Below are 65,747 nucleotides of genomic sequence, written 5' to 3' on the forward strand. Positions count from 1 at the left end.
AGATTGAAACCACATGCTGGGAAAGTGAGCTGCAGTAGCAGTAGAAGGAACCAGGCAGTAAAAGAACATTTAGATGAAGCAATATATCTATCAACAGTGATGTTACATGTAACATAAATTAGTTTAGCTTTTAAAACAGACACAGCTAGGTCTGACTTACGCTGCCAAAAGGGTTTAAAAACAATTAGAACAAGCCCGATCTTCTGTATTCTCAGAACAGCCTGTTAAAGCCGTGATGAAAGTTCTGCTTGTAGCGGGTGCATCACACAAACAGATCCATGACTCATCAGCTGGACGCGTTTGACAACGCTCTGGTTTTAAGAGAGTAAAGGGTTTCAGTCCTAATTAGCCTTCCCCGCAATGTGTACTTATGCCCCATATTTCATCTGCGGTTAATAATCCATGGCACGTACAGCATTGCCAACACTAAAGAATGGGGCTGTCTTTCATCCAAGGATCTCAAAGCACTTTACAAAGGTGGAGCCGTATTAGCAATATTTTTAACAGATGGTGAAACTGAGGCACAGGGCAATGGTGTCAATTCCCCCAAGGTGACAGAGTGAATTGGGTGGGAGCACAGCCATCCTGTGCCCTCTGCACAAGACCAGACTGCAGCTGCTCCCATACTGCATGACTGTTGTAAGGCTACAGGCGGAAAGGTGAAACAAACCAGGAGGGAAGTGCTCTGAGTCTGGATTGTACAGTCGCATGTGTCTCAAGCTCTCTTTGCTCCGTCTGAATAAGAAGGCTGTAAGGGTGAGGATAGTGCAAGTCAGGACAGGAAGAAAGACAGTGGGAGAGCCATCTATACGCTCCGGTCTGCACACCTCTGCAACCTCGTGGTCAGTATAGGAGGAGAGCCATGGGGAATGTTTCAGCCACACCCCAAACTGCTTGTGTCCTTCAGTGAAGTCAGGCCCCCGCTTTCTCATAAGAACATAAGAACGGCCCTACTGGGTCAGACCAAAGATCCATCTAGCCCAATATCCTGTCTTCCGACAGTGGCCGGTGACAGGTGCCCCAGAGGGAATGAACAGGGAATCATCAAGCGATCCATCCCCTGTCGCTCATTCCCTGCTTCTGGCAAACAGAGGCTAGGGACGCCATCCCTGTCCATCCTGGCTAATAGCCATTGATGGACCTATCCTCCATGAATTTACCTAGTTCTTTTTTGAACCCTGTTATGGTCTTGGCCTTCACAACATCCTCTGGCAAGGAGTTCCACAGGTTGATGTTGCACTGTGTGAAGAAATACTTCCTTTTATTTGTTTTAAACCTGCTGCCTATTAATTTCATTGGGTGACCCCTAGTTCTTGTGTTATGAGCAGGAGTAAATAACACTTCCTTCTTTACTTTCTCTACACCAAGCCTGATTTTATAGACCTCAATCATATCTCCCCCAGTCGTCTCTTTTCCAAGCTGAACAGTCCCTTTTTATTCATCTCTCCTCCTTCCAGTGCATGGCTGCATCCTGCCCTGTGCCAAAGTCTCCCGCACGAGGATGTGACCTGGACTTGGCCAGAACGATTCAGTCCTTTAAAGCGGCTCTAACCTCAGTCCCAGCCTTGTGCTCCTGCTCCCGCTCTCAGGATGAATTGCATGAGTGGGAGAACGGCGCCGCTGCATGCAAACACAGAGTAGTTATTGCCCTCCCTCCATCAGGGTCAGGCCCACGCAGAGCCAGCATCATCGCAGAGGCACCATGCGGTGGCTGGACTCTGATGAGCTTCTCAGGAATCTGGAGCCTGGCACACCCCTCTCTGGCTCCGGGGATTCACAGCTAGAGTTCTCTGTCCTCCTCTTGTCAGAAGCTCGGCTTCTTACAGGCGCCCCATGGTCCTTGATGCAAGACTGTGAATGGCCCAAGCTCCCACCTTGGAGGATGCTGTTCGCATTGCTAAAGAGCTGCTGGTCCACTGGCCGGGGCCCCCATGCCACCGGCACCAACCATCAAGCAGAACTGACAGCCAGGCACCGTGAGGCAGACCGGGGAGGGAGGGCTTGCAGGCTGCACACCCTGGTAAAAGCTGTGGCAGGTCCTTGGAAATGAGGAAGCAGCTGAAAAGCCAAGTCCCAGGATTATTATTTGAGAGAGTTGCAGCGAGGAGATGCTCCACAGCCAGTGCGTCTACCTAACTGATTCCTACCACGCTACGGCTGCTCTGTGTGCAGAGCGAGTGCCCCTTGGTTCGTTTAACAGCATGAGTTGCCTGGCGGCCGGTGGCCGCACAGCGTTCTGCATGGATGTGGACGCTGGCTGGCGCGCGCTGAGTGGGATACGAGGATCCCGCCCCCACAGAGTGGCAGGATGTGTAGTACGTCACTTCAGATGAGCTGGCCGCAGTTTCTGCCCTTTATGGCTCTAGAATTTGGTCTGACTGGCCGATTGAGAAATCTGTTTTCTTTTCCCCTCGTTAAAGCGGAATATTGCACCAGTGCCCTTCCACCGGGAGCAGTGAGCCAAGGGGAAAGTATGAAAGCCAGGAAGGGCTGTGGTTTGCGTGACGGAGATGGAGCCAACCATGAGATCCTGCGGCGATTGACACATCGGTTTACCTGCCTTGTGCTGTGAGCCCCAACCGCTTTTCTTCAAGCTGGTCCAACTCGTTTAGCGCCGCGTGAACTTAACGAGCGCCCCAGGCTGCTGCCCCCCCTGCTTCCAGCTTTGCCTTGGCTCCTGCAATCTGGAGGTTGCTAAAGGCCTTCGGGCTGTTCCCTGAAGTCATTTGGATCCAGCAGCAAGTGGCTAACTTCCCTTCTCCGTGTTTTACTTCATAGTGGGGAGGAGGGTAGTGAATTAACTGACAAAGCCAACAGCCACCACGAGCTCTACCCTTGCAGTGTTCATCTCATTTCAGGATGTTCACTGGGCATCTGTCAGTGGCAACAAAACCTATCCCTGTTACTAATTTACCACAAAAGTCCTGGTGCTCTTTCCCAGGACCTTTCTCCAACCGTGCCTTTGGTGGGAGGCTGATTTCCGGCACCGCCTGTTCGAACGCAGGTGTGGCTCCGAATCCTAGTTTATAGGTCAGTTGCAGTCATGTTGCTTCAGGGAGTGAGAACCAGATACTCTCACAAAGGGATACAGGAGTCTATGTAGAGGGGCCTGGTGCCATTCTTATGGGAAAGCAAATAATGTTTGTCACAGTTCAGGGCAACTACACCTGTATTCCCCCTCCATGGTCCACCAAGGACATCCACTGTAGGTTTCTGGCTCCCAGCTATCCCCTCTCTTGGGTGGAGACCCGTGAACTGCCTACAGTTATGTGACCATAACTTTTTCTCAACAGGCACATTTATTCTTAAGGTGAAAGGGTTACCGAGAAAAGATATTAAAACAATAAAAGAACCTACCCACATGCTAAAAAGCTCACCAGAGGTCTCCCCCAGCTCCAGCCTAGGGCTCTGGTTGGTTCTAACCCTTCAAACCCCACCACTGGGTTTATCCAGCCTGCCTGCCCTGAGTTTCCCAGACTTCAAGACGAGCTCTGTGTAAGCTTGAAAGCTTCTCTCTCTCACCCGCCGAAGTTGGTCCCATAAAAGATATTCCCTCCCCCACCTTGCATCTCAGGTGACAGCAAAGGTCTTCCAGATGAGCCCCTGTATGTATTTCTAACAGCAGCATTTTCCAAATGCCTAAGGAATGAAATGTGTGAGTGTTATTTCCTGTGGCCTCAGAAAGGCAAGAAAATCTGCCGACTCACAAAGGATGTTCTCATTTCTCCTTCCCAGGTTATTTTTGGCAAGGTCACCTTGATATTCCCCTAATGATGTTACATTAACTTCCCTGTGGTTTGTGGTTCCTCTGACATGGTACATGCCTTTGACTTATTTGTGTTAAAAGTCATTGGCTCAGAAAACTAAAGTTGCTGAAAATATTTCAACTCATATTGCCACAAAAACTGAAGCTGAACACACTATAAACAAAGTGGCTCAGTGAAAAATGAGAGTACAAAAATGAAAACAACCCTGTTAAAATTAATAGCTCTCCTTAATTGTGGTACGGCCATATGAGCCTCAGAGCAGCAGAAGGGGATACTGTCTTAAAAAATCCAACCGTGACACTGAAGCATATTTTAATGTTTTGCAGTATTGTCTTTTATTTTAAAAATTAGGTTAGAAATATTTTGGTTTGACGTTGGCAAACTCTGCTTGGTAGAGGCCTAGGCTGCAGAAATATAGATGGGAATCTAGAAAACAATATAGGGCAGACTTTCAAACAAGCGAGACCTTCAACTGCATACACAAAGTGTGTGTCCATGTGGCATGCCCAGTTACCAAAATTATGCAGCCAAATTGGGTAACTGCACACACAGATAACCAGAACTGGCCCTTTTACATGTACAGAGTTACTGAATCAGCTGACACAAACATACCAAACTGAGCATGCAAATTAGATTCACAACTGTGCATTTGCTTTGCTCATGGAACAGCACAATTAGTTTCTTTGAAAATCAATCCCTACAGTTTCAAAGTGGGAGCGTGTCAACCTTTGACAGCCAAACGGTCTCACACAGGGTTTCGGACTGAATGAAACTGGACTGCAATTGGATATCACCAGGCCACAAGAAAATTCAAGGGAACAGCATGGGATATTTGAGGTGACTTTTCCTTTTTCCTGTTACAGGCAGAGACATCATGTTCCCTTTCCCACTTGCATACCTGGACACAGTCTGCTCCTCTCTGATACGGCACCTTCATGATTTGGGATCTTACACAGGTTTTTCTCTTTCCAGTCCCATTTGCCACCCCAAGGTGGCAGGAAAGCCAGCACTATACTGCTGTTGAGAAATCAGTAACAGGAAAAGGGACTGAGAATGATCAATGTGGGCTGTCACCATCAAACCAAACAACCAGCTATTCACAGATCTAACAAGAGAGAATTTTGGAGCGATGCCAACAGACTGGTACAATCAAAGGTAAAAGATAGATGACAGCTGGTTACCAGGACAGCTGGTTACCAGGACAGCTATTTTCGTGGCAACCAGAAGACAGGAAGGAAACCTAGGAGAAAGATGGCAAGATGTGATTTGCTGGGGGCTGAGATAAGATCGACGCTTATATAATGTAGTGAGTTTTGCATGCTCAAAGCACTGTACAGACATTCACTAATTAAGCCTCACAAAAGGCCTAAGAGGTGGGTAAGTATTAGCCCCCTTTTATGGATTGGGAAACTGGGACAGAAAAATTCAGGGCTGCTCATTTTGGATTGCCCCCGTTTTAGACACCTTGGTTTCCAGAGGTGATGAGCATGGACAGCTCCCATTTGACTTCAGCGAAGGTGTGGGTTCAGGCCCTGGGTGTCTAATATTGGGAACCCCAGGTTAACAGACACTTTGGAAAATCTGGGCCTAAGTGACTCCTCCTGAACCACACAAAGAGTCACTCACCAAGCCTGGGCTAGGAATTCCTGGATCTTACCTCTATGCTCCGTCCACTGCATCAAGCCACCTCTCCCATGTAAAACTGGTGTTGATTTAGGGTCAAATTCTGCCCTGGTTTTCCCCCTGTGCCACCCCAGTGACTTCAGCAGACCTACACGGGGGGCAAGCCAGGGCAGAATGTGCTCCTCAGAGGCTAAGGTGGGACAGATGTGTCCCTGTTGCTTCTCCATTGTCTCCAGTCTGGCTCAGTGCCTCTGAGGGACTGAGAGAGGAGGAGTCAGCTCCTGGGGGAGTCCCACAGACTTTAATGAACCCGGGAGCGCTGTCTGAGGTTTCAGCAGGACTGCTCAGCTGGGCTCCCTCCATGTGCCTGGCTCCCACCAGTTGTTGACAGAGGTCTTTGTGTGCGGGTGACTCACTGGGACACCAAGCAGATGAGTGAACAGCCTTCCCCAGCCCCAGCCAGGTGCCCTTCTGCTTTGCAACCGCCTGCTCCTTCTGCCTCTATGTCTTAGCGCTGGTGCTGGATCAGCCAGTGCACAGCCTAGTCTAGTCTGTCTAGGTTCTTTTACCACACTCATCACTGTAGGATCTGAGCGCCTTCCCACAACACATGAAGCAACGTGACTACACATCTGTCCCGTGTTCTCTGGCCAGGGGGGGATCAGGTGCTGTGGTCTGGCTTGTTTCAGTAGGTTTTTTGCTTTATTTGGAAGTTTTCTCCCCCTGCTGGCAGATAGAGCGCCCTTCCCCCCCGAAATCCTCTCAGAGATCTCTCTGCTGTACCTCTCTCCCCTTCATAACAACACCCGTCTTAGAGTTCTCCGGGCCCAGCACTGGGGCCTTCCTTGCAGTGCACGCAGGTTGACTTCCTTTCACCAAAGAGATTCAGCCTTTTCCTGCACGACCAGCACTCAGCCCTGCTCCTCATCCCTATTACACTCTGATTGTTCCGCTCCCACGCGACTCCTGGGTCTGCCACCGACTGACACACTCTGCGACCAGGCCCAAATCCCTTCATGTCTCTGTGCTTCAGTTTAGCCAGCTACAAAATTGGTGTGGTGCCTGCTTCACGGGGTGCTGTGAGGCTTGTGTGCAAAGTGGGGGGCTATTACAGCAGGGGCAGCAGATCCTGCACCCGGCAAAACAGTTGTATCCTACAGTGATGGACCTGAACCAGAATCCTGCCCCAAAACACTCCCACATCTGGGGCAGTTTGGGTGGGGAACCTGATCTTTGCGAGACCCACCTCTAGTTCTGTGTCTCTAACTGCTACCCCTTCTCCCTCTACAATGGGGGAGGGAGTTGGGGGGCTGCAGAGGGGGCTCCCCTGGCCTTTCTGCATCTGATGCAGGTATGGGGTTACCTCTGTGAAGGAACCCAGGAACGCCACTCCTTGGGAGTACAAGTTTCTTCCAGCCTTGAAATGGAGACTCACCTCTGGGATCAGACATTCTGCCTGAGAAAGTGCAGTCCTATGGTTCTATTGAAAGAGATAGAGGGCCCTCTAGTGTGAGCTTTTAGCTCCTGGAGCAATCGCAGGTCGAGAGCGGGGCCTGGAAGTTACTAACCAGAGGAGGGCTCTGCCCTGTTTCACATGAATCTAGGCCACACGAATGGGCCAATAACTCTCTGAGGGGTGCAAAACAATCCGACCCCCCCTTTGTGCCAGGTGCTGGGGTTTGCAGGTCAGAAGATAAGTCCAGGAAGGGATGAGATCTCTCGTCACAAGAGAGCACTGATTTACGCTGCCCCTTGCTGCAGACTTGCAGAGAGAAGCTGTCTCTGTGGCATTGTACAGCACCCATCCTCTCACTTGGGACCAAAGTTTCAGCTAGTCTCAAGTTGGCCTGTGATTTCACTCACGTAACGGATGTGCATGTTAAGAGATCCTTCCTGCTGCCCAGTCCCTCTCTCCCCATGACCCCATTGAGTGATACAGAGGCAACAGGTGGGATTTTATTTATTTCAGGAAAGGACCTTTCCAGAGTTTCCTTCACGTGGGATACTATTTCTGCTCCCAGGAAAATCCCAGGGTCGTCTACACTGTGTTATTGCAGCTCCAGTCTGCCTACTTGCACTCGCTTTTGTCTAGCTCACATGGCTAAGAGTAGCAGTGAAGATACAGAGGCATGGGGCTTCAGCGCAGGCTAGCAATGCAAGTACGTACCCTGGTCCCTGGTCGTACTTGGACAGCCTGCACTGAAACCCATTCTGCTGTGTCTTCACTGCTATTTTTAGCTGTGCTGGCCTGCCGACCGATGCTGCAATCACACTTTTGATTGCCGTATAGACATACCCTCAGACTGGAGTGTTGTGGCCCCTGATCACTGGCTTCCTGTTCCTCTGGTCAGACCTTTTCTGGAGACAACAGCAACCTCCTTGTAAGGTCATGGGCATTTCCATTCAGCAGAGGAGAGCGCTCTCTGCCCCAGTCTCCATACCCCGGGACAGCTCAGAACCTGGAACTCAGAACACTAGAAACATCATCACTCGGCAACCTCTGGGCAATAAAGTGGCAGAACCCAAACCAGCTGACTTCACATCACCTCCCCTCTATATAACCTGTGCAGGGCTGAAGGGGATCATTTCAGAAGTGGTGGAGTGCAGCTGGAAAGGTCGGTAGCACACATGGCAGACAAAGTCCCTGCTGAATTCACCTCGGGACCCATTATTCTTAATACAAAGAGGGCCTGATTCTCTTCTCACTCACCAATTTTCCACAAGCAAGCAAGTTCACTGATTTCAAAGGCGTTCACCTGGACTGGCACTGTTGTGAGGCCAACATCAATTCCAGGGCTCTGCCTTTCACTCCAACCTCAGATCAAAGGGGCTTGTATTGGAAACAGAGCTTCCCGCTGGGATTGAATGTATATGCTTACTTAATGGTTACCTCTTGGTAATTAATTACATACCTACAATAAAATCCTCCCACCGCCCCTTCTTGCTGGGCTCCAGCCTGGTCACACCTACTTGTGAAACTATCTGTCCAATTAAGTGGGATATAATCTGGGTACCCTTGAGTAGTAATGCCCTGGTCTTGTTCACACGTTTGTCATGCTTATTTCTAAACACCCCCAGAAGTGTTTGCAGCAGCAGGGCCTAAAAAATTAACCTGACGAGTGTTGTCTGTTAGTTAGCTATTGTAAGATAGCCACTTCTTCCTGAAAAGAACCCTCCCCCACTCCCAGATACACAGCAATCGAAGTTGGTCCAATAACAGATATTTCCTCACCCACCGTGTCTCTCTAACATAGTTCCTGGTCGACAGGATCACTCCTTCCTGTTGGCTTGTCATTGGAGCACCGTAAATCAAAGGTGGTTTTTTGTAATTCTGTCACCTGGCAGAAAATTCTCTGATTAATTCTCTCTGCATAAAGACATAGGGTGTTTTGTTTGTGGTTACTGTGAATCATTACTGGGTATTATTCTCCACAGCATTACTGAGCACAATTGGAAATGTCAGTACTAAGACCCAGATCCTGCAAACACTTATGCATGAGCTTCACTTTTCACTTGCTCTGTGAAGTGTTTGCAGGATCAGGGCCCAAATGAGCACCACAGGACTTATTAAACTGATCGCTATTTGTCAGGAATTAGTTAAAAACCCATAACAAGTCAAACAGTAACTACATGAGCTTGACTGACAGACAACTGGAGTTTTTTTCCCCATGGATAAAGTGCAACCAGATTGCAAGATACTTTCCAACTTTTTCATCTATAATTGAGTTTTCCCCAGTGCCAAACGTCCCAAAGGTTATTAAACTAAAATGATGTTGGAGACTTTTTTTTTTAACCTTGTCATTAAACCTCCGCCTCCCCGAGACTAAAAACAGCCTGAAAATATATCTCACGGGGTAACTCACAGTCATGTATTTTGATGCTGTATAAAGCCTGTGGTCACTTATCCGGCTCTGATGGAAAACTTCCAGCAGCTTGACTGGGGGCTGGAGGAGCAACAGGGTGCAAACCATCTAGAACTGGCGTGAGAGTGGGCCCCTTCTATCAGATTTGGAGTCCCCCCCTCGCCCGCAGAAAGTAGAGCAGGGATGCAGTTCTCTAGTCCAGTGCTTCTCAACCAGGGAAGTCCACCCCTGACAGAACAAGGAGCAATGGTCTCAAGTTGCAGTGGGGGAGGTCTAGGTTGGATATTAGGAAAAACTATTTCACTAGGAGGGTGGTGAAGCACTGGAATGCGTTACCTAGGGAGGTGGTGGAATCTCCTTCCTTAGAGGCTTTTAAGGCCCGACTTGACAAAGCCCTGGCTGGGATGATTTAGTTGGGGATTGGTCCTGCTTTGAGCAGGGGATTGGACTAGATGACCTCCTGAGGTCCCTTCCAACCCTGATATTCTATTCTATGATATTGAGGTCTTCCGGGGGTACCTCACCTCATCTAGAGATTTGCCTAGTTTTACAACAGAAAAGCACTAGCGGAGTCAGTGCAAACGAAAATTTCAGACAATGACTTGTTTATACTGCTCCATGCACTATATGCCGAAATATAGGTACAATATTTATACTCTAACTTGATTTACTGTATAATTAGATGGTAACAATGAGACAGTCAGCCATTGTTCAGTACTAGTGTGACGCGGCTGTATGTTTGTGTCTGGTTTTGTAAGCAGGTAGTTTCTAAGTGAGGTGAGACTTGGGCGGTGGGGATGACAAGACAAATGAGCCTCCGGGAAGGGGAACAGGACTCTGAGGAGGAGGACAGGACTCTGGGAAGGGGAACAGGACTCCGGGGTGGGGGACAGGACTCCAGGAAGGGGTATGAGACTCCAGGAAGGGGTATGGGACAGGACTCCAGGGACGGGGATGGGACTCTGGGGAGGGGGAAGGGACTGAGAAGGGGGATGGGACAGGACTCTGGGGAGGGGGACAGAACACTAGGAAGGGGTACGGGACTCCGGGAAGGGGTACAGGACAGGATTCTGGGGAGGGGACAGGACAGGACTCCAGGGAGGGGGATAGGATTGGGAAGGGGGACAGGACGGGACTCTGGGGAGGGGGACGGGACTCCAGGGAGGGGGACAGGACGGGACAAGACAGGACTCTGGGGAGGGGGACAGGATTGGGAAGGGGGATAGGAAGGGACTCCGGGGAAGGGATAGGATGGGACAGGACGGGACTCTGGGGAAGGGGACAGGATTGGGAAGGGGGACAGGACAGGACTCCGGGGAGGGGGGCAGGATTGGGAAGGGGACAGGACAGGACAGGACTGGGGGGACAGGACGGGACTCCGGGGAAGGGGGCAGGATTGGGAAGGGGACAGGACAGGACAGGACTGGGGGGACAGGACGGGACTCCGGGGAAGGGGGCAGGATTGGGAAGGGGGACAGGACTGGGGGGATAGGACGGGACTCCGGGGAAGGGGGCAGGATTGGGAAGGGGACAGGACAGGACAGGACTGGGGGGACAGGACGGGACTCCGGGGAAGGGGGCAGGATTGGGAAGGGGGACAGGACTGGGGGGATAGGACGGGACTCCGGGGAAGGGGGCAGGATTGGGAAGGGGACAGGACAGGACAGGACTGCGGGGGACAGGACGGAACTCCGGTCGCTGCTCTAGCAAACTCTGCGGCCAGCCCGCGCCCTGGAACCCCGCTTGCGGAGCTGCGGGTAACTCCGGCCCCGGCCCCGGCCCCGGCCCCGCGGAGGAGCTCGTGCAGCCCCGGCTGGCCCTGACCCGGCCCGGGGCCGCCCCGCTCCAGCCCGGCCCCGGCTCTCTTGCAGCGGAACCCAAGCGCCTCGCCGCGTTTCCGGCGGGGCCCGCCAGGCGGCCCGGCGCCGTCGCTTCCCCGGCCGGGGCGGGCCGGGCTCTGCGGACTCCCGGCTGCGGGGCTGCAGGCAGCATGGCCGGCCTGGAGCTGCTCTACGCCTCGCAGGCGCCCGGCCTCCGCCGCCCGCAGGACTCGCTGCTCTGCTTCGTCCACTGGCAGCTGGTCACGCACCAGTACCGCGCGCTGGGCACCGGGGACCAGGTAAGGGGCCCCCGCTGGGGGGCGGCCCCATGCCCCCGGGGGGTGCATCCAGCCCCATGCCCCCGGGGGGTGCCCGCGCTGCAAGGGGGGGGGGTGTTTCCGGGGCTCCCCAGGCCTGGCCCGGGCCCCCCCCCCCCCCCGCGTTAAGCGCGGTGCAAACCCCAGAGCACAAGCGCGAAGGGGGGGCCGTTGTGTAACCAGCGCCCACGGGCGCCTGTGGGAGCAGCCGCTGTCGGGTGAAAGGGGCGGGGGCAAAACCGCCGCCCCGTGTCAGGCATCACCCCATGGGGGTGTCAGTGCGGGAGGCAGCAAAGAAAGACGCTGCCTGCCCCGGATCCCCACAGGCCCTGATGCTGCAAAGCTTGGCAGAGCCCAGGGCAGGGTGAGGGCCTGGGCTGGGCACTGCGCATTGCCTGCTGTTCCTGGGCTGTGTCTCCTTTCCCCAGCCCGCTGGGGGCTGGAGGGACGCTGCTCGTACCCTGAGTAGTTTCACTTTTGTTTCCCTGAGTTTTGCTCCCAGTATGGGCCCTACCAGCACCAGGCCGCAGGGTGAGCGATGTCTGTTGAGAAAAAAATAACCTGTTCCCACCAAATTATCCCTATTTAAAAACTCAGACTCATTGCTCTGGCCTGAAAGTTTATTTCTACAAAACCTAAATTTGAGACCAAATCCCTTTAAAGGGAATATGAGGGTGTTGCAGTTGCAGACTTTTCTAGGTCTTTCCTCTCTACTTGGGTCTTGAAATACATCATTTTTTAAAAAGAATCTGTGCAGTTTCTTTATAATATTTCACCTTTAAAAGATTCCTTTGCTCTCAGACAAAGACAAACCATAACAACCGTATTGAGCCCACATCAGCCTTAGTGGTGGGAAAGTTATTTTTCTGACGTTTAGGAGCAGATGAGTCTCTCTGATGCTCCAGAGCTGCATGCTGATCCGTGCGGGTGGACCCCCTGCACCGGGCGGCTGGAGGCCGTTGAAGTCAGGGGGGGCTCTGTGCAGACAGAGGTCAGCCCCTATGGATCAGCTTGCCGGGCCCAATCCCGCAGACGCTGCCAAGCCGAGGGAGCTGGGTCTTCCCTGAAAAAAAAAACAGGTGTGTTTTGACATCGAGATAGCTACCTGGCTGTGAGATCCTAGTGCACACAAAGTACAGATAATTCTTACCTCTGGGTACCTTGTCCAGTCTATACCTTACCCCCGCCTGGGGCTTACCTCAGTTAGCTGCGTTGTGGTGAAAACTACAGTGCCTTGACTCCACTACAGTGTTACAGTGAGTTATCCATCTCGATGTAAGAACACACCTGGGTCGGGCAGTGTAGACGTAGCTGGGGATTACTCACAGCAGTAAGCATTACATCCGGTAGCAAGTATGTACAGCACTGGGTCCTAAGAGAGCTGTGATGGGTTAAATTCACTTTATGTGTGCCCTCTAGAAGGGAAGGATCTTGGCTGTTAGCTGGCAGAGAAGGTCTTGGCCTGGCGGCTCCTTTAGAAGGGTGTCACATTTACAATCATCAAGTGCTAATGCCGGAAAATACCCTGATCTGGGAGTCTCTCTAGTTTGCTCATGACCTGGGAGAGCCCTGTTTGCAGCATTTTTTGTAGTAGTTGCCCTGCATGATAGGCTGAGTCCTGTACAGCGGAACCGGGGCCCTGATCCCGCAATCGGACCCGTGCCGACAACGATGCAGTCCCTTTGGGAGGTTTAAACCTCCTCCCGGATTCCTGTGTCCAGCCGGGATCTGTTCCTGTTGCCCCGTTGGTGTCAGCTGGGACTCCAGCTTGTTCTCTCTGGTGCCTTTTTCCAGCCGGGTCCCAATGAAAGGAAGTCGGAGCTGCTGCCGGCCGGGTGGAACGCCAACAAGGACCTGTACACACTGCGATACAAGTCCACGGACGACCGCCGCGAGCTCCTGCTGAAGGCGATCATGGTGGACAGTAGCATGATTCTCAACATCCTGGTGAGGCTCCCAGCTGGCTGGGATCGGTCCCTGTGGGGTCTCAGCTCCCCAGGAGGTGGGGAGAGGGAGGTGGGGCGTCAGTGCCACCCCCGTAAGGGAGGAGAGGCAAAGAATAACAGCTGTGACTCACTTGAGCGTCCGTTTTCCTGGCCTCCTACGTCCCCCAGTGCCCTTGGCTCCTATTGAGTGGGAGGCGCTCGACGAGAAACCCAGCTGGCTAAATGGGGAGAGGGGGCCAGTGTGGCCCAGGTTCTGTGCTGGCTCCATGCGATTCGGCGTCTCTGACCTCGGGGAGGTGCTCCGGGTACACGTCAGGGAGGCGCTTGGCCCGTAACGTCCTCAAAAGCATGCAGGAGGCTGTGTGATTGTGGAGTCGTGCAGGGTTTGCCGCTGGTGTAAATCAGTGTGACTTATCGCCTGCCATGGAGCAGTGCCTTTCCCCCCAGCCGAGGGACTGGCCCTGGAAGTGTTGTGTCCAGTGTGAAGCAGGAAGCTAAGGTCAAACATCCATGCGGGTGAAGCTGTGACGTTATTACCGCTCGGCCCACTGATGAGTTGCAGCCTTTGTGCGTCTTGTGGACTTCCAGATCCTTGTTGCCAGGCTGCCTGCTCTGTCACGCCCGTCCCGTGTGTAGTGGCACCTCCCCTCCTGATCGAAGGCCAGCACAGTACCTGTCTGTCCCTCTGCAGCCCAGGCAGGGAGAGCTGGGAAAGACCCTTCTCAACCCGCCGCAGGTTGGTTACACTTGGGTTTAGACAGCTGGGAATCCAGACATACGGATCCTGCACTGACAAGTGCCAGGAGAGGAGCAAACTCCAGTGATGGCCCCTGCCTCGGATTTCCCCTTCCCACCCCCCCACCTGTTCTGCTGTTGTGTCTGCTCCTCCCCCCTCTGCTCCCCCCCCCCCGGCCCCATGAGCTCGGCTGCTGAGGCCGTGTTTTGTTTGTCCTTCCCCAGGATTGCAGCTCCCAGCAGGTGGCAGATTTGACCTTGACAGTGGCAGATTACATCGACCCGGAGCACTTGGATGATTTCCACAGGTAACTGCGTTTCATGGAGATGCTCCACACAAGTGTCTGAGCCCTCGGGAAGGGGAGGCAGGTGAAGATCGGGGCGGGGGAGTGAAATAAACAAGGGGAGAATAGGGTGCTTTCGGAGGAACCTGAGGGGCTCTTTGCAGATAAAGCTTCAATCCCCCCACATATTCTTCTCCGCCCTTGTTCCCAGATGGCACCCCAGGCTCAGGCTGGGAGAAGAGAGGGAGTTAGGCCACGTGGCCTCTGGATCAGAGCACAGGCCTGGGAGCTCACTGCTTTGGGAGTTCTAATCCCAGCTGAGCCTCTGGCTGGGTCTGTAACTTTATTTCCAGCGTGCTGGCCGTCATGTGTTCCCTGCATGAAAGCCCAGTCCCTGCCCCCAAGGAACTTGCACCCTGACTCCAACACAGACACCACAGTACAGACCTGTGCTACCGACTTGCCGTGGGGAAAGTGATTGTACTTCCTTAGATGTTTGCGTGCTGCCCGCCGTGTGTAACCTTGGGGAGATTCGGAGCTTGAGACTGTGGAATAGTCTCCTGAGGGAGTGGAAGCTCCATGGCTTGGGACATCGGACTCAAGACTGGACAAAGCACCCAACCTGTGTTGTAGGGAGCACTGCTGCATCAGCAGGGGTGGGCTGTATTATCTGAAAGGGATTTTTCCCCCCACCTCCAAGTTCTGTGATTCCCTCCTGCCTCTGTCAACTCTGCTGCAAAGCTAGGTGAAGATCAGACTTGCCCAGCTGCTCTCTGCTTAACACCTGAATGCCGCGTCTCACCCGAGACGTCAGCAAACGCCAGGGCCGTGGGTCTTGAAATCGTTCCATTCCGGCATTTTTAACTTCTGGTTTACCAGAGCCCCTGAAAGCCCTGTTTGTGCTGCAACCAGCCGCTCCATTTGCAGATAAGGAAATCTTAGACGGCTTGGACACTGGCCAGGAGTTCCAAACAAGAAACAAGCCAAAATCCACCAAGTTCCCTCTCCCCCTCTGACATCTGCAGGCAATCCGGCCAGGGCCACAGGATGAACGTGCCATGGGTACTGCTGGGGCGTTGAAAAGGACAGTTGTTCTGGGTGTGTGTCGTGTTGGGGGCCCCTCACACTGTTGTGTTAGGGCCTTTACCACCAAACCCTTTCTAGCAGGGCCTTCGGTGATGTCAGTTGTCTAGTTGTCAGCCTTGACTCTCTCTCTCTCTTGCCCCTGCAGAGTGTACAAGAACGTCGAGGAGCTGCAGACCAGGGTTGTCACAGGCATCATCTCTCCGTTGGGGGCTCCCAAAGAGAAGAGCGACCCCAAAAAGGAGCCCAAGCCTGAGAAGAAAGTCCCGCCTGCCTCCACTCAGGATTATGACCCCTTGAGGATTCCTCCCTGGCAGCCTCTCAGTGGCCGGCAGCCATCCTGGTGAGTGAGACGCTGGCGAGGGGATGGGGCTGCATAGCTTGCTCTTCTTTCAAATGAGGTGGGTGGCAGGAAAGCCATGACAGAACATCTAGCCCTCCATGGTTCCTTCCCTCACCTGCCCCCACCAGCCTCTGTCACAGACGTGTCCTCATGGGCACTGGTGCACGGTCTAGCTCCGTGTCGCACGTTCAGTTCTCAGAGGGATCCAAGAGATGCAGGAGGGGGATTCTTTAAAACAGCCCATGTCCTGGCACCCCAGTCAGCCCTGCTTATAAATCCCATGCTTCTGATTCACCCTTCGGGCTGATCCTGACCCTCGGTGGCTGTTGGCATGGGGCTCTGGCTGGCTTCCCTCTAAGCTGGCCCACCAGTGGGAGGTCTTGACTGGCGCTTGGGACCCCACCCTGTGTTTTGGGTGAGATGCTGCCAGAGTTGGCCACCTGGGAGAAGAGTGAGGTGACATGCCACACCCCAACATGGGCAGGATAAGGCACCTGTGTCACTCCGCCCCTGTGCCATGGCCTTACCCCCTTGCCTCGGGGTTCAGGGGGCCCCTTCCCCTCCCATCCCTGAGAGTCAGGGGTAGCAGCTTGGGTAGGGCTACCATATTTGAACATTGAAAAAAGAGGACACTCCACGGGGACCCCCAGCCCCGCTCCAGTTCCTCCCCTTCCCTGCCCCCATTCCAACCCCTTCTCCAAAGTCCCCACCCCAACTCCGCCCGCTCCCTGCCCCATTGGACCCCTTCCCCAAATCCCCGCCCTGGCCCTGCCATCTCCCCTGAGCGCGCTGCATTCCGCCTCCTCCCTCCCAGCCGCACGAAACAGCTGTTTCGCGGCGCAAGCGCTGGGAGCTAGGGGGGAAAAGCGGGCACTCTCTCGAGTGATCAGCATTCACTCTCTTTCTCAAATGATCAACTCTTCTTTGGGGAAAAATAATAATGGCAAAATCCCAGACATTTTTAGATATTTAAAAATTCCTCCCAGACGGCGATTTAAGACCTAAAAAGCCGGACATGTCTGGGAAAATATGGATGTATGGTAACCCTAAGCTTGGGGCAGAGTGTGCAAACCCTATGTGGGACCAGGGCAGGAAGGGATTCATGGTCTGTCCCACAGATGGGCTGAAATCTGCCCCAGGCCACACGATCTGTCAGGAGTGTCAAGGCTGGGGGTAGGGCCCTGCAGCCAGAGTCAGGAGAGCACAGGACAGGGAGGAAAGCAGGCCTGTCTCTGAGGTCTGCCCTGCCTAGGGGGGCTGGGTGTGTAGGGCTGGTGGGACAAGGGGCTGCCGTGGGGAGCAGAAGGCCCCATTAGCTGGCTGACCTCTAAGGGAGAGCTGGCCACGTCTCTGCTAGGTATGGGCTGTCAGTTCGGGCCGCTGAGTCCAGCAGGGAGGCTTGTGGCAGCGCTGGCCAGTGGGCACGAGGGTTGCACAGCCTAGTGCTTTGTGACTGAAAGGGGGAGGGCAGATGGCGGAGCTCCTTTCGATCCCCGGAGCGGGCTGGGATCTGGTGGAGGAGCCCCCACTGGACGAGCATGGAGCTGTGTTCGGGTCGGGGGGGCGGGGGATGGGGGGGTTTAGAACGGGGACCCTGCCTGGCTGTGGCAGAGAGAGCAGTTCGTCCAGGGGCCGTTTGCCCAGCAGTGCCTCCCACACCGCCAGGGGCTGAGCCATGGCTGTGCAGCTGCAGAAGGCTTATGGGAGGGAGAGGAAAAGCCTTTTAACTTTGCTTCCCTTCTCGATGATCTTCCTTCGGACCAGTTTGTGAACACAACATCCCGGATGGAAAATCGTGACTCTGCAGCCACCCTGCCCCCACCTCCAATGTGAGGGATGAGTCTGTGGGCTCCTGGGCCCCTGCTCTCAGGTGCTTATGCGCCCTGATAATCTCTTTCCCTGGGATAGCGGAGGGGCGGGGCTCTTTATTCTCTCCCCTCCCCCACACTCCCCTGTAATCAAGGGCCAGGTAGGAAATTAGAGCCTGCCATGGCTGTCCAGAGCACTGTCATCACTCCCCGCTGTCCCTGTCGGAGCCCATGCAGAGCTGGTCCCTCGAGAGATCGGAGGGACGGTCCCTAGCATCTTACCCCTGGTTCCTTTCGCACCGCTGCTGCTCATCAAGCCTCTGTGATGCCCCAGGGGCCCGGCTCAGTGAATGCCGGGCACTGGAGTTCTGGGGCTGCCGCGGGGGGTGGGGGTCCGAGACGTGGCTGCCCATGGCTGGCTTGCCTTGGAGCAGGCGGGGGGTGCAGCATGCAGTTGAAAAACCCTCGTCACGGACGCCAGAAACAAAAGGCATCAAGTGAGTGTGGAAAGCTGGGTCTGTGCTCCTGCTGGGCACCGTCGTGTTCCCTGCCAGGCCCTACACCCTGCCCTCCTCTCACGCGCGTGGGAGCCGGGGGTCAGTGTCAGTTTGTCGGCTCGCTGGCTGTGCTGTGGTTTGGGAACCTGTCCCTGTGCTGACAGGCTAACCTGGCCCCTCTCAGGCTCTGCCCAGGGCTGTGTTAGCAATTTGCCGGGAGCTCCAGGCCTGCAGCTGCCTTTCCTTAAAGTGGAGCAGGTGGCAGCCACGTGCCCCTCTCGCACAGAGGGGTGGTAACTGCAGAGTCCTGCGTACCAGGCTGCTCGGCTCGGGTGGGGCGATGCGTGCTGCGACCCGTAGTCTCCCTGAGTGCCAGTCTGCACCAATTAAAGCCACAGGCCACCTCACAAAACACTGGACCCTGGTGACATTCTGGTAACACCCGTCTGCACAGTGAGGTCACTCGATCGTTCCTGTGGTCTGTAGTGTAGACTAAAATACAGAGACCCAGCTGAGCGCAGCCTTCTTCGCCAGTGGCCCGCTCTGCTGGTCACATGGGCCCACTCATCTGCATGGGCTCTCACCCTTTCCTGCCCCCTGCACGCACTCTCTTCCATACCCCGTACCCACCTGCCATAGGACATGGCCCAAGGAAATTAACACCTCTCACTGGGGAGTTATGTCTTGTGTTTCAGGCCTGATCCCCGGGACCCCTTTGCTGTGGGTGGAGACGACCTGGACCCCTTTGGGTGAGTATTCCCAGGAGAGGATCGTATGGGGAGTGACTGAAATAACTCAGATTGGCCTTGCTGGTGCGTTCAGTGAAGTGTCTCCAACAAGGACTTCAATTAAACAGTTATTGTGTGTGAACTGCCAGGGACCAATAGCTGGTTCTAAACCGAAATATGGTTTTAATATTGTACTAAGATCCTGTCTCTCACACAGTTGATTGGTTGGAATCCGCATCTGTTTAATAATCAGCTGGTATTCATTTAATGTGCAGTAATTCCTCCAGTAAATCAAAGCTAAAACACATTTAAGTGAATTTAAGCCTCCAATTTAAAATTTTGCTTTCTCCAGCCCCCTCTGGATCTGTAGGGCAGTTCGGAGGTACCCAAGAGCAGAGAGGAGAGACAACTGCCCGAGGAGATGGGAACCATAGAGAGGGATGCTGCAGGGTGCCTTGCTTCTGCTCTGGGGCTCCAGCTCCATTTGGGGAGGCAGGGGTGGAACTGACCCATCATTTTCCATTCCAGTAAAAGAACAATGTAACCAAAGTAAAACCAGTCCATGGGAACACTACCCAGCTCATTATGGAGTCCTGGAAGTCCTGCCATTTGGAGCCTCTGGCTGATCAGGATCAGATTTATTTCTCCTTGGAGGGCTGTGTTCTGCAAGGGTTGGCTAGAAAGGGATCTTCTGGAAACGTTCAGTGGAGGCTGGAAAGAGGAGCTTGCAGCGGAGGGCTGAGGGTGGCTGGAAAGCAGCCCTGCATACCCCAGGGAAAGGGAAATCAGGACGGGCCCTTGTCTCCCCGCTTCCCATCTCTCCTAAAGGGATTTCTTAAATGTATATAGCGTCTTGATCCAAAGTGGGCACCTGCTGGAGGCAGATTTTGAGCCCCGGGACCTCTACGTAGCATCCGTGGGACTTTCCACGAGCAGCTCGCTGCCCACTGAGGCGCTTACTGTGGCTGATGTTCATTATTTTTATTGCGGCAGCATCCAGAGGCTCCAGCTGAGATCATACAGTACGAGGACAGGGCACAGCTGCAGGCTGCAGAACCGGTCTAGCAAATGGCTTCCAGGCGCGGCTTTGGGAGAAGTTCCAGGCCGCTGATCCCAGAGAAGGGGTCTGGGAACTCTTGCAACAGGGCGGGGGTTGAGAAAATCTTGCATTTAATCAAACAGCCGAAAGCATAGAGCTAAATGAACCTAAAGAATAACAATCAAGCAGCAAAGGAAACCAAAGCAGGGGGTGTCTGACGATTCCTAAAGCAGCACCGGTCTGCAGCAGCGGGGGGTCTGACTCACCGCTGTCTCAGCTATTCTCACAGCTGGCATGGGTCACAGTTTCTCCTGACTCCTTTGAGTAGCTGGAGGAATATAGAACCTGCCCCTCTGCCAAGCCTCCCCCTGTTCATTGCTCAGCCCCCTCGGTAGGTGGCTAGTGGGACTGCGAAAGACGCAGGTGCCTATTTGCAGTTCTTTGTGGGTGACAAAACAGGCTGCATTAAGGACAGCGAAGGGGCTTGTCATTTCCCCATGCACCTCACGGTAGAACATGTGTTAACTGACACCACTTAGCACCCTGGCAGTGTGCGTGTCCCAGGGTGAGTTAATCACAGCCCCCTGACAGGATGTTAACTACGACAGCCCTTGTCTGCACTGAGTGCTGAGCCATGTTTTACATCATGTTGGTGCCCACGTGTTCCAACACTGCGTAATGTCCCAGTGTAGACAAGTCCAAAGGGTAGAGATACCGGGCATTGGACAGAGGCGGCCAATTCCTATTCACCCTGAGGTGAATGGCCGGAGCAAACCACAGGGGCCTTATTGTGAATGAGATTAAGGCGTGACGTCTCATCCTTGTATTCTTCCATACCCGTCGAGCCCCCAGCCTCGTGTTTACAGCTAACCGCGTACTCTTGTTCTCCCTGAATTACACTCCCCAGCACATGCTCTGCTGCGCTGGACACACGCTTTCCCATCCCGTCCGTAGTCACACATGTTGATTTAACAATGGGAATCAGATTTCCAGGCTGCTCATGGAGCAGTGATCCAAGGTCGGAGCAGAGGGGAGCTGGTTACTCTTATCTCCAATTAGAGCTAGTTGTGATCCTGCTCTCATCCTGCTTTCTTCTTCCTCCCAGGGGTCGGAGGGGCGGTATGATCGCTGATCCACTGCGCTCAGGATTTCGAAGGCCTCTTATCGACCCATCGTCAGGTCTCCCAAACCGGCTTCCTCCTGGGGCCGTTCCACCAGGTGCCAGATTCGACCCATTTGGGCCAGGAGGCGGCCGTCCTGCAGGGTGGGTATCTGGATGTGCGTGTGCGTTGCTTCCCTGACTATAACCATGCTGGAGTTTTCCTGTTCTTCGCAAACTGCACCCGACTCTCTTGACTCTCTGGGTTGCCAAGGGGGGGCGGGGGGGTCACTCTGTGACTCCTCCTGTAACTCTGCTCTCGACATTCCATTCCTGTTGCAGGCCAGATCCAGATCACCTTCCCCCTCCGGGATACGATGACATGTTCATGTGAGGACGTGCCTGGCTCCGACTGCACTGAGGGAGAAGCACCTTTCCCCCACCTGTCCCCTCTTTGGAAGACTCTCTTCAGCAGCAGTTTTCTCCCTGGGCACTAGAGCCTTTCCCTACACTGCAGATCAGCTTTAAAGGTTTCACCGCATGTATAACGGCGGAGAACGCGGTGTGTGGCTCTCGTCTCTCCGCCTACTCCCCCCGGGAAATCCTGAGCCATTTGTAATCTAACACCTGTTGAAACACGACTGCAGTGTGCTAAGAACAGAAAGCAGCTCGGGGTGTGTTATTCAGAGCTGGAACTGCCCTATGAGAAGTGTATTGAAAAAATGTCATTTCCTTTGCTTTCCTTGTACCAGCTTCTCTGGGATGCCGTGATGTGTGCTCTGGGATTTACTCAGCTGCTTGTTGCGAGGGAGAAACATTCACTCCCCACCATCTGTCTGGTAACGACTCGGTCTTGACGAGCTTGCCAGTGCAGAGTCCCACGTTCCATACTGGCTCCCAGTTGGCCACGTGTACGTCTCAGACAGGCCTGGCCTAGAGCGCAGTGAGCTAGTGAGGCGTTGATGCAGGAAGCTGCAGTGTGATCGCCGGGAAGGGCTTGCAAAGGCGTCTGTGGTTTCTCCCCTGCTCTGGGCTCACCTTGGCCCTTCAGCTGCCCGTTGAGTAAGGGGTTAGGAGGGGCTGAATGGGGCAATGGATTAATTCTTGGAATTTCTGCCTCTAGAGCAGCATGGCCAGGTCCTCAGCTGGTGTAGCTAGACCTAGCTGCATTGGCTCCAGGGGGACTACACTGATGTATACCGGCTGATCCTCTGGCCCCTAGATCTAAAGACACCAACATGCAATCGAGTCAATTAAAAAAAAAGTCACCATTAGTTGCAGATCCTGCCCCTGCATCTCCCCTCCTGGTTTGTGTGGCTCTTATGATCACGTGTCTGTCTTTAAGTCTCTCTCTCCCCTATTGCTGTGAGGGAATCTTACACAGACAGCGGGAAGATGGCACTGACTATATCCCCAGTGCTGTCAAACGCACAAAGGGAACAAGCTGGGGACATACGTAAAGATGGAGAATGTTTTTTCTCCACCCGTGCTCAGTCGAATCTGGAATAACTCCGTTCGTTTTGGTGGAGTCCCTGCGTGCCGCAATTACATTGGAGGAGCTGAGATCAGGGTGATTTTTATTTTCTTTCTGGGTGGGGTGATGTAAGAATGTGGTGGGGGTCGCTTATGGCTGTTGTGCTTTGACTTCCCTTATGTTTTACGGGAGGGATTTTTTCAGGTGGCTGTTCTTTGCTCTGTTAATTGTCACACCAGGCTAGTATGTTAACAGGATAGTTCCTGTCCTGTGCTGATCCTGTCCAGCTGAATTCCGTGCTGTCAGTTTTCCAAAGTGACTGCTGATTTGGGGTGCCGCTGTGTCTGAGGGGCCTTTGAGGGGCCTGATTTTCAGAGGGCAGGTAACTAGCACAGTCTGAAAATCCTGCCCTGTTGCAGGATCATTGTGCTGGGACCCAGCAGTGGTAGTTACTTTTGAAAATTTAAGTCACTGGTTCTTCTGATTCTTCTCTTGGTTTGATTTTTTTTTAAAGGATCTTATAACTAAAATAAAAACTTGGTGAACTGCTGCTTGTGAGCTCCCTGGACTCTGCTCCCTCCTCTGACTTAAGACAACGAGGCGATGTCTCCAAATTTCAGCACTTCAGTCGCTGCTTCAGTGACAAAGCAAAGGTTTCCTCTGGCTTCCCAACTCTCTCACTTCCCTTCCTGGTTAGAAATTTCAGATTGTTGCAGCCGGATCCACGTGATATTTTTATGAGTAGAAAATCCAGGCTGTGAAACCGATGAGTCATCCCTGTTACCTTCTCCCCCAGCAAGCAGGGCTGGGCACTTTGCTTAGAAGACCAGGTGTCTGTGTAAGGTGAATGTCCACGCCAAGGAAAGATCAGCATTACCTGTGGCTACTGGGTCTAAAATCACTGGATCACCTGTGTCCTAGGGGCCATACTCAGGCAATTGTGTCCAAAATGGGAAAGCAAAAGGGAGAAAATAAATCCTTCCCTTCTTGATTCTTCCTCCCCCCCCCCCCCCCCGACACAGACATTTCCTTTTCAAACCCCTTGCAGACAGCTGCAGGTGATAACAGCTGAGTTCCCAGCACACTATGGCTCTCAGGGCGGTTGTGCTGGGAACTGAGAATGGGTCAGAGAGGACCAGCCAGCAGTATCAGTTCAGCACCGTGGCCAGCTCCTGCATCAGGGGTAGTGATTCCTTCAGTCTCCTGCCCTCGCCACCTATGCAGCAGTTTCATATTCTTCAAAAACCCTCCCCCTCCCCTTTGGAGCTGGGGCTAATTAAAGCCCTTTCAGAGGCTCTGTAGCTATAAGGAGCAAAGCAGGTTTCCCCCATGGACTGCCATTGCCATTGGCAACCGGGGCTTTCCAATGAGGAAAGATCCTGGAAAAGTTTAGTACAGGTGCAACTGTCATTTCTATCCCTCCTTACGGGGGGGGGTGTGGTGGTGGTGGTGGTGGTGGTGGTGGTGGTGTGTGTGTGTGTGTGTGTAATAATCTGCTCAGTTGTGAGCTACTGCTGCCTCTTGCATTTCCCTGATCTCCTGATGGTGGCACTAGAGCAGATAGATGCTGCATGGGGCAATGAACTGAATTTTAACAGGCCGGTCCCGGTATGCAAAGGGAGGGCCAGTGGGAAGTTCTGGCTCCTGAGGGACGCATTTTCCACTCTGCTGTCTCTCTTCCCAAGAGGACTGGGCACTTTTATTGGCTAATGCCACTTGCGGCTTGGTGCTTAATGCTTGTGTCTGGCACAAACCATCCCTAAGCGCCAGGACAGAGAGGCGCGGGTGAGTCCCAGTGTAACTGTGTGGGATGGTCAGAGCTTGACAATCCCCCTGTTCCTCCATTTCCCCACCCTTGGAATAGCCAGGAGAAGACACAGAGAAGTCTGCAGCCGTCGTGGTCTGAGATATTAGCCACTCCAGCCTGGATAGTCTGATCCGAAGCAGCCGCTCCCTGGCAATAAAGGGACAGCTGGGTGTGCATAAGAGATTTATCCTGCTGCTGTAGGAAGGCTCCTGGGGATCAGAGTCTGCTTTGCCTTAGAGAGCAGCAGGACTCCCACTGCCCTGCCTGTGGTGGGGAGAGCACATGCCTGCTCCCACAGCAGCCAGTGGGAGTGGAGGGAGCTCAGCACCTGACAGGACTGGCCCCTCAGTCTTTGGATCTGTATAATGGGTACAGCACCCTCAGCTCCCACCGGAGCCAGTGTTCTGAGCTTTGCTTGTTCCGACCTCTCCCTGCAACAGAAGCCGCGAGGCCCTTTAGTCCCTGCTCACATGTGCAATAGCTAAAGAACTCCAGTAAAGCGCCCATCACGGTCCCCAGTTTGCTTTCCTGCTGTGCAGGGCTCTGTGCTGCTGGGATGCCTTTAGCCCTCCGAGTGCTGCAGCTGAGTCAGCGATTACCCTGGAGCAGAACAGGCCAGAACCCTCTTCTATTTCCTCTCCCAACATGTCTCCCCTCCCCTACTGCAGCTGGGCCTACCTGTGTAGCCCACAAGGGGCTCCCACCCAGCCAGCACCATCCTTTTCCCCCCTGAAACATTTGCACCGGACTGGCCAGTGGTGGTAGCGACGAGGGGGTTGGCTCTCTCCTGTGGGTGGCTGTGAGGCAGAAAGGGGGTAGATTATATTTGACAGGGTGGTTATCTACAGAAAGAGCCTAAGCAGAAAACTGAGGGCCAGAAAGCCCCAATTCTAAACCTGTCTCTGCCACTGATTTCCTCTGACTTTGGGCAAGTCACTTCACCTCCCGGTGCCTCAGTTTCTCCCTCTGTGAAATAGGGGTAATACTACTCCAGAAGGGCATTGGATTCTTCTGTAGACACAGGAGGTGCTGTGGATGCTCCCGAGGAGGCGCTGGACTTTGCTCTTGTGAAGAGGAAAAAACTCAAGCCGAACCCTTTGACTATGCAGAACTCCCCGTGTCTTCTGCCCTTTCCGTTCTCAGTGCCCCCTGTGTTCGGCCTCCTACAGAACGCAGTTTAAATACCGGCCAGTTTATCTGCAAGTCAGTTAGCCGCACCCTCTTATTCAACCCACTGATCATCTTAGCTCTGCAGTTTCTGAAGCAGTGGCCTTATCAACACTGTGCTCTCCTCTGCATTGCTTTTCTACTGGCTGAATTAATCATGCTCTGCAACCTTTGGGAAGGAGGAAAAATGCAGCCTGCTTTGATGAGGCCAATTAAAGTCAGTTGAGCTCTTGTGTGAGAGGGTGTTTTTCCTCTGTATCAACATTCCTTTGGCTGCAGTATTTAACCCCAGCTGGTTCATGGCTCTGTGATGCTGGAGGAGAAAAGACAAAAGGATACATTTTAAAAGGCAATTTGAATTGGCCCCTCATTTTGTAACAATATAGAGTCAGACCACTGGTCTATGAAGCTCCTCATCCTGGCTCTGAAATCCCCAATGTGGATAATAAGGGGGAGATTTTCACAAATGAGTACGTGTCCCATGTTCCTAAATCCCCTTCTCACTTTAGAAATTCATAGAACAACCTGCTCATAGGGGGACATTTCTTACTGGCCCCCATCAGAGGGTAGCAATTCATGGCCTAAAGCAGAGGGATTTATATATGAGCTGCTCAGAACCTGTCAAAGCAGTCAGAAATGTTGACCAAAATAAAAGGGAAAATGTTTCCCAGATTTAGCAATTTCCTCCCCATTTTTCAGCCAGTTCAAGTGTATCTCCCTTATTTTAAAGCCCTATCAAAGCAAAGAGTGACATCTTCATTATCTGTATAACCGTCTAGTCCTTTTTGAGAATCCTACAAAGCTTTTGTCCTTAAGGAGAGTTTCTGGCAATGAGTTCCACAGATTAATTATATGTGCTGCTTGGAAGAAAAAGTCCTTTTACCAATTTTAAACTGGTTGATGGTGCAGAAAGATGAACAGAGCTAATATCTGACCGGTAGCACCCAAAGCCTTTGTCATTGGTTGGGAGCATGTGCCAGGCGTCTCCAATTTAAGACAAGCAAAACCTAGTGGGAGGTGAGAATTCTTACCAGCTGGAGAAAAGGGAGAGCGGATAAGCAGGAGCTACTTTAAAATCACAGCTGATTGGCTCTAAGGGGCTGGCCCTAGAAGGGCATGCTGGGGGAGAAAGTTGTTATAAGAAGGTAACCCTGAACTAGGTAGAGTTAATGACAGGGCAGCTAGAGCAGGGGCTCTGCTATATTGTGTTTGCGATCACTCTGGGGCTGGTGCACAACAGGGAAAGAACCAGCTTGACTTTCAGATTCCTGGGTGAGGTTGTAGTTCTCTGTGAGAACTGGGGTGTGGACAGTCATGCCTCGTGGTCAGAGTCGGGAGCCAGAAACTGGAGCTGGGATTCAGAGCTGGAGTCCGAGGCAGGAGTCAAGCCAAGGGTCAAAGCTGGAGTCGGAGTCATGGGTGGAGCAGAGGAGGATCTGGGATAAGGAGAGCAGAAATAGGCAGCCAGGCTCAGGAATCAGGCAAGTAGGTAGTGTCAAAAGTGGCTGGCAGCCAACCGGGGATCCACCTAGTTGCTCAGACAACTTCCTATGCCGCCTCCTGGCTTAAGTAGTTCATCTAAGCCAAGTGGTGGGGCTCGATGCTTTCCTCACTCAGGAGTTTTGTGGGTGGAGCCGTTGGTAAGATAGCTCCGCTAGCCCCCCTGCTCACTGGTTCTAGGGAGCTGCTGGGAGTGGGTAGCGGCCATGGTCTGAATCATAGAATATCAGGGTTGGAAGGGACCTCAGGAGCTCATCTAGTCCAACCCCCTGCTCAAAGCAGGACCAACCCCAACTAACTCACCCCAGCCAGGGCTTTGTCAAGCCTGACCTTAAAAACCTCAAAGGAAGGAGATTCCACCACCTCCTTAGGTAACCCATTCCAGTGCTTTATCACCCTCCTAGTGAAAAAGTTTTTCCTAATATCCAACCTAAACCTCCCCCACTGCAACTTGAGACCATTACTCCTCGTTCTGTCATCAGCCACCACTGAGAACAGCCTCGCTCCATCGTCTTTGGAACCCCCTTTCAGGTAGTTGAAAGCAGCTATCAAATCCCCCCCTCATTCTTCTCTTCTGCAGACTAAACAATCCCAGTTCCCTCAGCCTCTCCTCAAAAGTCATGTGTTCCAGTCCCCTCATCATTTTTGTTGCCCTCCGCTGGAGGCTTTTCAATTTTTCCACATCCTTCTTGTAGTGTGGGGCCCGAAACTGGACACGGTACTCTAGATGAGGCCTCACCAATGTCGAATAGAGGGGAACGACCACATCCCTCGATCTGCTGGCAATGCCCCTACTTATACATCCCAAAATGCCATTGGCCTTCTTGGCAACAAGGGCACACTGTTGACTCATATCCAGCTTCTCATCCACTGTAACCCCTAGGTCCTTTTCTGCAGAACTGCTGCCGAGCCATTCGGTCCCTAGTCTGTAGCGGTGCATGGGATTCTTCCATCCTAAGTGCAGGACTCTGCACTTGTTGAACCTCATCAGATTTCCTTTGGCTCAATCCTCTAATTTGTCTAGGGCCCTCTGTATCCTATCCCTACCCTCCAGCATATCTACCTCTCCTCCCAGTTTAGTATCATCTGCAAACTTGCTGAGGGTGCAATCCACACCATCCTCCAGATCATTAATGAAGATATTGAACAAAACTGGCCCCAGGACTGACCCTTGGGGCACTCCGCTTGATACCGGCTGCCAACTAGACACGGAGCCATTGATCACTACCCGTTGAGCCCGACAGTCTAGCCAGCTTTCTATCCACCTTATAGTCTATTCACCCAGCCCATACTTCTTTAACTTGCTGGCAAGAATACTGTGGGAGAGCGTGTCAAAAGCTTTGCTAAAGTCAAGGAATAACACGTCTACTGCTTTCCCCTCATCCACAGAGCCAGTTATCTCGTCATAGAAGGCAATTAGATTAGTCAGGCTTGACTTGCCCTTGGTGAATCCATGCTGACTGTTCCTGATCACTTTCCTCTCCTCTAAGTGCTTCAGAATTGATTCCTTGGGGACCTGCTCCATGATTTTTCCAAGGACTGAGGTGAGGCTGACTGGCCTGTAGTTCCCAGGATCCTCCTCCTTCCCTTTTTTAAAGATGGGCACTACATTAGCCTTTTTCCAGTCGTCCGGGACTTCCCCGGATCGCCATGAGTTTTCAAAGATAATGGCCAATGGCTCTGCAATCACATCTGCCAATGCCTTTAGCACTTTCGGATGCAGCGCATCCGGCCCCATGCACTTGTGCTCATCCAGCTTTTCTAAATAGTCCCAAACCATTTCTTTCTCCACAGAGGGCTGGTCCCCTCCTCCCAACGCTGTGCTGCCCAGTGTAGCCGTCTGGGAGCCGACCTCGTTTGTGAAGACTGCCTGGGGCTGCTGGGGTGTGAGACCTGTGACCCCGGGCAAACAGGTTATCCCTAGCTGAGCTGGGCCTACCCTCTCTTTGTGCAAAGCCCAGTTCAGTGGGGTCCTGCTCCATGACTGCGGTTCCTAGAAGCTAGCATAATACAAAAGACCATTGTTAAAAACAATGACCAATAACAAGACACTAACCCTGGAGGGAACACATACACCTGCCCATTTTAGCAGCGTCACCTCTCAGAGCAGCATCACACTCGCATTAATAATAAATCTGGTTGGGTTCCCTAGTCTTCCCTAAACCACGAATGGGCTGTGGCTCAGCATGGCGTGGGTGGGATGGAATGGAATCGCCTGCAGCCCACTGCTTCCAGCAGGAGTTGAGATGAGCTGTGTCCCGGACGTTTCGGAGGCCATGTACGGGTGAGGGCCTGCCCTGAACAGATGAGTGTGTAAAGGACCAGGTCATGGGATACAGTTTAATTGTACGGATAGGCCATTAAGGCAGACGGAGGCTGCACAATAAACACCCTGCTGCTGAGGCTCAGGCCGCAGGCAATGAAGAAAGAGCCCTACTGCTCCATGGCTCAGAGACAAGGCACTTTACGTTCTAAGAACCGCACTTGCCAGAGTCGTGGCAGTAGCTCAAGATCACTAGAGGACCCTTCGGGCTGCCTGCCTCCGTGTCCCATTTCCTCAGCCCCTGCCTGGCATGTGATCTGTGACAGAGAAGAGTTCCTGCGGCTGCTTATCCCGCAGACCCTCTGCCCACGGGGATTACAGAACGCCCCCTGGACAGCTGCTGGGCTCCTCAGCCGCCCAACTCTCTGGAAGGCGGATTTCAAATCATCACTGTATGTTTGTGCTTTTCAAAGCCCCCTGCAGTGCTCACACAGCACTCGCTGAGTCAGACAGATGGGAAAGCCTTCAATTCTCTGCAACGGCAAAGAAGTGACATGAGCTTCGCCCGCGCTCCCCCCCCCCATGTAGTAATTTTTGTTGTCAGAAGAGGGTCGTGGTGCAACGAAGTTTGAGAAACGCTGAGTTAGAGAGATGGGTCTTGTCACAGGCCTTGCTACACCCTTTCCATCGTCACATCTCTTCTTACTATGTCCTCCCTGAAATCTCCCATTCCTCCCTTGTCTTCAGTACCGCTTAGCCCCCCTAGAGAGATCCCCTCTCCGTGCGCTATCCAGATGCTCCCTGGTGGCTTCCTGACTCCCTCTGCCTGTCTCTTTTCCCCAACAGCTTGCCAGCTCGCTCTCCTGTTCTCCTCTCTTGCACACGCTGTACTTCACCTGCTAACACTGTGCTCCCTGTGTCATGAGTGCCTAGAGAGACTGGAACTGAAATAAACAATTTCTCTTTATTAATCGCTATGCCCATCACGCGGTTTGTGTCTGTGGCTCTTCAGAGGCCTACATTTGTAGATGTCAAGGCCAGAAGGGACCTTTACGCTCATCTTGTCTGACCTCCTGCATAATCCAGGCCAGAGAGCATAATTCCTGCACTGAGCCCATCGCTTCTGGCTGGGCGAGACATGGCTGAGGCAGCAGTTAAACTCCTCCTGTGAGTGCAGCGCTTTGGAAAGGAGACAGCCCAGACCTCTTCAACCCTCTGTTCATCCCTGAAATGAATCCAGCCTGGACAGGAGCAAGTGTCCCAGTTCTGCCCTGCCAGTGTGCTGCACTTCTGAGCTAAAGGAACTCTCAGCCCATTTACCCTTTTTACATATTGCTATAACAAGAGCGTTCTTTCAGTCTTCTGGAACTTCCCCTCTGTTCCAAGACTTACTGAAAATCAACATTGAAGGTCCAGTGAACTCCTCAGCCAGTTCTTATAAAACTCTTTGATTCAAGTTATCCAGACCTGCTCATTTAAAAATGTCTAACTTTAGTAGCTACTCTTTAACATCCTCCTGAGATTCTAGTAGGATGGAAATAGTGTTGTTATATGATATGACTGCATCATCAGTTTTCCCCCCAATACAGGACAGAAATATTTATTGAACAATTCTGCCTTTTCTGCATTATTATTGACAATTCTATCATTTTCATCTAGTAATAGACCAATACCATTTTTAGGATTCCTTTTGTTCCTAAAATATTTTAAAGCACCTTATTGTCCTTAATGCTGCTGGCCATAGAGTTCTCCTCGCATCCCTTTACTTCCTTTATCAATTTTCTATAATTCCTAGTTTCTGATTTATATACATTACTATTAACTTCCCCTTTCTTCCATTTGTTTTATATAAAATTTTTTAGAACTGCCTTCATTTTCCCTCTAAACGAGATCAATTTTTAATCGACATGGCCTTCTTCCTTGATTGTGGCTTTCTGAGCATTTAGTAAGGTGTTCTTAAACAATTCCTACTTGTCATTCACATTTTTTGGATTGAATTCTTCCTTCCAGCTGATTTGGCTTGTAATAGTTTTCAGCTTTGTGAAATTGTCCTTCTTCCTCCCACACATTCTAGAGAGGTGTGTAAGGAGCCAGTCACCCTGTTCCTGATCCAACCTGTTCTTAGGTTGGATATTAGGAAAAACTTTTTCACTAGGAGGGTGGTGAAACACTGGAATGCATTACCCAGGGAGGTGGTGGAATCCCCTTCCTTAGAAGTTTTTAAGGTCAGGCTTGACAAAGCCCTGGCTGGGATGATTTAGTTGGGATTGGTCCTGCTCTGGGCAGGGGTTGGACTAGATGGCTTCCAGAGGTCCCTTCCAACTCTGTTATTCTATGATTCTGTGATCTGGGGGTCTGTAGCAGACACCAACTAATACCCCATTTGTGCTTTATCTGTTGATCCATAAGCATTCAGGATCATTTTCTTCCGTGTTAGCGACGACTCAGAAACAGGAAATGCCATTTTTGACATGAAGTGCTTGTCCCCCTCCCCTTTTGCCCACTCAACCCTTCCTAAAAAGGTGGTAGCCATTGATTTTTAACATGAATCTTCCTAGCAGGTTTCAGTAAAACCAATTAGATCAAATTTATGCTCACAAATACGCAATTCCAGTTCCTCTTGTTTGGTACCAAGCTCCTAGCATTGGTATAGAGGCAATGTAAGAATTTCTTCTCTTCACATCCTTGGGTGTCTTGATTCATTTTGTTCTCAACATCTCAGCTTTGTCCACAACCTGGCTTTGGCTGGTAAAGAATCCCCCGGTGCCTTGCTCCCACCCTGCCCCAAGAAGAGAGGGGAGGCTGCGGGTCAGGACAGAAAGGCATTGACAGGGTTGTACAAGGGCACTTGCCCCACCCAGCTTGCTTTACGGGCCCAATCCTACTCCGACTGTAGTCAGTGGCAAAGCTCACAGTGACTTCAATGGAAGCAGGATCAGGCCCTGCGCCTGGCTCTCCCCGGCAATATCAAGCATTTCACTCCAATCGGTACTGAAACGGACACCAGCACACAACCAAAGTGCCGGCAGCTAGAGAGCAAAACAATTGTACGGGATCACTCCACAGGCAGGAGTGTCCAAAGGGCAGAAAACTGACTGAGTGTTTTAGGAATAATTTTAATTAGTCCAAGGAAGACAACAACAAATAAATAAATAAATAAGTGCACTGTTTCGAGAAACCCCAGCTAGAAATCCATCTGCTCTGCACGGCTCCCTGTTAATCGCTCTAGCTTACGATAAAGGACACAGAGACGTTCCTCAAGGCAGAAAGCTCTTACAACATGTGGCTGCTTCAGTAGCTGTATGCCCCTGGTATCATCGCGGGAGAGAGAGAAGCAAGTGACTATGGCACAAACAGGAAAACAAAGAGTTCACAGTTCTTTTATATTGGCCAAATGAGTCTTCATCCCTCTCTGAAATAACCAAGGCCACAATTGGATCATCCCCCATGAGAGGTTGGGGGGAAGATGGGGGTTCATAAGGCAGGGGAGTGAACGGGCCCCTTCGGCTACATCAGACTGGGCCCCAAGAACGCCTTCCAAGATTTCAGCTAGGTTTTTCACCCCCATTCGGTCTCACACGAGAACACCCATAAGGGTGGTCAAGCCAGCAACAGGGGGAATGGCTGAAGAGGAGAACTCAGTAAGAAAAGCCTGACGTGGTTTCCCAAACCTGCCAGGTGTTCCAAACACCCCCTCCTGGCTGAAGGCGTAAGGCACAGCTCTCAAGAAAGGCCTGGCATGAATTCCCACCAAGGCTGATCTGCAGTGAGCAAGACAGTCAGTAGGGGGAGCAGTTTATAGATCAGGAGTTTGAAGGAAGCTCTGACTCCAACACCTTCACACAAGCCATTGCTTAAGCCAGATGGCATGAGCAGACCAAGCCACAGTTGATTATATGGCCGTTTAAGGCAAAGCTGCAGGTGCAAATGCAGAGTCAGTTTGGAAACTTGGCCCTTTCTGTCCCATTGCTCCTCTAGTAGCATTGCAAGGCCAGACGAGCTGCAGCCCTGTGTTCTGAGATATGGTGGGGAAGGGGTTCATTTTTCACCAGTGGTGGTCTTTGGTCTTTCACACCTGGGATAGACATTTAACCCACTTTGCACACATGTAAATGACTGTGCAAGGTGCAGGGCAACAGAGAATCAACCCCTCCCTCCCTAAACTTCAGAACAAGGGGCTTAAGGCTCCAAGATGCACTTCCCTTATGCAACAGTCCCCATGTAGTTCCCTGGAACCCCGCATTCCCATGCTCTGCAGTGCCCCGGAACCCCACATTCCCATGCTCTGCAGTGCCCTGATCCCCTCATTCCCGTGCTCTGCATTGCCCTGGATCCCCTTGTTCCCATGCAGTGCAGTGCCGTGCCGTGTCCCCTCATTCCCATACTCTGCAGTGCCCTGTGTCCCCACATTCCCATGCAGTGCAGTGCCCTGGATCCCCACATACCCATGCTGTCTAGTGCCTTATAACTCAAGAATGTTTTAATCTCGCTCACTTCTAGAACCAATTCTTTCTGCAGCTCCCGATGGCTTTTAAACAGCAGTTATACAATGGTTATATTAGCAACTTGCCACAAACCCTGCATAACTTGCATAAACTGGAGCAGATGGCAGCTGCCTTTATCTTTAATATGGTATATTCACAGGTCCCACATGCAATGCTCCAACCTGATACGTGCAGCCAGGAATGCGATTGGCATGAGCCTCCCCACTCCATTAATATTGATGGTGGCCCAATTCCATTGCCCAAATCCATAGGCCCCATTTTGGCCACTAAGAGTATTCTGTTCTCCCTCTGCAGGATATTAGTAATTCCTATTAAGGTAAATGGAAGTTACTTGAATCCTGCTGCAGGAGAATATAGCCCCTGGAAGGCAGATCCCATTTGATCAGCTGCTGTAGCGTAATGGTAAAGCGCAGCTCTGCAAACCACCACACAATCCAGCACTCAAGCATGCATGCACTCTTTCTTTTTATACTCCTAAGGCAGAAATCCACAAATTCTAATCAGCAAAGATTGCAGGGAGGCCTTGATTAAATAGCCCTTTTCTTGTTTCTCATGATAACTTCTATTTTTCTCTTATTGGAGAACTCATGACAGAAAAAAATTACCCATTTACAAACAAACCTGGTTTTACATGTAAATGTGAAAGGATCTGACAATGTAACTGGCATGTGAAACAGACTGAGGTGGAGATCTGTTTCATTTTGGTTCATTCCACTTCAGAATTAAGACTCTCTATAGTCAAGAGTCTTGCAGAGTGATTGCAAAGTTCCTTCCAATATGACAGCCAGTGATTTTATTTAAGTGGGTGGAAAAAGTGAGGGAAACTCACTTCCTGCCCTAAAAGAATCAAATAAACCCTGATCCTTGGCTCTAGGGCCTATCTGACTCCCAAGCTAATAGAAATCAGCTCTGGCCTTCAGCTCTGGCCTTAAGATCAAAAATTTTCCCAGCCAAGGAACAGATTTTCCCTTCACTTTAGAAGGTTTGTGGGTTTTATTATCACGCTAAATACATTGTTGCCCACTATTCAGCTTAGTCCATAGCTTCAAGCGCTCTGGGTTGGTTTTCTCCTCCATCTTATGAATTCAACAAATAAATCACTGGGCAAAGACCAGAACTAAGAAAAGAGAAAATAAAAGTAAAGCAAAATGTAAAAAAGAGCAAGTGCTGGACGCGTGTGGATACCTGTGCTCATATGTGAGGTGAATGTTTGCCAGCAAAACCAGAGGCTTTAAATTGAGTACACATTATAGTTTACCAGCATCTGGCTGACTTTTTCAAAAAAATCTTTCTCAATTCCTCGAGATGTCTGATGCTGCAGCCTCTCTCTCTAATGGACTATTTCCCTAGATACACTTCATTCATCCTAAATATTTATATTTCAATCAAGGGGATTTCTTCCCCATCCTCCAGACCTCCTTAAGGGATAACACATTAATACATTGAGAAAGCAATGACAGCCTGATTCCATTAAATTCTCTTCTTAAACAGTCTTATGTTATAATACAAATGGAGTCCTTCTTATACTCACATAAATCAGGTGTTCAGCAGATCTAATCTCCTAACAGGTTCATCCTTTCATCACTTAAGAAGCATTTTATCTTATTTAAAGTGATAGAAATTGATGATCACAGTTTTATTCCTTTAACGGGTTTATTCTCGGAACTGGTCTCCTCGTCACTGTAATTTGGTATTCCGGGGGTTCTTTTAATTAATTGGAGCAGTTTAGTCTTTAATCCAGACATCCATTGGAAGTGGATTTTGTGTTCTTATATCAGGTTTATAGCCTAGGGCTGATTCCTGCGCCCTTTATTCACATGACTAATCCCAAGGGGCCAAATCCACTCCCATTGAGCCTGATTCTGAACCTTCTGGGAAGCACTTAGGGCCCTGATCTCCTACTGATACCAGTGTCAGTTACTGGTCTGCACCTGACAGGGTCAGGCTGATTGACTTCAGTGGGCATGGCATTTGCTCTACACCTGCACTGATTTGGCCCACTTATTTTAACCTTAGTCACTGATGTGCACGCTGTTTACTGTCCTGCAGACCTTCCTCAAGCAAACCTCCCCAACAATGTTGGGATAGGAGGTCTGAGTAAGGACTGCACTGCTGGTTCCCACTGATTTCAGCAGAAGGAGGCTCAAGCTCCAGAGGCTAGGGTCTTGATCCAAAGCCCAGTGAAGATAACGGAAAGACTCCCATTGACTTCACTGAGGTTTTGGATCAGCTGTTTAGCAGGATTTCACCAAGACTTCTAAATGCTTGACAGAGAGTTAAAGAACATGGCATATGAGATGTAATTAACGACACACAGATCATGACTTCTGGAGACCATTAAAGAATGTGGTACTTCAATGGAGTTTTTTTCCCAGGGTGATAGAGACCATAGTTTGGCCCTGTATCTTTACAATGATAGCAGGAACCAACCTCAAGCTGCTAGGAAAAATACCTGCCTGTGTATTGACAACCCCCCAAAAGCTGGAGAACTTTAATCGTTATTTTAGGGGTAACTTTTGGAAGCACTGAAATAAAATATGACATGAGCAAATCTGTCACAAGCAAAATTAGTTTTTTGCTTGTAAGCATTTTTGTTTGGCTATTTAAATATGTATTTGTATGTGCCTGGGCACATTTGAATGAAGCCATTAATAGTATATATTTATTTATATACTATTATATATGATATATTTATTGCAGTACACTGCAAATGTCACCTTTTGTTGGGATTACTTTCTGATCTAATTCCACTTTTAAACTTCCTCCTGACACTGGTGTTTTCTCTCTCTATGCAAAATATTGTGCTTTACTTATATTTCAGGTTTTATTGCCAAGATGTTACTTCATCTCCTAATTGCAGACCATGTCTCCTGGCATCAGCACAAATGATCAGACTCAGACTTCTGAATGGGGAAGACCAGTTCATTTAAAACGAAAATCTGGAAACTGTTTAAAATGCAAGTCGTTTTTCTGTTTTTTTTTTTCTTCTGGACAAAGAACCAGATTTTTTTTTTTTTTTTGTAAAGGCTTGAGGACCGTGGATTTGCTGGTGTGACTGGCAGGTGGAGTGAGGATTGTGTGCTTTCCAGGTCTCTGTCCTGCTTTCAGAAGTAGGATAGGTGCAATGCAAATATTGTGAAGGATTGGAGAAGTCTTTTATATTCACATAACTTGTAAAAATGGTCACTTTTTTCACATATTCTTCCCTTTTAGTTAGGAACAGTGAAGGCTCAGATTCTATGCCACACAAGTTTTACAATTAACTATTGCTAAAAAGTTGTTGACTGCTGGAAATTATACCTGACATAAAAAACCAAAACACAAAACACAGACTCTAAATGTGCTTTGTGTTCCATAGATCACCTAGCAGAGAACCACCGATATGTAACTTTGGCTGTGCTCATTACTGCAGGCTACCCTTGGCTGCACATCAGTCAAAGGTCATGAGGATACAGTATTGTACATGGCACAGAGAACTTCCAGATATCTTGAAGTTTTCTTTCATTCTGATGTCAGGGCTTAGGAAAGCAGCTCTTCCCAAAATGAAATAAAAAAAGAAACATTTGGTTTCCAAAAGGCTGCTGGACTAGGTACTTAGTTATATTCAATAGTCAGGTGAGTGTCTGATCTGCATTTTCAACGTCTGTTTTGGCTCCCAGATATTTTCTTGCAGCAGGTGAAAGTCCAATAGTCCTACTCTGCTCTGAGGTATGGAGTTAATGTAAAACCTCCATGTTGAACAGTTAAAAAACCCCTTTTATCAGTTTGTTCACCTAAAGAGGAAGAGTGAAGGCCCAAGCTGAAACAGCAGGAGTGAGGGGTCTAAGAACCCTGGCTGACAATTGTAGTCTCTGTCACCTGGATGACTTCATTCTCTACCAAGGATTGTCCCCCATCGCCATTGAGTTGCCTCAGTCTCAGATTTATAGATCCGTAGGTTTTCCTTGGCCCCCTGGAGCCCGGGAAGGTCCGTCTCCGGTACAGCTCCCCTTTGTAGATGGAGACCAGCAGCAGCACGGAGAGCAGCATGCCCCCCAAGGTCAGCAGGCCCAGCCCTGCGATGATACACTTGTCCAAGTGGGAGCCCAGGCGCGCGTAGTACATCTCCAGCCTCTCCATCTCCCGGGCCGTCACTGCGGCGGGGTCCACCCGGGGCTGGCGGGGGATGGTGTAGGCGATCACCACCAGCACGATCCCGCTCACGAGGAAGATCAAGGCCGAAATGAATCCATAGTCCACGGAGTGGCCAGCGGGCTCTGGCAGGGGCCCATCCTCCGACCGGGGCGAGAGGTCTCCGCGCTGCGCCCTGGGCCGGGCGGCGCCTCCCCGGGGGCAGCTCCCCGCCTCCTCGCGGCTCCGGAACCAGGTTTCCTCTTCCTCCGGCGCCTGGTAGGAGGCGTTGTCCAGGCCGGCGCTGGGAGCTGTCCGCGGTGCTGAGCAGCTCCCGGCTCCCTGCGGCGCCGCTCCCCGGCTGGCCCCGGGGCCCTTCCCGAGGCTCCTCAGCTCCAGGGGGCAGGAAGTCGCCATGGGCCAGCAGCTCCCCGGGGCATCCCCGTCAGCGCCGGGTCTGCGGAGACACGAGACGGGCCCGCAGGCCGGGCTGTGAACGGCCCGCAGCTCCCCGGCCGCGCCCTGCAGCGGCAGGGGCCCCGGGGGCAGGGCCAGCTCCCCGCGGCCGAGCGGCAGCTCCCCGGGCTCGGGAAGCGCTGGGCAGGGCAGAGCTTCCTCCGCGCCCCAGCGGCAGCCAGCGCCCCACGGCCATGCAGCCCCCCGGGCCAGGGGCCGGCCAGACCGCCCGGGGTCACCGCCCAGCGCCTCGGCCGCGGGTGCATTGGGAAGCCCTGGCCGGCTGCAGAAGGCACCGCCCGCCCTGCACACACACGCACACACACACTTGTTATTCTCCTACCTGCCCTGGCCGCGCACTACGGGCTGGCTGCGCCGGGGGCCGGGCTGGGCTCAGGGCAGCCCGCGAGAGAGCCCCGCTTTGCCACCCGCCCTGGGTGCTGGGGGGCCGCTGCTCCGGCCCGTGTCGTGCCCCGCCAGCAGCGGGCCGCTTTCATCTCGCAGCCCCCCGCCGCCCGGTGCCCTTCCGCGGGAAGGATGGAGGTCAGGACGGCGGCGGGGCTGTGCTTTCCAGCCCCGGGAGTTAAGTAACGCAATCCCCCGCCCAGCTCAGCACCAGCCTCCTCCCTCCCCCGCCCCGGCTGCCCTACATTCCCCAGGACCTGGCACCGTCAGACACACCTGCTCCAAAGCACCCGACTCAGCCACCAGCCAGAGCCCCGGGAAGCGGCACTGTCCCCTGGGGCGCGGCGGGGAGCAGCGTCCCGTCCCCCTCCACGCCCCAGCTGGCTCTGCCAGAGCCCGGATCGCCTATCCGTACAAGCGGGCGGGCGGGAGGGGGGGGCGAGAATCCAGCCAGGGAACGGGGGCGGTAAACAAAGGCGCCGCCAGGTTCTCACGCAATCGCCCAACGGAGCAAATCATGCACCTGCTGCCAGACAGCGAGCCCCTGCAAGGCCCGGGCGCGGGGACGCCTACCTGGCCGGGCAGAGCCAGAGCCACCCTCCCAAGGCGATCGGGCCCGCGGGCTGCTCCGGTGGGCCGGACGGGGCTCTCTGCGGAGCAGGTGGGAGACATCCCCTCTGTGCCAGGCAGCCAACGGGGCCGGCTGCGGAGAGCCCGGCAGAGGGGCCGAGCGGGCGCGGTGATGAGAGACAAGCCAATGAGGGCACATACCTGCGGGCTTGGGGGGGGGGGCGGTGTGTGCAGGGCGGGGGTGGGGGGCACGGTGCTGCGGGGCCCAGCCCCAAGCCAGATGCCAAGGCTCAGAGGCGAGACAGGCCAAGCGCATGGAACCAGATCCCGGCTGGGGAGAGAGACCTGCCGGGGAGAAAGTCCGGAAACTGCCACCCCTGGCGCTGGGCGTGTGCTGGGGGGCGACGCAGAGACCAGTGTGGGGAAGAGAGGGGTCATTTCTCCCGTCACTCAAAGCAGGGAGGGGTCCCATAGGGGCTGGGGCCAGGGCGCCGCTCCTGCAAACTAAGTCAATGTATGTCAGTGGACTCTGGGATCAGCCCCTACAAGTTCCCAGCGGTACAGTGATGAAGCAAGTGCTCACTGGTTTCAGAGGGGCAGCCCTGTTAGTCTGTATCAGCAAGGACAAGGAGGAGTCCCTGTGGCACCTTAGAGACTAACACATGTATTTGGGCATAAGCTTTCAGTGGGCTGAACCTCACTTCCTCGGATGCATGGAGCGGAACATACAGTCGGCAGCAGGTTTAAATATACAGAAAAGATGGGCATAATGCCCCTCGTGGCACAATGCACCCTGAAGAGCAGCAGGACCATGCCCCGGGCCCTAGAACAGTCTGAGACCCCCCCCCCCCCGTGCGCCTTCCGTCGCAGATTTCTGCTACCTGCTTTTCATATAGCACTGGACATATTCCAGACATGTCAGATGTTAACCCTTCCATTTCCCGATCCCTGTGGTGACCTGCCGGCATGAGAGTGGTTTGAGTTTATTTGTTCCTAAACTATGTGTTATTTTAGTTTTAGTACCTGTACCTAGAGATTGCGTTGTGGACATAAATACACAATGATATGGGGCCTGGGGGTATTCAAAGCCACCCAGGGAATGTAGACCCCCAATGCCCAGTCACTGTAATGCAGAGATATCTCTCAGGCAGCTTCAGAACCTCGGCCATAACAATACACAGAGTTCTTAGACTGACATGGAGATGCTCTGACACCATGCTGATGAGTGTGGTGTAATAACTAGAACAGAATAAAATATTAGACCACATTTATCTCAGGAGCAATTCGTTTGTATCTGACACAGTTCCACCATGGATACATTTGGCCCATGGTCACTACTGTTCATAAGATTAACGATGTGAATTACCTTTATCTTCATTATCCATCTCTGCGTAAGCTTTAACTTTGCCTTTTTTAAAAACAAACAGACAAACCCTATTGCTAATGTTTGGGGGAGGGGGATTTTAGCTGCTTTGTCGCACTTTCTGATTTGACTGGGATGCACCCAGTTCTGTTAACTGAGCCGGCAGGTCTCAGCCCAGTACGCAGTAGAGACATGGCCACACTGCAGCCGGAACTAAATGGCATCCATGTAAATAGCCTTAATAGAGAGGCCAAGGACTGACTAGGAATGGAGACTGAACTTTCCTCTCACCCCTAGAAGCAATCTCTCAAGGTTGGGGCTGGGGCACATTGCTGGGGCATTGTATGGGAGGTTTGCACAGTCATTCGCTGCCTTGCACCTGTTCCGTGGATACGGGGTTTCAGTCTCTGTTTTTGTCAGGTCAGGAATTCTTTCGGGGCAGTCCTCTGGCCTGTTATACAGGAGCTCAGACTGGATGATCACAGTGGTCCCTTCTGGCCTTGGAATCTGTGCATCTCTGAGCAGGACAGTATTGTTTAAAGACATATGCATTGAATTTTGTGGTATGCTGCCTGATCATACAATGCAGCCACTCACTCATTTCTCCAATTCCATCTTTGTACTTTGTCAGATCTCACAACGCTTTCCAGGAGCCTAGAATCTGCTGTTCCCTAGGATGCATCCATAACTGGGGCCTTAAAAGCGGAATTAAAAATAAACAAAAGTGCATCCCAATATGTTAACCACATGTACATAGATTTCCAGAGCAACACATTCCTAGGGCTAGGAAAAGATCCTCAGAACCAGGTAGACCAGGGGAGATGTTTAATCCAGAATGATACATCCACATGGGAATATGTGTAGCTAGAGTGTGTGCATAAGTGTGTGAATAGACTGATAAATACTGACATAAGAGACAGATCTATCGACTAGACAGAGACACTAATTATATTGAATTCATTGTAATAAAAAAATTCCAGCCAAGATGCCCGCTAGCAAAGCAATGATTAATTTATTATCTCACTGTTTTGGTCTGTGAGCTGCTTTTTATGGGGCTCAGAACATGGTGGCCAATATTTTCAGAAGTGACAAGTGACTTTGGGTGCCCAGCCAGAGAGGGCCCAATTGTCTGAAAGAGCTGGGAGCACCATCCTCTTGAGAATCGGGCCTCACAACAGAGCAAGCTGAACCTGTAAGGCCAGGCACCACGAGCTTGTCAGTTACAGGTCTCCATCCCTTTAAGGCCAGGATTTGGAGAGCATGTGACTGGAACTGGTAACTCAGAGCCTGGCCTGCTGGGCTATAAGAGAAGCAGCCTTGCTCTCACTAAAGCTGAGCGTATGGCTGTGAAATTAGAGCTGCTTTGCTGGGAGAGCTGAAGGGGAGCAGCTGTGGCTGCTAAGTCCATCCTGGCAGAGAATCGGCAGGGGGGCTGTGGAAAGATGCTGCTTAGCAGGCTGGAGACTGCCAGGAGGTGGTCTGAACCACTGCAGCTGAGGGGTGACCTGATTTCCTGGCCCCCCTGCTCCAAGGGGTGAATGCCTACAAACTGAAGGGTTACAGGGTGAAGGTCTGAGGAACTGGTGTCTTGAAGATCTATTTGCAGAGCTGAAGGAAAGCTCTGGATGGCTGAAGGTTTTGAAAACTGACTGGTCTAATGTGAAGGGGCGCTGAGGGAAACCCTCAGGCTGAGCAGCTCTCCTGTGCCAGTGTGGGGATGTAACTTGTCTTTGGAGACTCTCTGTTGAACCAGTCTCCTGGAAGGCAGGTTTGGTTTGGACCTTTGTATTCTGTTTGAGACCATCCCCTGTGTGGGAAACTGAGCCTTCGTGACACTGATGAGGGTCTGAATTGGCAGGAACCCCCTTTGGCCCTTTCATGTGTCTCAAGTTTAGCTCCCAAAGCATCGAGGCACCGCAGATCACTAGTCACTTCTGAAAAATCTTGGCCTGCAGTGATGAGCCAACAAGCAAGATAAAGTCACAGCCCTATAATGCACAACTTGGATCTGTGACACATGGCAGTGAAATGCTCTTTCTACAGCCATGAACATACAGGGACCAGGAGAGACAACACCGTGTGTGGCAGCATAAACTCCCTCTTCACATGCTGTAAGAAACAAGCTCACTCTTGCCACACTTCAACCAAGAAGGTCTCGGGGGACCGGGTTCATGCAGCCCTTTCTTCACTTGCAGACCTTTCCTCCTGCTCTGACATTCAGGACACTTTCTCCTTCCTTTGTGCCCCTGTTACTTTGACTGTTTTGTACAGGGGTTCCCCCCGTACTTCCTTCCTCCCCCGGCACCTGTCCTCCTTAGTCTGTGATAGATCCTGTGTCCAGTGGTGCAAGAAGGAGGTGAAGGGAAGCACTGGCAGAGCGATGCCGTTGTTTTCTCACTTAAATAAAAGGCTTTGTCACGGCTTTGGCCAAGGAGCGAGTCTGTGCCACTTGGCCAACCAACTCCTGGGAAGTGCAGCTCACGGGGAGAGCTAGATTTGGCTCCTCGCAAACATCAGGAGGCTTTGGAATGTAGCGCAGCGTCGCAGCTGTGGGATATGAAATGGGGGAGGGTGGATAAAGATCTGGGGGAGGGAGTAGTTTCCTGTAACCTCGCTGTGGAATTTGTTTCCCTTCAGCTTGGTCTACACACAGAAGTAAGACCTAGGTAAAGCAACCTAGTCTGGATGCAGTTATACCAGTCCAGCTCGTTCCCATACAGGACGGGGAACACACTAGACGAGGGGGTTCAACTTTTGTGGAATTGCACCCCACCTTAGTATTTTCTTTCAACTTGGAGGCCCCTCCCCCCATTACAATAGCAGGAAGGATACTGCCCCCTTGCATAGCTAATGCATTTGGCCTGGCCACACCTCTGTCTTGATGGAGGGGTGGCCAAATTTGAGTGGTGGTGCAACCTCGTGTGCCGGGCTGCAGTGCCACTCACTCAAATTAGCCCCAGCTGCCGCTCCATCATGCCAGCAGGAAAGGGGCTCTGCTGTAATTAGTATTAGTGTATTAGTGTAACTAGCTAGGTACAAAAATCACACCCCGCCCCCAAACACCATAGTTATACCAGCACAATCCAGTGTGTTGGCCAGGCCTTGGAATAACTCCACTTAGTCTACTCGGGTGCATTCTGATAGCAAACAACTTGTCCTTGGGAAGGATTTTGGAGTCCTGGGGGAAATCCAGGTCAGAGCAGGGACAGGCAATGCGGTGGTAATATGACTTCTGCCCTTGCTGGCACTGGGGGAGCTGGACTGAGAAAATCCTCCTAAAGATAAGGCCAAAGAGTTCACCACAGACAGATGGACAGAAAAAGGGAGGCAACACAGAAGCAAGGAGCTCAAGGGCCATCTGGCTGGACAGCAGCATCCACAGAACAGTGAGCGGCACGAGAAGCAGAGAAATCCCTCACTCTCCCTTCCAAAGGGCAGCAGGATTTTAACAAGTGGCTGCTGCAAAGGGCCGAGAGCTCACTCCAGCTCACCAGTGACTAATGCTCTGCTCTTCTTTCCAGGAAGCGCTCTCTGAGCTCCACTTCCCCAAATACAATCCCACCTCGAGCCCTTGAGCTGTAGGCAGAAACGATGCCCTCAACTGTCTTGTCCCCAGCTGACTGCTCCCTGTGTCTGTGCACCCCAGTCAATCCCAGGTCCTCTGATGTGGGTCAGAGCTGTAAATCTTCATCTTAGGCACCCAGCATAAGGGCACCTGTGTGTACGCACAGCCGGGAAGGATGGTTCAGTGGTTAGAGTGCTACCCTGGGACTTGGGAGACCCAGGCTCCGTTCCTTGTTCTGCCACAGCCTTCCTTTGAGACCGTGGGAAGTCACTTAGCCTCTCTGTGCCTCAGTTCCCCATCTGTAAAATGTGGATAGCAGCCCTGCTGTGCCCCACGGGGGTGTTGTGAGATGCTAAAACACTGCAGTGATGGGGTCCATGTAAGTACCTGAGATGTGTGTGAACGTAGACACTGTCTACACTTGGAGCCTGATTCACCAGTGTGCCTCTCCAGCTGTATGCTGGTGTAGCCCATACAATGTCAGTCGAGTTGCACTGTAATAAAAATGGAGTAGTGCAGCGATGAATCGGGCCTGTCTATGCTGAGACCTGGTATCAGCTTCCTGCCTGTTGCCATCCCTCTCTTGGACTTGTGGAGAACGGAACCTGATGGCCCAACAGGACTTTTCTCTCACCTTCTGGTGGCCAATCCACGTGGCGCTGCCTGCATGCTCCGCTGACATCTCTGCACTGGGTTAGCGTCCTCTCTTAGCTCTGCTTTATGCAATCGGACAGTCACTAAATCCAGATAGAGACTGGGAGTGGCTGGGTCGTTACACATATTGAATCTATTCCCCTAGTTAAGTATCCTCACTCCTTCTTGTCTACTGTCTAAATGGGCCATCTTGATTATCACCACAAAAGTTTTCTTCTCCTGCTGATAATAGCTCATCTTAACTAATTAGCCTCTCACAGTTTGTATGGCAACTTCCACCTTGTCTGTATGTATATATAGATCTTCTTACTATATGTTCCATTCTGTGCATCCGATGCAGCTTATGCTCTAATACATTTGTTCGTCTCTGAGGTGCCACAAGTCCTCCTGTTCTTTTTTCTAAATCCATCTGATGTTTGTTCTGCTCTCCACTCTCTGCATTTGTTAACCTGAGCGATTGCACTTGAAACATTGCCACCAGACTAACAAGCTCCCTTCTTATTTTTCCTGCACTCCTCTCCCAGCTGCGGTGTGCTCCTTTTTCCCGTCTGGTGGGCATCTGCAGTGAGAGAGAGCGAGGCTGTTGGCTTTCTTGCTTAGCTTCAGTTGTTTTCTCTTTTGACAGAGGCAAGGAGCCCTCTCCTGCATTCTCTGCCAAAGCACTTGAGGTCAGGCGTTGTTTTGCAAGACTCACTGCTGCCTCCCTGCTTTGCTTGGAGTGCCGCAGTAAAAAAAACCACATTTTCAAAGTTGAGTCACCAGTTGCTTTTATTCTGCTCACTGCTGGGTGCTGCTGCACAGTGGAAGCTGCAGAGCTTGTGCAGCAGACTCCGCTCTGCTCAAGGACGAGGTGGTAGCAGAGAGAAGATGTCCCAGAGTCCTTAGGAGGCCAGTGAGTGTGCCCGGCCAGCAGGGTGGCAGATTGCCTGGTGGCTTTGTGCTGCCAGAATGCAGCTGGAGGAGGAGCAGAAACTGCATCTAGAGCACAGGCTGGCCTGGCTGAGGAGAGAACTGGTAAGACATCTTCAATTTTATAGCCCTACCTGGAGCCCTCCCTTCCCTCTGTGCAGTAAGAGAGAGATGCAAACATGCAAGCACGCACACAGCCAAGACTGCGAGCACAGGGGGACATGCAAACCAATACACTGAAACACACACAGAGCTCCTCCATAGACATACCCAAATGTAAATACACGTGCAAGCTCACACCGCCACAGAGAGAGGCTCTTCTGGGTCAGTGTTTGTGCACACACCTTTGAAATAAACATGCAAGCATGAACATTCATTCATACATAAACACACACATACACACATGCCCACAAACATACCTGCAGAAACGTTCAGAGAAACACGCATTTGCCAGCATCAGTACACATGCACAGCAGCAAACCCACACGTGTGCGCACACAGACAGACACAGAGGCGCACTGACAAACACATATACGCAAATAGTCTGCACATCGCAGGGACGAGTCTCCCTTTCTAATCACAATTAGCATTTATATTGCACTTTCACATTCAGTGCGTTTTGCACACCCTAGGTGCCGAATCCCCTTGCACCGCTGTGAGTTGGGCAGGTTTTATTTCAAAGGGACTGAGGGGAAACAGGCCGAGAGGTCGTGTTCTCCCCTGCTCCAGATGAAGTAAGTGGCAAAACTACTAACTTCAACAGGCTCAGGCCCTACGGGACTTGTCCAAGGCCATGGCAGCATCCGTGATTAGAACCTGTTCCCAGAATGACTAATCCCTGGCGTCCTCCCTGCCTCATGCTCAGAGGCTGCCTTACCTGCTGACCTTCCCCCATTAGACACTGTACAGTGCTCCTTGCTGTCTGTCCCAGTCCACCTCCTGACTCCTCACCTGCCTCAGTTAAACCTCCTCCCACACCCTGCACTGGGAGGAGCTATCTCCACAGCAGCCACTGTGTCCCTGTAGCCTCGGTCTCCTGCTGGGAAGGAGGGCTACCCCTCTCGCCCCCAGGATTCCTCCTGTCCCCCCTGGGAAGGGCTGTTTCCCTCCTCCTTGATGTCTCTTGAGACAGTCTCTTTGCCTGACCCCAGCCTCCCCCTTTGCTCTGTGCTACGCAGACTGCATGTGCGCGCTGTGTCCCTTTCACCACATCTGGGTCAGCATTGGCTAGCCAATGCTCTGCAGGTCAGGAGTGGAATGAAGCTAGGGGACTGGAGCAGCCGGTGAGGTGGAAAGGGAGCTGTGAATTTACCATGTGATCAGTTTTATATCCTGGCCCCTAAAGCTCCTAGCACTGGGAATACCTTTGAGTGTTACGTCATGGGCTAGTCTGGCAATAGCATACCCGTGGGGGAGATCACGCCAAGCCCGTGGGGGTGATCCTAGCAAAGTCCTTCTTGTGTCACCACCTTTGGCTGCCTAATCCAGAATACCACCCAGATTCCGATGGGTTTGGGTCAGCGTGCACAGGGAAGCAATCCCAGCCACCTTAAACCTAAGGTGCTCCTTGCTGGGGTGGGCGGCAGTTAAAGGGAACTGGGATGAGCAGGGTCCTCTTCCCCCCAAAATACGTAAGCTGAGGATGGTAGAAGACGCTTCGCCTGGCAAATCCTGCTACTCGGGTGGACTGACCACAAAGCCAAATGATCTACAAGAATTAAAACCCTGGAATATAGACTTCAGGAGCTCCGATACCATGGCAACGAGGATGGGGTGGATGGATAGATAGGAGAAGGCCAAGATTAAAGCCTACAAATCAGGAGGAGGAGCAGCAGGAGAGAGCCACACTCAAACGGGGATGCCAAAAGAAAAGAGAGATGGGTTAGATGGAGAAAAATCTGAGTGAGCTTGGGGCAGTGGATGTGGGAGAGAGATGGGGGTGGGGGCTGGGAAAATAACTGGAAATCGGGTCGGAGGGAAGGGGAGATACACCACTGGTGGACATGCGGAGAAGAGGAATTAGAAGAGGGGTCAAAGAAAGGATTGGCCAATCGGAAAGTGGCGGCACAGGATGAAAGGGGGGGAGAGCCTGGTTGTCAGTGAAGGAGAAGAGAGAGAGAGATTGGAAGCAGATAAATGGCCCATAAATGAGAGGAGAAGGAGGAAAGTTGGGAGGAAAGAAATGGAAAAGGGGCACGAGAGAGATGTATGAGCAGGGCTGTGAAGCTGGTTCTGTTTATTTAGGTTCCTCCAATGCACTGTTATTTCACTGGAGGAAAAGGGGAAGAGTGTGTGTGTGTGTGTGTGTGTGTGTGAATGCTGAACTCCATCCTGGCCCAGGGCAGAGCTGGCATTCGCTCCCAGCTCTGCTGGGGAGGTAAAGTTTCATTCCTGCCTCTTTAGTATTCATAGCTTTCCACAGCAGACTGAACACCAGCAGCTGAATGCAGCTCAAGGTGACTCAAAGGTCGGGTCTTGATGACAAGAAAAACAGCTGAAGATATCTGGAGCCAGCTGAAAGCTCCAGGGCAGCTTTATACTGAGGCAAAGAATTGCATCTACTGAGGCACTTTCTATCACTCCACTGCCTCACGGTTACGCACCTGGACGTGTGCTTAGATAGAATCTCTAAATACAAACAATAGATGGCAATATGCACACACGTACACACACCCCTCCCCAATCATGGTGTCTCATTGCTCATATCCACACGCTGTCACACCCCTATTCACAATTAAACACTTGCAGATACTCAAAATCACTAATCTTTGGCAATCACGGAAACATGACCAGAGTTGCAGAATTAGGACTGTCACATAGATGGCAACTAAACTTAAGGCACTGGTGACCTGGGTTCAATTCCTGGCTCTTCAACAGACTCATCATGTGACCCTGGGTGAGACATGTACTCCCTCTGTGCCTCAGTTTTCCCACCTGGAAAATGGGGATATTATAATCCTTACTTTGTCTGCCTTATCTGTTTAGATTGTAAGGTCTTTGGGGCAGGGACTCTCTCTTGTTATATGTTTGTACAGCCCCTCGCATAGTGGGGCTCTGATTTCAGTTGGATTCTCTAGGTGCTACATAATACAGTAATAAACTGCACCGTATTCATTAGAATCCAAGCTTTCATTTAAAACCACAAAGGGGCATTTTTCTAATGCCCATTCAAGGTTTAACGGCCCCATCTTCCATTCACAGATGAGATCCCATACAAGGAGAGGGGCATTTCCAGGGGAGTGCACCCCATGTTTCCATGATATTCTACCATGGGCCCTTTCGTGAGAGACTGGGAAACACAGCCAAGACGATGATAGTCATTTAGAATTGCGGACCCCACAGTGACAGAACAGCATGGGGATAAGGTGAGGGCTGCTTTCACGTTATTCAGCAGAGCTCAAAGTGACTTGTCTGTGAGCACAGGCCTCTTTAACGGCCTGAGTTTAACCCACGCACCCAGCTTTGAGAGTGGGCAGTGGTGCCAGGCTCAATAACAATCACAGGGTCACTGTAGGGCAGAGTTTTGAGGGTTGCTCTGTTTTTATGTCCATCACTCGTTGCATTCAGCTAGACCCTGATCCTGCACCTCCATTTCTGTGGTGTAGGGTCTGCCCAGGCTGATTCAGTTTTATCTCTCCCTAGGGGTTCAGAGGAGCACAGTGCTGAACAGTCTCTGTCCCTTTGCAGCTTCACTCATCAAGGGCCTGACCCAAAGTCCACTGAAATAATTGAAAAGACTCCCACTGGACTTCATGGACTTTGGATTGGGCTCAGGTTCTCTTCATCCTTTCTTTGAAGTCTGGGGTGGCTGAATTCCTTCCAATCTACGAAGTTCTGACATCCAGCCAAGTGCGGGTGCAAGGCAACACCCATTCAGGCTATACAGCTCGGTTGATAGGGAAGCCCAGCTTTATCTGCTCTACAGACAGGTTTACTCCAACTTTACTGTTGTGCTGACCACTGGGTGAGGGAGAGAGATTCCCCCATGGGCCCACTTGCTGTGCCAACCCCCCAGCCATCACATCACCTCCTAACCCCAAACCTTCCACTGCTTGCTTCTCAAATTGTTTCATTGTGTGGGACAGCCGGAAAAAATCAATAGACGACTGGTGTTCCAAGGACTACAGTGAGAGGGTCACTGTTATAGGACCTTTCTATATTGGGAAGCTGATGTACGGTGCCCTGATCTGTTGGGAGTTCCCAGACAGCACAAGACAGCCTCAGCTACATCGGCCCTTACCCCTTATGATTGTGAAATCATTCACTGTAATGAATGGGCCAATTCTTCCTCAACTTTCTCATGCAAGTGGTGTCACTGACTACATAAGAACGCAAAAGCTGCCATATGGGGTCCGCTCAGTGGTCCCTCTAGCCCAGTATCCTGTCTCCACCAGTGGGCAGTACTAGAGCTTCAGGAGAAGTGTACAGAACAGGGCAGTCTTGGACAGATCCACCCCATCTTGCCCTCCTGCTTTCTGGCAGTCAGAAGTTTAGGGTCATCCCAAGCATGGGGTTGCATCCCTGACTATCTTGGCTAATAGCCTTGAGGGACATATTAAATTTGTTTGTTTTTTCAAGCCATTTATACTTTTGGCCATCACAACATCCCATTGCAATGAGTTCCACAGGTTAACTGTGTATTGCGTGGAAAAAGTACTTCCTCTTGTTCATATAAAACCTGCTGCCTATTAATTTCATAGGGTGACCCCTGATTTTTGTATTGTGGGAAAGGATAAATAACACTTTTTTGCATCCCATTCAAGATCTTATAGACCTCTACAATAATCCCCTCCCCCCCCCCAATCATCTCTTTTCTAAATTGAACAGCTCTAATCTTTTTAGTCTCTCCTTGTATGGAAGCCATTCCATACCCTGGATCATCTTTGTTGACCTTCTTTGAACCTTTTCCTGTTCCACTAGATCCTTTCTGAAATAGGGCGACCAGAACTGGACACAGTATTCCAGGTGTGGATGTACCACAGATTTATATAGTGGCATTATGATATTTTGTGTCTCGTTTTCTATCCCTTTCCTAATAGCTCCTACCATTCTGTTAGCCTTTTTGATCGCTGCTGCGCATTGAGCTGAAGTTTGCAGAGAACTATCCACGATGACTCCAACATCACTTTCTTGAATGGTAACCGCTCATTTAGAACCCATCATTATACATGTGTAGTTGGGATTATGTTTTCCAGTGTGCATTACTTCGCACTTATCAATGTTGCATTTCATCTACCATTTTGTTGCCCAGTCACCCAGTTTTGTGAGCTCCCCTGTAACACTTCACAGTCACCTTTGGACTTAACTATCTCGAATCTACTTGCATGAATATGACAAGGAAGATTTGACCCATTTTAAGGAACTAGCACATTACTTCTCTGATCCCACTGAGTTATCCCATATGTTCCCTCTTCTGTGACACACTCTACTGTACTATTCTCATGTTTGGTTACTCATGCTCTGCAGTCTGACGCAGCTGATGTTGCAGCCTATGGCTTTATGTATGGCCAGGATTTATACCGGCTTAACTGGTCTCTTTTCTACTGAAATAGCTGTATCAGTATAACTCCTAGTGTGGACACAACTATAGCAGTATAAAGGTGCCTTATGCTTATAGCTTATCCCCTTCCCACAGGAATGGCTAGACCAGTACAAGGCACCTCTAAACCAACATAACTGTGTCCACATTCGAGGAGCTGTATCGCTTTAACCTCACCAGTGTAGTTAGAGCACTGCTACTTTGTGTAGACAAGGCCTAAGATGCGGTGACCTACCCCACATTTTCACACTTCTGATCCTTCCAGCCTGTCCCTTCGTCGCAAAGATCACTTCATTCTTTCAGCCTCGTCTACCCACCTTTCCAACTCGGACACCCGAGTTCAACAACCCTTCACCCATGACTCGGCAACCCTACCTTCCTTGGGCTTCAGCCTCTTTCCCCATGTTCACTCCCCCTTCAGAAAGTCCCCTCTTGCCCTCAGAAACACTAGTAACTGCTGGAAGACTGTAGCAAGGAGGGAGGGGATGAAGGGCTGAGGGTTTCCAGTACTGGTTCCATCACGTTTAGATCAGGCAGTTCACAGCAGTGGCTGGACTGTGCCCCTGATGTTTGTTTTCCCCCTTCTCTCGATGGGTGGAATAAGAGTCTCATAAACCAAAGACTGATTCAGTGCTAAAGACTCAGCATCGTTGCTATATATATATATTTTTATGCCCTGCTCCAGTCAGAGATGCAGCTCCAGGATCAGCAGCTGCTGGAGAAGCTGTTACAGCTGCAAACCAGCATGCAGGAGCTGAAAGTGGAATGCGCTTACTGGGAGAGTTCAGATACGAGCAGGGAGATGATCCGCGCCAGAGCTCGGTCAAGTTCAGAAGACATGGGTGCTCCAGTTCCCACAGGATCCTCGGCTCCATCCCTGAAAGGAGAGACAAGCAGGAGGAACTCCATCCCATAAGGCAGCTCAAGCTATTTGGGGAACAGAACTGATGGTCACGTCAATGTTAAATTCATCTGGAAATAAACAATCATCTCTCTCTTTTTTTTAATGGTCATCCTGAGGCATAAATTGTGACTGCTCCTTTTAGGGCTGAGCTGGTCACTGCCACCCAGAGATTCTCTCCATGAACTGAACCAAGAGTCTGAAACGCTCGCCATCGATAAGTGTTACTGCCACGTCAGTACTGGTGTCTTCAGCCTACCTGATCACGATGGTCCTGGCCAACAGGCCTCCTTCAGTGGACACCAGGGAATGTTTTCTACCCAAACGCCCCTTCTGGGAAACATCTCGACATGCACAATAAAAGACTGCCCCAGGCGTGCGTGTTTCATGAACCTTCCTTTTCACTTCCCAACACACTGCCCCGGCTTAGGACAAATCCTCATGAGAACTTCCAAATTCAAGGAAGCCTGTGAAGTGATTTGGTCTGGTACCTGAGGGCCAGATTCTGACATCCTTATTGCCATTCGGAATCACTGTACTCCCATTAGTCAATGGGACTCCTCATGGAATAAGGTTCCACTAAACCAGAGTTAAGCGTATGTCTACACAGGATGGCGAGGGTGCTCTCCGGGGTGGGTAGACAGACACACACTAGCTCTGTTTGAGCTATCATGCTAAAAATAGCAGTGTGGCTGTGGCAGCATAGCCAGCTGCTTGGGCTATCCACGAATGTACCCAGGGGTCACACAGGCTTGTAGTCGGGCTGGCTAGCCCAAGCTGCTGCCCATGCCTCCATGGCTACACTGCTCTATTTAGCACACTAGCTCAAGCAGAGCTAGCCCGTATCTGTCCACCTGCACTGGGAAGCACCCTCTCAGCTGCTGTATGGACATAGCTAAGAGCACATCAGCTAGTGTGCTGGGATCTCTGCCTATTGTACTGACCAATACTGTCTCATTGTTTCCCTGCACTTTCCTGTTGGTCTGTATCCATCTGTTGTCTCTTATCTTATACTTAGATTGTGAGCTCCTGGGGCAGGGACCTTCTCTTTGTTCTGTGTCTGTACAGCACCTAGCGCAACTGGGTCCTGCTCCATGACGGGTCTCATAGGTGTCACACTAACGCAGATAATTAATAGTAGTATCAGAATCTGGCCCTTTGACATCTGTGGATTAGTGCTTCCATGACAGCTGTTATTTCTGTTATCATGGTAGTTAGGGAAAGGAAGGCTCCCAGAGACTGAAAGGTGTGGCAGCATGATGCTACAATGGTTGTGATTTGTGCTTTTTATTCATGAAAATGCACCCACAGCTCAGAGAGGACACAGTCTTATTAATAGAAATAACTATCTGCTAAATCCGAATATGTGTGTGTGTCTGTGCTTGCAGGCGTATAATGTGTTCGCAGAAGAGCTTTCCGAGATACCTGCCTTCACTCCAGTATCTCCATAACTGCGACTGGTGCTCGGTGTGCATCAGTAGGAGCTGGCATTTTGCTGATCCTTGACAGCAAGGAGTTCCATCTGATATAGGAGGGGGACACAGGAAACGCAGATCCCAGCTGAATCCATGAGCAAGGCAGGAAATGTTCAAAGTTATTGCACCATACGTTCAATTAACTCATTTCTTTTAAGACTTAATCAGCACTGTCCTTTAAAAAAAGAAAAGAACAGAATAGAACTTATTTAGAACTACTCTGGAAGTCTCTTGATTTCCCATGCACTCCTGTGCCCGCAGGAACTCTCCAGAGAGTGACTTCTGGTCTGATACATATATTCAGAGCTGAAGGCCCCAAAAGTCCATTAGGTCATTAGTCTGACCTCCGGTAGATCCCAGGCTATTAAATGTCACCCAGTTACCTCCATATTGAGACAGATAACATGTGTCTGGCAAAAGCATCTTCCAAAAAGGCCACCATGATTGGGTTTGTTTGTTTTTTCCCTATTGTATTCAAGGCACTTTAAGAATAATTTGTAGTGAGGCACCCTTCCCTATGTGAGATGTGGTGCTTGGGACACTTTGGGTGGTTTTCTTTAAAGGAGGGGATGAATTCTCCAGAGCCAACAAAGTCTGGTCAGGTGAAGTGAGCTTTGTTAGACAGGGTTAGCCTGTGCTACACAATGCCATAGCTCCACCTGGGGAATAGCCCAGTGCCAGGAGAGTGCAGTTGCAACCAGCCGTCTATTGCCAACAGGAGAAAGGAGGTGGAAGAGCCAGCTACTAAAGGAGGAGGCTGTAGAGACACCTGCAGTGACTGTGTTAATGGGGCTGTGTCCTGATAATAATAATAAAAAACATTCCACCCTGCTCCATTTTCTTCCTCTTTCTTTGGATTCTCTGTAGCTGTCACGAGAGGTTCCCACTCACTTCAGTGACACCTACTGCAGGGCGATCACTCAGGGCTAATGTGGGTATGATGAGCAGCTTATCCCTCTCCCAGTGAAACCCTTGCGGAAGGAAGGACAAGTACCCATGCCGGGAACCAGTCATCCCCCATAAAGAAATGCAGCGTTTGATCTGCCGCGCTGCAGGTGCTGTAAGGTAAGTACTTCACCTAGAGGGGGCCTAGCACCAGCACATATGCGAACCAGAAGGCAAAGGATCGATTTCTAACTCCAAAAGCTGCTTGGGGGATGGGCCAGAACCCACTAGTTGTGCCAGGGATTTGCATGGGAAACGTGTGAAAATGTAACCGATGATAATTGATGTCTAATTATCTTCCGCTAGCACCAGGCCACTGGGGAGATGGGGAAAGTAACAAGGTGAAGAACTGTCCCTGGCGCGGAGAGGCAGCAGCAGCTGATGTGTCAGGCTGAGGCTGTGAAGCCCAGGAGGCTGTCCTCTGTGCTTGGCTTTAATGTAAAGCAAAGTAGGCGTGACCAAGCTGTGAGAACTCTCTTTGCTTTCCTCTTTGTGCTGGAATATTTATCAATGGGGTTGACCAGCTACCCCTTGAAACCATTTGTGGGAGGCAGGGGGGCCGTGGGCCATTCAGCGTGTTATCAGCTCACACCTGGCCAGTTACACACACACAGCTGCATATATCACCACCACTGCAGTTCAGAAACAAAGGATTCTCCACATACAACAGAGGTGGGGGTCTAACTTCTGCTATCTGTGATTTCTAGTATGGCCAGAGGTTTTCTGAAATTCCATGCCATGACTTTTATTTATGATTTCCCGTAGCACCCGGCCCGATCCGCTGCTCAGTGTTCCTGCCAGTTAGATGTTTGCTGATTGACACAGCACCTCTGAGTCTCCTCACCAAGCTATACTGAATTCCCTACATTAGTTCTTCCAGCCCATGTTTCCCTTCTACAAATTGTCTTCTGTTTCTTGGTACATTCTACAGGAGGTTCCCAGAAGTGCACTAGGTTCTCTTCTCACACTGGTGTAAAGTTGATGTAAATGAGAAAACCAGGCTCACTGGGTTTAAATCAGACCATTCAAAGTACTTGGGCTGAAAGGAAAAAGGAAAAAACCCTATCTTTTGAAATGTTTGCAAGAAACTAAATTACATCATCAACATAAGACAGACACGGTGGGCAAGGTAATATCTTTTATGGGACCAACTTCTGTTGGTGAGAGAGAAGCTTTTGAACTTACAGAGCTCTTCTTCAGGGCTGAGATAGTACTCAGAGAATCACAGCTAAATACAAGGTGGAACAGATAAGGGGTTAACATATGTTGCAAGAGACCATTCAAAGTGTTATAAATATATATATTTATATATTTAACACCATTATAAATGCTGGAGGCAAAGCAGGGTTTGGGGTGGAGGCTGACGGCTTGTGACCCCCCAGGTAATAACCTCACCCTAAGGGTCCCGACCCCCAGTTTGAGAACCCCTGCCTTAGAATATAGTAGCAGGAAGGAGTTAAAAATTACTCAGCATAAGAAATGAAAAACGGGGTGACTTTCAAAAGAGCCCCTAGTTTGCGGGGCTTTCTTCCCTCCGCCATGATCCCATCTCACTCATGTTCCTGCTTCTGCTGCCTTCTTGAATGAAGAAAGAGGAAAGGGAAGAAAGTTTCTTACTGGTCAAAGCCACAGTAATTCAGATGCACTTTGAGCTAGCACCCGTGCAAATATTTTGGGTAATTTCATATATGCGGGGAGAATAACAGCAACAGAATTGCAGAAAAGCAGTGAGAACCTTCTTCCCTGAAGGAGTATGAACTGGAACGTACCATTGTGTTAATTCTCTAGAACATGCAAAACCAGCATGTGTGACTTGTCGGTCAGTCTCATGATGAGCTGCACTTAGTGTCGTTCACTGAAGAAGTGTCTGTTAGTGCAGCTGTCAGATCACGAGATAGGGGCAGGGCCTCCTGTGTCCAGGGCACGTAAGTTACTCTTCAAAATGTAATTTTGGAAATGTGATTGTAAAATGACACTGTGGGGTTCTATATTTAGTCTCATTTAAAATGCGCTCGGTTCACAAATCAAAGTAGTTTTTTCTCACTGCCATGGTTGCATATTAAGCCAGGGATGTGAAAATCCAGCTGTGTCCAGATTTCCGCCTCATAGTCTAAGAAGGCGCAATTGGAACATAGCCGGCATTTCTGTTGAGAATAGAGGAGGCAGAATGGAACCCAGCTCACTCTTGCACATGTGCATAGCTAACCGGAGTAAATGAAGCAGCTCAGATACTTCAGCTGATGCAGACTGCTAATGTAACCTACACACCTCCTGGGCGTGGTGTTCTGTCCCATCTAGTGGGCACCAAGACCACTTAGAGAGAGATTAATGAGTCTGCTCTACAGCCTTAGCTAAGGGCCATGTGGCTTTTAGCTCATGTAGTAGAGGCTCATGCATTTAGCTCCAGAAGTCCCAGGTTCGATCCCGCCCCCAGACAACCGGGGTCTGTTGATGTTACACTAGGAACTCATGAAGCAGGTGCTCAAGGGCAGAGCGGCATTGCTGGCACATGATGGCATTTATTACATAGATATCTCCCAGCAATGCCCCTCTGCCATGCACATTGGCCAAACCGGACAGTCTGTATGCAAAAGAATAAATGGACACAAATCTGACATCAGGAATTATGACATTCAGGAACCAGTAGGAGAACACTTCAGTCTTCCTGGACACTCAATAACAGACGTAAAAGTGTCAATTCTTCAACAAAAAAACTTCAAAACCAGACTGCAACGAGAATCTGCAGAACTGGAATTAATTTGTAAACTGGATACCATCAAATTAGGCCTGAATAAAGACTTGGGAGTGGATGGGTCACTACAAAAACTAATTTCCCCTGCTGATACTCACACCTTCTTGTCAACTGTTTGAAATGGGCCACCCAGAGGTGAAAGTAAGCCGGTACGCCTTGGTACGGCTTACCGTACCAGAACCGGCTTTCCGAGAGGGCAATTTAAAGCCCTGGGGTAGCGGCAGCAGGGCTCTGGCGGGGATTTAAAGGGCCCTGGAGCTCCAGCCGCCGCTACCCCCCCCCCCCCCGGGGCCCTTTAAATCCCGGCCTGAGCCCTGCTGCCCGAGCCCCGGGGTAGGAGCGTTGGGGCTCTGGCAGGGATTTAAAGGGCCCCGGAGCTCCAGCCACCACTACCCTCCCGGGGCCCTTTAAATCCCCGCCTGAGCCCTGCTACCGAAGCCCTGGGGTAGCAGCGGCGGGGCTCCGGAGGGGATTTAAAGGGCCGGGGCGGTAGTGGCGGCTGGAGCCCCAAGCCCTTTAAATCCCCGCCTGAGCCCTGCTGCCCAAGCCCTGGGGTAGGGGTGGGGGGGCTCTGGCAGGGATTTAAAGAGCCCCGGAGCTCCAGCCACCGCTACTGCCCCGGCCCTTTAAATCCCTGCCGGAGCCCTGCTGCCAAAGCCCTGGGGTAGCGCGGTGGGGCTCCAGCGGGCATTTAAAGGGCTGGGATGGTAGCGGCGGCTGGAGCCCCAGAGTCCTTTAAATCCCCGATGGAGCCCGGCCACCACTATCCCAGGGCTCGGGCAGCAGGGCTCAGGCGGGGATTTAAAGGGCCCGGGGCTCCACGGTGGTAGCGGCAGCTGGAGCTCTGGGCCCTTTAAATTGCCCCCAAGCCTCGGGGCTCCCAGCCTCCTCTGCAGCTGGTAGCTCAGGGGTGATTTAAAGGGCCCCGGGCTCCCAGCCGCCACTACCGCAGCTGGAGCCCTGGCCCTTTAAATCTTAATTTAAAGGGCCCCGGGATTTAAGGCCCTGCCTCTTCTGGTTGAGGCCACGCCCCCCTGCTCAGGACTCTGCTTACTGGTAAATCCTCTAACTTACTTTCGCCCCTGGGGCCACCTTGATTACACTGGCCTCATTAGCACTACAAAAGTGATTTCCTCCCCTTTTTGTCAACTGTTGAGACCAGCCCACTTCCACCTTAATTGAATTGGCTTGTTAGCACTGACTCCCCACTTGGTAAGGCAACTCCCATCTTTTCATATGCTGTGTATTTATACCTCCCTACTGTATTTTCCACTCCATGTATCCGATGAAGTGGGTTTTAGCCCACAAAAGCTTATGCTCAAATAAATTTGTTAGTCTCTAAGGTGTCACAAGGGCTCCTCATTGTTTTTTCTAGGTGTGATGGTGATCGGTGCTGTGTAATTAATAAACCATTACACCTATTTTTATTAATTGATGTGAGTTTATTGTGTCCTATGAATGTTAACTTAGGCACTCAGACATCCCACTGAACAAAGCATGTAGCAGAGTAGAGAGTAGCTTGATCAGTACACATTTCAGACTGGTGAATATACTCGTTTGTCTCTTGCCATTAAACTGGAGATTTGCCATTAATTTCAATGGGAGCAGGTAATGAAAGATTTTAAAGGGCAACCACTGTAAATTGGATTAGCCAATCTAGCGAACACATTTCTTCACTGATAGGCAAGGTGAATTTCAATAAAATTCAGTCCCTTTTCCTAGAGGTGAAGGCTGCTTTTAGTTCATTTTGAACCAAGCCTAGGGCCATGGGTAAAAGTGGGTGTTTGTGTTAAATGTTGTCAGTGATGTAGTTTGTTTGTTTTTCTTTTAAAGATAGTTTCAAAACCCAAGACAGCCTAACCAAACATATTGCCAAAAAAAAACAAAAAACAAACAAAAACAGTTTCCTAACGTCCTGTGGCTAAAGTTAAGCATGTGTGCCAGCGATTGCAGGATCTGGGCCTGAGCCCACAAAAAGCTCTTGATAATAAATAGAATAATAATTAACAATAGCACTTTGCACTAATATCACACCTTTCCTCGGGATCTCAAAGAGCTTTACAATGGAGGTTAGGTACTGGCTGATTGTACGGCTGGGGAAGCGAAAGCAGGAAGGGACGTGACTTACTCGTGTTTACCCATCGAGTCAGTGGCAGGTATAACAAACCGTACGTTTGTCCATGTGTCCAGCTGCATGTGGGTATTATACATACGGCATAACACACACACACACACTTCCCGGTGTTTACAGTTTTTGGGTTTATTTTTCTGGCAGACTCAAATACACAGCAAGAAAGGCAGCTGGGCACCTAAACAATAACGTGCCGTAAGGCTCACACCAGCAACAAAGGGGCATTTCCCCACACCGGCAGCCCCTCTGCCCAGGGGGCACGCCCGCGCCCACTGGCTCTTGCAGCCCGGCTTCAGCGCGCGAGCCGCCGCTCAGGCCCAGGTCGCGGAGCGCGAGCCCCTTCGCCGCCGCCGCCGCCGCCGCACGCGCTCACTCGGGGTCTTCGCCACAGCCCCCACCCCGCGCGCCACTGGCGGTTGGCTCCTCGCGCCCCCGTTGCGCGTGCGCAGGGCGCGGGAGTCGGACCGGCGGCGGCGGTTGAGCTGAGGGGCGAAGTGCGGGCTGCGGCCGAGCCGGGAGGGGCTCGACTGACTCGGCCCCCTGGGTTCGGGTGGGGCGGCGGCCGTGGCCCTGAGTGTACGGTGTCCCCCGCAGGCCTCTGACTGCCCGAGCGCCCCCCTGCCCAGCAGCGCCCCCATGTGCTCCCCGTGCCCTCTGCACCCCCCTCACCCCCCATCCCTCCACCCCCATGTACTCCCCGTGCCCTGCATCCCCCACACTCCCCGTGCCCTCTGCACCCCCATCCCCCCACACCCCCCTCACCCCTGCCCCCCCCATACTCCCCCTGCCCTCTGCACCCCCCTCCCCCTCACCCCTGCACCCCCCACACTCCCCGTGCCCTCTGCACCCCCAGCCCCCAGCCCCCCACACCCCCCTCACCCCTGCACCCCCCACACTCCCCCTGCCCTCTGCACCCCCCTCCCCCTCACCCCTGCACCCCCACACTCCCTGTGCCCTCTGCACCCCCCTCACCCCTGCACCCCCCATCCCCCACCCTGCACCCCCCATGCTCCCCGTGCCCCCTGCATCCCCCTCACCCCTGCACCCTCCACTCTGCACCCCCCACACTCCCCCTGTCCTCTGCACCCCCCTCCCCCCCTGCACCCCCCACCCTGCACCCCCCACACTCCCTGTGCCCTCTGCACCCCCCTCACACTCCCCGTGCCCTCTGCACCCCCATCCCCCACCCCCCCACACCTCCCTCACCCCTGCACCCCCCACACTCCCCCTGCCCCCTGCACCCCCATCCCCCACCCTGCACCCCCCCACACTCCCCGTGCCCCCTGCACCCCCACACACACTCCCCGTGCCTCTGCACCCCCCTCACCCCTGCATCCCCCACCCTGCACCCCCCATGCTCCCTGTGCCCTCTGCACCCCCCTCACCCCTGCACCCCACATCCCACATCCCCCACACTCCCCGTGCCCTCTGCAGCCCCCTCACCCCCCATCCCTCACCCTGCACCCCCCACACTCCCTGTGCCTCTGCAACCCCCTCACCCCTGCATCCCCCACCCTGCACCCCCATGCTCCCCGTGCCCTCTGCACCCCCTCACCCCATGTACCCCTCACCCCACATCCCGCACCCTGCACCCCCATGTACTCCCCGTGCTCTCTACACCCCCATCCCCCACCCTGCACCCCCCCACACTCCCCGTGCCCTCTGCACCCCCCTCACCCCTGCATCCCCCACCCTGCACCCCCATGCTCCCCGTGCCCCCTGCACCCCCCTCATGCCTGCACCCCCCATTCTCCCTGTGCCCTGCATCCCCCTCACCCCTGCACCCCACATCCCCCACCCTGCACCCCCCCAAGTCCCCATGCCCTCTGCACCCCCCTCACCCCATGTACCCTTCACCCCCCATCCCCCACCCTGCACCCCCATGTGCTCCCTGTGCTCTCTACACCCCCCATCCCCCACCCTGCACCCCCATGTACTCCCCGTGCTCTCTACACCCCCCACCCTGCACCCTTCCCACACTCCCCGTGCCCTCTGCACCCCCCTCACCCCTGCATCCCCCACCCTGCACCCCCATGCTCCCCGTGCCCCCTGCACCCCCTCACGCCTGCACCCCCCATTCTCCCTGTGCCCTGCATCCCCCTCACCCCTGCACCCCACATCCCCCACCCTGCACCGCCCCCACAGTCCCCGTGCCCTCTGCACCCCCCTCACCCCATGTACCCTTCACCCCACATCCCCCACCCTGCACCCCCATGTACTCCCCGTGCCCTGCATCCCCCTCACCCCTGCACCCCCTATCCCCCACCCTGCAGCCCCACACACTCCCCGTGCCCTCTGCACCCCCCTCACCCCTGCACCCCATATCCCCCACCCTGCAGCCCCACACACTCCCCGTGCCCTCTGCACCCCCCTCACCCCTGCACCCCATATCCCCCACCCTGCAGCCCCACACACTCCCCACGCCCTCTGCACCCCCCTCACCCCATGTACCCCTCACCCCACATCCCCCACCCTGCACCCCCATGTACTCCCCGTGCCCTGCATCCCCCTGCACCCCACATCCCCCACCCTGCACCCCCATGTACTCCCTGTGCCCTCTGCACCCCCCTCACCCTTGTACCCCTCACCCCACATCCCTCCATCCCCATGTACTCCCTGTGCCATTCATCCCCCTCACCCATGTACCCCACCCTGCACCCCCACACACTCCCCATGCCCTCTATCCTCTCACCCCATGTACCCCACCCTGCATCCCCGTATATACCCTATGCCCTCCACCACCGTCCCCCTCACCCCATGTACCCACCCTGCACCTCCATCCCCCTCCATATACACCCCATGTACCCCACCCTGCACTCCCAGGACCTCCATCACCCTCACCCCTGCTCTGCACCCCACACCCCCTCACCTCACTACCCCCACCCTGCATCCTCATATACACCCCATGTCCTCCACCCCATCACCTCATACCCCATGTACCCCACCCTGACACACCTACCTTCCACCCCCATGTATACCCCATGCCCTACACCCCACACATCCCTGCGTACCCCCCCCCACCCAGCATCACCTGCACCCCCACTCCATACAACCTGCACCCCTATGCCCTATATCACCCTCACTCCATATACCTGTACTCCCCACATTACTCCTGAGGGAATTCTGCACCACTGCATATGCACAGAATTCATGTCCCCCACAGATTTCTTTGCTTCCCTGCAGAAAAATGACTTTCTGACAGGGAAGCAAAGGGAAGCTGCAAGAGAAGTCACGTACCACTCCCTAGCAGTGTGGGTACATCGTTTCAGGCAGCCGGCGGAGAGGTAAATCACAATGGGGCTGGGGCACCCCAGCCAATGGCTCCTAACATGAACCGGGATCAGCTGCTAGTCCCATCTGGGGTGGAGGCAGTAGAGGATGGGACTTCCTCTTCCCCTGCAAGGAGTTACTGGGGTTGTGTCAGAACCTCCCCCAGCTGCAGGAAGGTCAGCCGCCTCCCCTGCTTCCTGCCCACGTCGCTCCTCAGCTGGGGGAGGGTGGGGTCACTGTACAGGGAGCTGCTCCCTCATCCACCCAACCCCCGTGCATCCGAACCTCCCATACCCAGACACCCCTGTGAAGCCTAACCCGGTACATCCAGAACCCCCACTAGCTTTCCTTACTCGAACCCCATCCTACTCAACTTCAACCCCTGCATCTGGAGCCCCCCCTGCACCCGGCCCCTTAGCTTCCGGACTCCAACCCCTGCACCCAGGCCATGCCCCAGTGAGCTCACTGCACTCAAACCCCCACCCTGATGCACCTACACCACCCCCTGCACCACCCTGAGCCTCCACATCCAGACCCCCATGCCACTGACCCCCAAGTACCTGCACCCAGACCCCCACCCCACCAAGCCCCACTCCCCCAGCACCCAGACCCCCCCTCTGAGCACTTCACCTGGAAGCCCCTGCAGAGTCCCATTGCCTCTGTTCCTGGAACTCCCCCCCCCATGAACCTCTGTGCATCCAGATCCCCCGACACCTAGGTCCCCCCACTGAGCTGCCTGCACCCATATTGTCCCACACAGAACCCTCTCACCCCACACCTGGATCCCTCCACACTATGCCCCTTCACACTTGGATCCTGCCTTGTTGAGCCTGCCTGCCCTACACCTAGTGCACCTGGCTCAGAGGGGCAGGACCCCAGGGTGTTTCTGGGGCAGGCCCAGGCCTTGTGCTTTGTCAGGGTCTGGTGCAGCTCACCGCTGAGGTCAGGGGTAGGGAGGCTGCAGGGTGATCTCCCACCTTCGTGCAGCCCATGGCCTGTGCTCCCCGCTGCCATGCTGGAGCCTCTACGTTTGTTTATTGACAAATGAAACTTGCAGAATTTTAAAATATTGTGCACAGAATTTTTAATTTTTTGGCACAGAATGCCCTCAGGAGTACCACATACCCCCCTAACCTGCATTCCCTATGCCTTGTACCACCTTACCCCATACACCCACACATACCATCCCACCATGTACTCCAATGCCCTATATCACCCCTGCCCTCACCCCATACACCACCACACACAGTCTATGTGGTGTGTCCTATCATATCCCTACTCCATATATGCCACCTCATGCCCTATATTGCCTCTACCTATCATACCATACACCCCTCCTCTTATATATGCCTTATCTTCCCCCTCACTCTGTACCCCCATGCCCTATCATACCCCTGTCCCTTCTGTCTTCTTCCCATGTACCCCTCTCATTCCCTCTACCACCCTCCTCTTGCACATAATCCATCATCCCCTGACCCACATCTCTCCTGCACCTTCTCCCTGTGCCCATCCCCACGTATCCCTGATTCCCCCTCATCCTATACCCCTTTCCCCTACATGCCATATAACACAGCTCTCATCCCCACATACCCCTTCTTTCACTTCATTCTCCACTGCACGTACATGGCTTACAACCTGCTTTCTCCACATACCTCATTCATAGCTTCTCCCCTAGCCCTTGCCCCTACACATTTTCCCACTCTCCAACTTTATTTCCTCTCTCCAGCTACCCCCGCTTCTTTATCTCCCCAAACCCCCCTCACACTCATTCTCTATTCTGGCAAACTAAACAAAGCTTAGGTGGGCAGCACGTTTTGAAAACATTCTCTTCCGTGCACCAACAAATTTAGACCCTTCTGCAGTGGTTCAAGAACTTCCACATTGAGTTGTGTGTGTGCTAATGAGATGGGTGTTCCAAGTCTCAGTTGCTTTGCACCCTCTGGTGTGCACAGTTTCATGGGTTGTGGCACACTCGGAGGAGGAGGGCAAGAGGCTGGACGGCTAGTTGGTGGTGATTGGAAAGAGGGGATGGAAGGCCTGAAACCTTCTGTTCCATTCCAGTCTGCTTTTGCAATATTCCACACCCCTAGCTGGAATCTGCTTATCTTCCTATAAATTGAATCCCCATGGTAGTGAAACCTTCCCAATTTCCAGTCTTATCCCCCACAAATGAAAACCCTTGCAGCCCTAAATTCTTCCTCTCATCCATTCTTTCATGAAAAGCTGCTTCTTAACTCAAAATTGTCCCATTAGCAAAGATAAAGCCTCCATCCAACTGTCATAACTATCCAGTACACACACACACTTGGCTCCCCTCATGAGCCTCCACCTGCTATGAAACAATACTTCAACACTTATCCATGGGGAGTGGAAAGGACTATGACACCTTAGCTGCTCTCTACAATTCCTTCCCTCTCCCTCAAGACTTTAAAGAAACTTTTTATAGTTTCTGTCATACCACATTACAAAGCCACTTTACAGAATGAATAATACTGACAAAGTTTTTCGATATGTGCAAAGTAAAAAAAAGTAGATTGGGGTGAAAGAGAGGAACAATGGGTGGCTATTCACAAGAAGGAAGTAGAGGAAGGGTATTTGGAAGAGGATCTGAAAAGTAACTGCTTGTACTTTCTGTTTCAGCAGATCTATAGTATTCCCTTTACTCCTCCTTCCTTTTCTGAAGACCATGGCAATATTTTATTAAAATGCATTTTGGGAAGTCCATGCCCTAGAATGCCATCTACTGTGGCTCACTGTACTTCAGAGGCAGTGGCTCCTTTCTTCAGCAGGGATTGTAATGAATATGGCAGCCTCTTTTTACCCTCTATGTGGTGGGAGACAGCCAATGGCTGCTTCTTGACTCTGTACGGGTAACGAGATAATAATACTTATATATTTTATAGCACGTTTTGTCTGTAGATCTCAAAGAAAAGTACAAAGAAAAGTAAGTAGCATTATTCCCGCCTCTACCCAGAAGCTAGAAACGGTCCTTTCTTGCCTTTATAAGCTAGTGCTACAAAAGAGAGTATCTTCT

At 51.9% G+C, this 65,747-nt stretch overlaps 2 protein-coding genes across 3 annotated transcripts; one reads left to right on the plus strand and one right to left on the minus strand.

Annotated features, from left to right (window-relative positions):
* Positions 1-11,172: 11,172 nt before the first annotated feature.
* Positions 11,173-22,933, plus strand: PSMF1 (proteasome inhibitor subunit 1). Its single transcript, XM_074969571.1, has 7 exons — positions 11,173-11,372; positions 13,185-13,337; positions 14,297-14,379; positions 15,587-15,781; positions 18,782-18,835; positions 20,959-21,117; positions 21,295-22,933. Exons 1-7 carry the CDS (start codon positions 11,244-11,246, stop codon positions 21,344-21,346), a joined length of 825 nt encoding a protein of 274 aa, XP_074825672.1. The 5' UTR covers positions 11,173-11,243; the 3' UTR covers positions 21,347-22,933.
* Positions 22,934-25,023: 2,090 nt separating this feature from the next.
* Positions 25,024-39,312, minus strand: TMEM74B (transmembrane protein 74B). 2 transcript variants are annotated; one of them, XM_074969280.1, is made up of 3 exons: positions 39,213-39,312; positions 36,386-38,235; positions 25,024-25,713 (listed from the first exon to the last, which is right to left on the minus strand). In XM_074969280.1, exon 2 carries the CDS (start codon positions 38,193-38,195, stop codon positions 37,491-37,493), a length of 705 nt encoding a protein of 234 aa, XP_074825381.1. In that variant the 5' UTR covers positions 38,196-38,235; positions 39,213-39,312; the 3' UTR covers positions 25,024-25,713; positions 36,386-37,490. The 2 variants fall into 2 exon arrangements, with proteins under 2 accessions (XP_074825381.1, XP_074825380.1); XM_074969279.1 differs by lacking the exons at positions 25,024-25,713; positions 39,213-39,312 and adding an exon at positions 38,916-39,046 and having other exon boundaries at positions 33,472-38,235.
* Positions 39,313-65,747: the final 26,435 nt, after the last annotated feature.

This window comes from Natator depressus, chromosome 13, assembly GCF_965152275.1.
Source record: "Natator depressus isolate rNatDep1 chromosome 13, rNatDep2.hap1, whole genome shotgun sequence".
NCBI classification, from domain to species: Eukaryota; Metazoa; Chordata; order Testudines; family Cheloniidae; genus Natator; species Natator depressus.

Bases quoted from the DNA above. Each gene is read 5' to 3' on its own strand.
- PSMF1 (XM_074969571.1), top strand. From the start codon at position 11,244: ATGGCCGGCCTGGAGCTGCTCTACGCCTCGCAGGCGCCCGGCCTCCGC. The intron at 15,782-18,781 runs GTGAGTGAGACG...CTTGTGTTTCAG, and splicing joins AGTGGCCGGCAGCCATCCTG to GCCTGATCCCCGGGACCCCT. The intron at 21,118-21,294 runs GTGGGTATCTGG...TTCCTGTTGCAG, and splicing joins GGAGGCGGCCGTCCTGCAGG to GCCAGATCCAGATCACCTTC.
- TMEM74B (XM_074969280.1), bottom strand. From the start codon at position 38,195: ATGGCGACTTCCTGCCCCCTGGAGCTGAGGAGCCTCGGGAAGGGCCCC.